Source organism: Suncus etruscus, chromosome 3 (genome assembly GCF_024139225.1).
Source record: "Suncus etruscus isolate mSunEtr1 chromosome 3, mSunEtr1.pri.cur, whole genome shotgun sequence".
Classification (NCBI taxonomy): domain Eukaryota; kingdom Metazoa; phylum Chordata; class Mammalia; order Eulipotyphla; family Soricidae; genus Suncus; species Suncus etruscus.
The window spans coordinates 125,483,565-125,555,653 of record NC_064850.1 but is presented as its reverse complement, the minus strand read 5'-3'; positions in this window follow the sequence as shown (position 1 = coordinate 125,555,653).

Sequence of the window (72,089 nt, the reverse complement as noted above, 5' to 3'; positions counted from 1 at the left end):
CACATTTGGATCCCCCAGCGTCCCAAGTGGTCCCCCAAGCCAGGAGCGATTTCTGAGTGCATAGCCAGGAGTAAACCCTGAGCATCACTGTGTGTGGCCGAAAAACCAAAAAAAATTTTTAAACATATTTTTATTTAAATATATTTAAAATATCCTAATTAGCAGTACATTTTACTCAAGATAGTTTTCCTGTTTTTTTATTTTTATTTAACTGCTTTGATGCAAATTTTTTAAATAAAAATAATTAATTTTATGTTTATAACTTAATTTTAATATTATTGTCAAGATTTTAAGCTTTCAGTTGTATTTAATTGCCATAGATTCATTAGTCCTGACATTAAGGAATCTTCTTAGGTCCCTTGAAAGGAGCGTGCACAGAGTTGGCTATGGGAGACAGAGGCCAAAGACTCAAGTTGGGTTCAAGCTCTGTTCTGTTTACTCAAACAAAAAGTAGAATACTTATACTCAATTTCTTGGCAAGATAATTTTCAGACGAAACTAATTTACCAAAAAGGTGCAAGGGCAAATTGTTCAAAGCATATTCTGATGCAGGGCAGTTTTACTCTGAAACCACTTTTGCTATCTGAGGTAGCAAGGTCAGGTCCCAGTGACTGGTATTGTTTTGGTCTTATTCCAGTTTATGCATTCTGAACTAGGGCCTGAAATATTAACCCTTGATATGACTGCATGTAGACTAACATCAAAGCTAGATTTGGGAGTATTAATTATTCTGTAAGACTAAATAAAACACATTTGAATCCACTGAAATGTTAAATTTGAGTAATCTTTAAAATGTCAGCTGAAGTTATTTATCAGTTAATATTTATGCTACATCCCCTTTTTTTCCTAAATGCCTCATGGACAGGCAATCAATTTTTTAAGGTCCTAATGCCTGTGAGTACAGGTTATTCTCCAAGCCTTTTTTTCTTACAGGTGCTGCTTTTCATATGCCCTCTTTGTGAGTACTGGCAGTGAATAGTTCCTTCAATAGTAAACAGATTTTTTAAAAGAAATTCTCTCAGGTAATTAGGGCCTTTTAAACCTTGGTGCCTTCCTCAGTCTTAGGGTCTGTTTACATGAGGTGGAGGGGATGGTGTAACATTTAATGTGGATATATTGACATGTTCTTAATAAATCAAATCCATATCTATAGTAAAAGAATCTTAATAAAATCTAGAACAAATAGAATCATTAGTTACATGTAGCCTACTGCTAAATCGTATTACAATCAGTTTTTTTTCTTTAAACTGAGAAACTGGCACTGATCTAGAGAGTTCTAAGAATCATAAGAGCAGTATCTTTAATTAAATTTAATAAATTATTTTTGCCAATGTTAGTTGTAGAATTTTGATTCATATCACTAAAGAGGTATAAAAAGTTTTCACAAGTTTATATACAGTTTTCTGTAATTCTTTTGAAAGAAAGAAATGGGTTATAGCTGTCCAGAATCACAGACCTGATTGCCAATATTTGATGAGTAAAATGTATTTGATAATGTTTATTAATAAAGGTACCTATATGGATGCAGCACATTAACATTTATTCTCACAGAAATGTAAAATAAGAAAAGAGGTTTTTTTCTCCTGATATCTATTCTCTAATCTATTTAATTTTTTCAATTTAAGACTAGAGCCTACATTTCCACATAGTATATTGTGGATATCCTGGCCTGTTTGATTTAAGCTCCATGCCTTGGATACAGCCAATTTTTTATTTTCATAGGGCTATTAAGCAATACCAGATTAGATAACTATAACTGAGTTATCATCTACTTATTTGCATCTACCTCCAAAACAAAACATGAATAATGACTCTATTTCCACTCCCATATACATTGCAGAGTTTAGTATAGTTCTTAGGATAATAAAAATCACCAAAATGTCCAAATGGATCGAGAAGTGGTGGTAACGATTCACAATGGAGTAATATGTGTAAATAAATGATAGAAATAGATAGTCTGCTGCAATGTAGCTGGATACAGAGTGGTGTGTTAAGTCAGAGAAAGAACAAAAAGCAGATGATCTCTTTCATTTATAGAACATAGGGAATCAAAGGAAATAGACAGCTTGAACACTGATGAACACTGACAAGCTTTCAGTATATGAATATTAGAATTACCAAGTAATTGTGGCAGAGGTGAGGAGAAGAGCTGAATGGAAGAACCACAGCTTGGTGAGGGCTGTGGCACTGGGATAGGAGCACTGGATATAGTAATTTTGTTTAACAATACTATAAATATTAACACTATTTAGCACTATAATATATTTCTAAAAGTGTCAATATAATCCATAATATTAATTTGAATTTGATAAAGCATGGATTCCTTATCTATGTAAAAACATGATGAAAAATACAATACATATTTTAGCAACCCTTATACAGGGAGAACAATATTTACCATCTACTACTTTCCCTTCAAATCTGATGTGGAATTGCCTATTCAGAAATGTCACTCCAAATTTCTTTCACATACCTGATGTCATAAAAATATCTTAAAACTCTGCATATTTCCATGTAGCCCAAGTCAAAACATAATTTATTGAATATCTATTAAATATCGTTTTCTGTTATAATTAAAATTTGATATATTGCTACATCAAATATAATGTCTTGAATGATAAATGTCTTAGAAAGTTACTCCATAGTATCTCCCAAGCCCCACCAGAAGAGATCCATGTATGTAGACTGAGGAATAAGCCCTAAGCATCATGGACCGTGGTCTCTCAAAAAAAATACATATATATATATATATATATGTATTTATACAAACACAGACACACATAATAAAACTCTAGTATTTTTTTTATTTTTGGACCACACCCTGTGATGCTCAGGGGTTACTCCTGGCTGTGCTCTCAGAAAGCGCTCCTGGCTCGGGGGACCATATGGGATACCAGGTATCAAACCCAGGTCCATCCTGAGTCAGCTGCATGCAAGGTAAATGCCCAGTCTCTGTGCTATTGCTCTGGCTCTGAAAAATATCTTCTAAGTAATAAGATTAAAAAGATATTTTATAGGCAACTAGTACTCTTATTTGCGATTCTGAAATTGTCAAAGCGCTATTGACTCCTATTTTTCAAATTTAATTGTTCACATTTTTTATATATATATAAAAAAGTCATATGTGGGGCCGGAGCGCTGTCCCAAAGGGTAAGGCATCTGCCTTGCCCACGTTAGCCAAGGACAGATAGCGGTTCGATCCCCGGGTGTCCCATAGAGTACCCCAAGCCAGGAGCTATTTCTGAGCACATAACCAGGAGTAACCCCTGAGCATCACCGGGTGTGGCCCAAAAACAAAACAAAAAAAAAGTCATATGTACATTTTATACAGAAAAAGGTTAAGCAAAACTCCCCAATAAAACAAAAATTGCATGTTCTTGTTTGTACCAGTTAACTAATTAACATCCTATATATTTAGCATCTAATCAATTAATGATAACACACATTTACACAGCATTCTACCTGTATCTGGTTGTATTTTTCCTCCAGGCCTGGGTGAGGGGTGAACACAGTTTGGCTTAGAGACACCTGCAAGCATCACATAAAATATTGAATGTGACATTAGCGCAAAGTCTTGAATTAGAATTGTCAGTGAGATGGACAGAGAGAGAGCACACACAGACAACTGCAGTGTCTTATGCTTAAAGGGCTTTCGGAAATGCCACCTTTGCTGTGCTGCTAAATATATTGCCTGTAAAGTGATTCAGCTTCGAACACCTGCTCTTTGCTCACCAGCACTGTCAGACTAAGTGCTCTGGCAGGTGATGCTGCTTGAAGGCATTGGCCATCCTGGGCTCATCAAGTTTAGGATTACTTGGATTGATAAGAGTAGTAATGTCATCGGGTCTTGACTATCCATGACATTTTTTTCTTTAAATCATCCTAAAATCATCTTTTTAAAAATCATTATATTTTTTTCTTAAAATCTTAAAATGGAATGGAGCCGGTGAGGTGGCGCTAGAGGTGAGGTGGCGCTAGAGTTAAGGTGTCTGCCTTGCAAGCGCTAGCCAAGGAAGGACGGTGGTTCCATTCCCCAGGGTCCCATATGGTCCCCCAAGCCAGGGGCAATTTCTGAGCTCTTAGCCAGGAGTAACCCCTGAGCATCAAACGGGTGTGACCCCAAAAACCAAAAAAAAAAATCTTAAAATGAAATTAGTCCAACACCCTGTTTGACTAGCCTTTATTTCACTTCTGATTTGAACAGTTACTGTCTCAGACTTAGAAAATGTTTGACACCTCAGTTAGGATAAGATCAAACATACCACCAATTGTATATTTTACTAAGCATAATAATTCAAATTTGCCAAAGCCCATATATGATTTTGCTCCGCAACTACATGGAAATATTCATTGGTATTTAATAGGCGACTCCCATAAAATGTTACTGTTAGCCTATCAACAGATGTTGAATTTATACAAAACAGAAATAAAACCTGGTTTCATACTTAGAAAACCCATTTAATTTTAAGAGGAAGCATTTCCAGATGGCTTTGCACATAATCATATAAAATCGGGAAAAATGTTTTCTGTGGCACTGTAAACTAACAGATTGGTTACAATGATGCACATATGGGTTAATACATTTAAAAACTGGGTTTGGGGGCCAGAGTGATGGTGCAGCAGTAAGGCGTTTGCCTTGCACATGGCTAACCTAAGATGGACCTTAATTAGTTTGATCCCTCGACACCCTATATGGTCCTCAAAGCCAGGAGCGATTTCTGAGTGCATAGTTAGGAGTAACCCCTGAAGGTCACAGGGTGTGCCCCCCCAAAACAAGAACAAAAACAAAACAGTAAAAACTGGGTTTGATAGGGGTATAAAATTCCTACACTATGCTATATGAGAATTATTAGGCCTATATTTATAATTTTTAAATTAAAGGTCAATATATATTCCTGTTTGCCAACTTCAGATTTACTAGGAATTTTTCCAGGGAGAAATGTGCCAAGTCGTCCTAAGAAGAACATGTGTTGGAATACCGTGTATCTCGTTTATCACCATATAGAATATTGCTTAAACATTTTTTATTGATCACAACATTTTGTTTCATTGCAAATAATTGTGCAAAAATAGATCATGAAATGAATTCAACACATTTCAGTGGATGACCCCTTAATGTCTATCATTGTGAATTGATAGTATTTTCCCTTAAAATCCATTTTTAAAAATAATAGAGTTGACATAATTGTATTTTTCATTGCACTGCTACCATAGAATGTATGTAGCATGTTATTTTTTTTCAGCAAAGGTACCTACTAAATTCTGAGTTACTGTTACATTAATTCTAACATGGAATCTTAAATCTGTACTGTATAAAGTGTTACTATGTTTCTCTCTATATTGGACGTATATAGAACATCATCATTTTTACATTGATGTTTTAATAATTTGAATTTCACAGTTATTTCTGGTCAAAGTATATTGCTCAACTCTGATATATCATCAGGATCTAGATTTGTATGGTTCATCCTGATATGAAGTGTTTCTGTAACTTCAATGTCCTTGACTTGTCTTTCTACCACATATGATTCTCAAACGTTTTAAGAAACTATTGTTTACATTTGGGACAAAATGGATGGAACTTGAGCTGATTAAGCTAAGTGAAATTAGCAAGGCAGTAAAAGGCAATTATTGAATGTTTTCAATTGTATTAATTAATAAAGAAATTGGTAAAAAATTAAACCTTCATTAGATTAGCATCTATGACACCTTAATTAAAATTTATAGTGATTAATAGCCAGGATATATAAAGCATTAATTTAAATCGGCAAGAAACAGACATCCAGCCCTCACAAAAAGTCGAGCAAAGTGATAAAGTTGAACTTCCTCAAAGATATTATAGAAATGCCCAGAAATTATATGACAAATTTGGAAAATTGCACTATATTAATAATCATCAGGCAAATGAAAATCAAAACCCAATGAGATATACTTCACATCACAGAGACTAAAACTCATGGAAAAGGACAACAACCAGTGTTAGAAATGATGTGGGTGGGTAGGGACTCTTATTTACTGGTGGCAGGAGTGTCCACTGAGCCAATCTCTCTGGATGACAGTAGGAATTGAACACTGATAGGTATTAGTAACTGCACTTCTGGGATTCGATTCCAAGGGCCTGAATCATGATCCAGAAAAGATATCTGCATTCCTTTGTTCATTGCAGCTCTATATACAATAGCCAAAACATGGAAACAACCCAAATGCTGATCAACAGATGACTGTATAAAGAAACTATGGTACATATACAAAATGAAATAGTATATGGCATTAAGAAAAGATAAAGTATGCTATTTTGCTGCAATGTGAATGTATCAGGAAAGCATCATATTGAGTGAAATTCATAATGATCTCTCTTTTATGTGCCATTCTTTTGTGGACTATCAAATGTTCAATGGCAAGCGAAACAATAGCAGGAGAACTGATTCAATAAGAAGCTTGCAACTAGGGTGGGGGTCAGGAGCTAATTAGGGAGGGGAACACTAGGGCAATGGGGAGGGGAAGCACTGCCTGCTACAGAGGCAGGCTGGGAGTGTGAGAAACTGAGGACACTAGTGGAGGGTACTGGTGAAGGATTTGATTTTGGAATACTGTACACCTGAAACTCAATCATAACTATCTATGTAACTTTGCAATTCAACTAAAATCAAGCTATCTTAAATATATCTTGAATATAGAATAATAACTTCACTTTGAGAATGATTCTCTGTAACAATGCCTGAATCACCATCAGAGATAATGAAGATTAGTTATTGTGAGAAATTTGGCAGGATGGAATTTTGGTGAAAATATAGTTTAGCTCTGGACAAACTACTGCCATTTGGTCCTCTCTGAATTATTCTATCTTTCTTACCTCAACAAATCAGAATATCCTATTTGACAGACAAATCACATTTTATTTATGTTATATTCATGTTTATTTATGTTTCTAAGTAGTAATTTATTAAGATACACAGTGAGAAAATAATTAATAAATATGTTTATATAAAAATACACAAAATTTTTAAATTCACGGGCTTTTTGTTTGTTTTGGGGACCATAGCCAATAATTCTCAGGGGTCACTTCTGGGGCTTTTATACTCATGCATTACTCCTGGTGGATTTGGGGGGACAATATGGGATAACAGGATACAGAGTGATTTTCTTCATTCAAATAGAATATCACGACATAAAAGAAAAATCATCATAGCTTCTAGTTCATAGTTATATATTATAAATCAATTTTTTCACTTATTTATTCATCCACTGAAATATTTTTGTAAATCAGGTGAAATCAAGTTAAAGTTTAAATTCACTCAAGTCATTTAATGTGGAATAACTCAGACCCCAGGATATAATTTTACCAAAAGATAAGGTGTTTACAAAATCTTTCTAATACTGGAATACATTGTTGGCTTAATATATTAGAACATATTTTGTAAATTCAATTTCTACACAATAGAAAAATAAAATGCCAAAAATTGTTCTTGTTGTTTCTTTTTTTAGAAATTGTTTTTGATCATTTTTATTTTTCTGTAAATAAAATGTAACACATCATATCCAGAAGTGGACAAATAAAAAATGAAATAAAAACTTAGGAGAGAAAAGTTTAGTAGAAAATCCAAAGAACTCTCATCAAAGGAAACATCTAAGAGCTATAAACCCAAGCCATAGGCAATAAGGTGAAGTTCATCTCAGAAGAATAAACCTAGCCAATACAAAACTCCCCTGAACTACTCAAGGGAGTAGTTCAGTAGTTAAGAGCTCTGGGCTTAGGTCAAACGCATCATTTTAATTTTAATTTAATTCAAAATCACAGCAACACACTTACAAAGAAAAATATACCTATAGAAACTTTCTTGTTGCCACTCTCTCTATTGTCAACTCTCTGAGTTATAAACAGGCTTTCATCTGCCAAATATTAAAGTCTAATTCTCTTTTATTTTCCTTTAGTCAAGAAAAATAAGTAGTGGAGTTTTATCCTCAGGTCACCAGGAAAGAGTTCTGTAATACAAACTGGTGTTACATCTACCACCCACTCACTACCCAGACCCAAGAAGACAGATGATGCTGAAGAGGAAGAGAATTATAGTTGTTCTTTCTGAGGAAAGCCACATCTCACCTCATGTGTGTTCAAAGTAATGGTCTGAAATAAGTAAAATACAACTTCTGTCTAGTAAACATGCCATAATTATATATAGGCCTAGTTTTGCTCATCAATTTAAATTAGAATGGGAAGGTGAAGATAGAATGATAGGACAGCAAGAAGGGTTCTTGGCTTCCACACAGCCAAACTGGGTTCAATCCTCACTACTGCATATGCCCCTTCACAACCTAACAGGAGTGACAATTCCTGAGTGCAGAGCTAAAAGTAAGTCCTGAGTACCCAAAAATCAAAACTAAACCCCTCACAAGGAAAAGACATGGTTTCAATGTTTTGTTGTTGTTGCTGTCAAATCATCTCTCTTTTCTTATATTTTAAAAAAATCTTTTATAAAAACACCAAGCTTTATCAAGTTATTCATAATCCAACTGGTTTACAACATTATACGTTCCAACCCCAACTCCACCAACAGAGTGACATTCCCTTCACCAGCATCCCTAGTTTCCAACTCCACAGTTCTAGTCTGTTCCCCTGCAGGCAGAAACAATTTTACTTTATTTCATTCGTTATAGTACAAAGGTCAATGAAATTATCAAAAGTTAAATCAAGAAGGGTCAATTAGTTTTATCTCCCAATGGTGTTTAAGTAAGTCATTATCTAAAGATTTACTGGCTGTAGTTGTTGCTAGTAGAACTTTCTGTGTCACTGTTCAGGCTTACTGAGCTTGTTATCTCATATGCAATTTTCACATCATATTTTATATTCAGCTAGGTTGATACAGCTACGACATTTTGAGTTGTGTATAGACTAGGAAGAAATTTGATAGCTTGGCAATTAGTAAGGTTAAATTGTGGAGCTTTGGGGTAGGGGCTATTGAGAGTGGTATGGGTAGCTGTACCTTCAAACAGAAAGGGGAACTTCCATTTCAAGAAGGTCCAGAATTTTCAGTCTGAGCCAGTCTAAATTTTGTTTTGGAGTTTATTAGAGGAGCTGGGCCCATTTTCCTGTCAGAAGATGGGGTAGCGGTGCAGTTGCTGGGTTTCCTGTAGCTGGAGGTGAGTTATGTAATCCTCTTCAATTCCTTAAAAAGGAAGTGAGAACTTTTGAACAATGGGGAGATGAGATTTTACGCTGAGTGCCTGAACACACTATCATACAAACTTAAAAAAATAAGGCCAAAGTAATTGCACAGTGGGTAGAGCATTTGCTTTACATGCAGACAACTCAGGTTCAATCTCCCACATCCCAGAAGGTCTCTGGGTACCTCCAAGATTGACACCTGAGCATAGAGCCAGTGTGGTCCCAAAACAAAAAAAAGACAAAAAAAACTTATAAGAATTAAGAAATAATTTTGATATACTTTTGAGGTATTCGGTCTCAAAATTTAAAAAAAATGATCTAATTTTTTTTGATTTCCTGAATCTAGAATGATGTAATGCCATGGGTAATAGTCCTATAAATGCATCTATTGTTTATTTATATATAACATAATTAAAATATAAAATATAAATTCTCATTGTAAATGCATATATATATGAAAGTAGAGATATATATCTATATGTAAAATATCATTTTAGACAGAGTTCTTATGAAAATACATAAAGTTCTGAAAGGTTTCTTTAGGTGGTTCTCAGAGGACATTCAAATTTGGTTGTCAACATGTTCTGTCATGAGCTGAATGTGACTCCCCAAATATTCCTATGTTGAAATACAATTTCAGTGAAATGGAAATGTTGGTATGGTTTCTGGCCGTGTAATTAGGAATGAGAGATTTAAAGTTTGTATGGATAGAGCCAATGAAGCTGTGATCACCTGTGATCACCATGGTTGACCCTCAAAGTTAAACATAAGCCAAGAAAAGATGCTTAGCAAGAAACTAACTTATGGAAACTGACTTAGACTACATTCAGCACTATGAAAAGCAAATCTTCCAGTCTCTACCAATTTTTAGCAGCAATCCAAATGAAGACATGTAGAAATAGCTTAAATTTTATTGTGTGATTATAAAGATATACATTTAGAGTTAACTATGCTGAATGTAAACTTAAAATATTTATGATATATAGTATCTACATTTATAATGTGCATATGAGCATATGTGGTGTGAATCTGAGGTTAATTTAGTACTTTTTTACAAAACTTTTTTATTAATATCTTTATTTAAACATCTTGATTACAAATATGATTGTGATTAGGCTTCAGTCATTAAAGAATACCGCGATTCACCAGTGAAACATTCCCACCACCAATGTCCCAAATCTCCCTCCATTCCACCCCAGCCCCACCTGTACTCTAGACAGGCTTTCCAGTTCCCTCATTTATTCTCATAGTTATGGTAGTTCTCAGTGTAGTTATTTCTATAACTGCACTCACCACTCTTTGTGGTGAGCTTCTTGAAGTGAGCTGGAAGTTACATCCCTCCTCTCATTGTCCCTGAGTATTATTGCAAAAGTGACTGTTATTTTTCTTAAAACCTATAGATGAGTGAGACTATTCTGCATCTATCTCTCTCTTGTTCCATAGTTAAATATTACCAAAATATAGACATTACTTATAATTTTTCATATAGAACCCCTTTATTAGGTTGTGATTTTATATTTATATGCAATCATATTATTACCTGGCACACTCAAATTTAATCTTCATTTTTATACATGTACTTAGAAACATACCAGTACCTAATTTACTTATTACAGTCAATAAACCATTTGATCAACAAATTGTTGAACAGTTATATTAATGAAAGACAGACCTTTTACTAAATTAAAGATTGCACATTTGTTAAGTGACTGGTAGCTATTGATCTTTACAGAGTACAAAGAAGAACTATTATAGACTCAATTTAGATATACTTTAATCAATTAAACTCATAAAATGCCATTCTTTCTGCTATTAAATGAATGGTAATTTTGACAACTAATTAATTGCATGTTTTCTATTTTCACTTTTGTATTGCTCTTTAATGAATTTTTTACAAGTGAATAATATGAAAATGTTCTTTTCTCAATAGTTTAATGCATTTATTCAAATAAAGGAACATTTTTCTAAAACATTCTTATTAAAGTATTTTATAGGTAAAATAAGATATGAATGCAAAGAAGAACTCACAAAGCTGATTAAAAGTAACTTTATTTTCTATTTGCCAATGTTATTTGTAACATGTTACTAAAGAGATCATTTAATTGTTTAGTTAATCATTTGAGTGTTCCAAGGTTTGTTTTTTTTAATAGAAATAATACTTTTGTGCTTTCCAAGTAATAAAATCATTCTATCAGACACCTTTTGTGATTGATTCTCTCAGTTCAGGAGATATATATTATTCTTTGTCTAAATATACATTCAATTTTTTATTCACTTTTGTAATGCTACAAGTATAAATTTTTATTATTAACTGGTAGTAGCTATCACTTTATAGCATCTCATTAAAATATTTTACATATACAAATATGATTTTTTTTTTTTTTTTGGTTTTTGGGCCACACCCGGTGACGCTCAGGGGTTACTCCTGGCTATGCGCTCAGAAGTCGCTCCTGGCTTGGGGGACCATATGGGACGCCGGGGGATCGAACCGCGGTCCGTCTCCTAGGCTAGCGCAGGTAAGGCAGGCACCTTACCTCCAGCGCCACCGCCCGGCCCCAAATATGATTTTTAACATTTTGTTTTTATGTTATGAAAAATAAACCACATAATAATTTAAATATTAAATTAATTTACAGAGATTTTTGAATTTTGAAAATTACTTCTTGCATTTATAGAAATAGGCAATATAGAAGTAGGCCTTTTGTTTTAAATAAATGAATTGACACCAAGTCAAAAATATTTCTAAGAACAACATACCAGGTGCATATGGGCTTGCAAGTGATATATATCAAAATTGAATAACACTGGAAAATATAGGAACATAGAAGAAACCCCATTATAAACTTTCTAATTCAAATTTCAAGGCGACTTATGCTTCCTTTATGGAAGCAGAACTTTAAAATAATATATATTGGGGCTGGAGCTATAGCACAGTGGTAGGGCATTTTCTTAGCACATGGCTGACATAGGAGGGCACTGGGTTTGATCCCTGGTTTCCCATATGGTCCCCAAGATAGGAGCAATTTCTGAATGCAGTACCAGAAGTAATCCCTGAGAGTCACAGGCTGTGGCCCCAAAATCATATATATATACATATATATATATATATAGAGAGAGAGAGAGAGAGAGATTATTTCATGATGTGATCACTTTCTTATAGATTATACAAAGTTCTATCCTCAGTGCATGAATATTAAGATAAAAATAGTGCAAACAACCTATTAAATCTTTTAATCACAGAAAAGTTACAAAGGAAAATTTCAACTTAGAGGAGTGGATTAAATTTACAGTCTAAATGAAACCATACATAGAGAATTTGTGCTGCATACTATTGTTCAAGGAAAAAGTATACTTGTGTAATTTTTCTCCTATTTTGTTCCATAAATATACTTCAATTTGAAATATCAAAACCCTTTTTATTTCAATGTTGAATAGTAAGTGCTTTGCAGAAGGGATTCTTTCATTCAAAAAGTATGGTATTATTTGATATTTCTAAAATTTCCCTTATGCTTTTAGGTAGATACCAAACATCGTAAAACACTTGAGTTTTAAAATAACTGGTATTATGAGAATTGAGTGTCTAAATGCTTTATCATTATTTTTTTGCTGTGAACAGAATCAGTTTTATAAACTCAGCCAGTTTCTTTCAGGCAATTATCATGAATGCTGGAGAATTGTATTCATTTTCCATTTGTGCTTCAAATAGTCAACTCAAGAAATACCTTATGACAACTTAATCAGTATACCTCAATGCTCTTCCTTCTCTTATGTCTAGATTTCCCTACATTGGAATGATTTATGTGCTTTATATCAAAATTAAAGGAACAATGATGGAAAATTCATTTTGATGTTCTCTTTTATTGTAAGCACAAAATGAAATACTGGAATCTTTAATTTACAAAGAGGTAATGTTCCAAAGAGGCATTTAAAATCAGGTGGGAGAAAATAAGAATATATTTTCTTGCAAAATCATCAGCTACATATCCTAACTGGTTTGAAAGGAATAAAGAAAGACATAGAAAGGATTTAAAATATCAGGCACACTAAGATTCATAACTAGATATGTTTATTGCTCACCAAAGCAAAGTTTTTCCTACTGGCTTTCACTTCCTTTTCCATACAGCAGACTTATCATCAAAGCATAAAAAGTGGAACAGAAGCTGATAAATAGATCATTGGTGGGGATAGTTCTTAGGCCCAAGTCTAGACTTTAGAAATGAGTAATCCAAGTGATGGATGAACAAGCTGGGAATAGCCCCTGACCACCACTAGCTATGAGTCAGGAACCAAAAAAAAAAAAATCAAAAATAAACAAATGTTTTTATCAGAGTAATCCCAATAATAAAATTATCTTGGCTGCTCATTGTTATGAAATTCAAGGGAAAAACAAAGGAACCATTTCAGAGGTAATAGCATATAAAGACATATATAGCATATAAAGCATATAAAGTCTAATAAATAAGGAGATGTGGTTTAGAGGAAAGAAGAAGCAAATTATAGATACATTACTTTTAGGAACATTTTATAGAATTTGTGGAAGGATTGGATTTGAAATTATGAAAACAGTCAAGGATGATTCTGATGTTTATACTAAGTGATAGAGAGGAGAGTATTGGCTTTAATCAAGATTGGGGAGGATAATTCATTCAGGATAAGGAATAGAGTTAGTTAAATTTAAAAAGTTGGACTTGGTTATAGCTGGTAGTTGGTAGACTGACCACAGGAAATATGGCAGTCTAAAGTTGATAAGGGTGGAAGACTTGTGGAAGAAGCAAGAGGTAAGGAAATGATTGGCTTTAATGAATATTGGCAATGAGAGAAGAGTTCATTCAGCATAAGGAATAAAAAATGTTGTCTTTAACCATATTATATTTGGAGTGATTATGTAGATATCCAAGCAGAACTGAAATTTAGGCAATTAAATAATTAACCAAGAGAAAAGTGTTTCTTTTTTATGGTATTCAGAGTCATAGTAAAAGTTGAAGTCCTGAGAACAGTGAAACTTAAAAAGATGAAGGAAAAGATCTTTAGTATGTTCTAAAATGTCAAATTCTGGAAGATAAACCTACGTTTTGCAAAAGAGACTAAACAAAATTTACACACACACACACACACACACACACACACAAAGAATGATAAAAAGCACCAAAAACTCTGAGTGTTAAATTTCAATTATAAAGGAAAAATTATATAGGACACACAAATTATTTGATATCACAGGTTTATTCAGCTTTTTATAAAGTCATTAATAATTGGGCTTTCTAACTTTTGTAAGGAATGTAAAAAAACAAAAGTGTTTGGGATGACACACAGAAATTCCCATGAGATATAACTGGGCTGTTGACTTAGAGTCAAAATGTTCTATCTAAAAGAAAAGACAATTGCTGAATGTAAGTGGGAGTTTAAGGATTGACCCTTTAGATTCTAATTGACAATGAAAAAATATGATCAAGGCATGATCTAGAAGATGAAAAATAATAGAAACAGCAGCACCTATAAAGAATTTTCATAACACCTGCTAGGAAACTGTGATGATGATGAAACACAGAGCATACCAGATGACACATTCCCTAATGAGGTTCTTCCCAGGGCAAAGATGAGACTCAGACAGAAATCATTAAACAGTGATGGAGACAGCTGCAGTGGTGGGAAATTGTGGCAGTGGGTTTTTATTTTGGATCCACATTTAAAAAATATAAAACAAGATCATTCACCCAAGAGATAAAATAGGAAAGGAACACATGAAGAAAAGTGCTCTAGTGTTTAGGAGCATAGGAATGCAATTACAAGAAACAACTAGAAATTCCCTCATGGCAGCACTAAGTGTTAAAAATCATGAATCCTTTTTTGGTTCTTTGTTTGGGATCATGCCCAACCGTGCTCAGAGATGACTCCTGACACATGGATGCCTCCTGGTGGGGGTCTAGGGACTATATGGGATTTCAGGGATCCAATCTGGGTTGGTAGCATAAAAGGCAAGCACACTAGTCCATGTACATTTAGGCACAGGACACATGAATGTTCAGGAGTGTTTGCACCATTTTCATCCACATTACTGAGATTTCCCTGGCTTCAGAATCTCTGTTCTTAGTTTGTCACTAAGCAAGAGGAAGTTGACATTTTTGTTTTCATCCATACATAGCTTTCTTTTGTGCAATTGAAAATACTTTGTTCTGATAACAACTGTTTCTTATCCCACAGAGTCTACACTCCATCACGGCTCTTTGCTGTACCCTCTGGTCAGAGAAAGAAACAATCATTTAACTTACCAAACATAGAAAGATGAACACATGCCGGAAAAACCTCCTTGCAAAACATATTGTATGCTCAATGGAATAAACAATTACTTTAAGATCATGACTTTTTAGTAAGACAATTGCTGACTGACAAAATTGACAGAAAATGGGCACACTCATGTAGTGGGTTTAAAGAGAAATATTTTAAAATATTATAGTTACTCTGACATTATCATGTGTACATTCAGAAGAATATTTAATGGTAGCTTTACATAATTGTAGCAACCCTATTACAAATTTTTGATGATATATTTAATCTTCAGTTTCTTTTTTACTGGTGATGTATACTATATCAACTTTGTCTTGTTATGATAGTTGCAATTTTATTAAACACAGGTAGTTAATATTTTAAAATCATGAGTAACTCATTATCTTATTATGTAGATGATTTTGAGATTTAGAGAGAAGAAACCTCTGAGCTGTTTATTTCTAATTATCTATATTCAGAAAAAGGCTGGTTATTAGACAAGGAGAAAAATTATGAACTAAATACATTAATAAATAAATTAACAGACATTGTTCTGTCTCTTCAAATATAAAACAAGATAATATAGAGATAATAAGGGAACAATGTAATACAAGTAAAGAAGCATTGCAATTAGTTTTGTATCTAGTTTAATTATAGTGAAAATTTTGGAAATGCTTGAAAAACACGAATTCATGGAGAAATGTTAAGAAACAAATTCTAGAGGTGCTCATTTTTGCAGACTACATCCGTTATTCAGGATTTTGTAGACTATTAGCATGTTTGAACATGACTCAGAGAATATCAGAGATATCTACTTCAACTTGTGGGTAAGTAAATAGTTGAAGAAGTCAACACATGCTTAAACAGAAAATAGTCTGATAAGACTCAGAAAAGACTCAAATCATGACCCATTTCTGATCTTTGAGGCTAGTCAATAGATCCTTAATTATCAGCTTAAATACTTCTGAAATTAAATGGAGTTAATTGCTATTTTAATAAGTATTTTCAGGCTAGCAGGTTATTGCCCCTATCTAGAATAACTGGTTTAAGAAAGTAGCATATTAAGAATAATAATATGGAGATTTTCTAAAAAAATTTAAGTAATTTTAGAAGTATGATGGAATTAACTGGCAACTTTTTTTTTCTGAGGTGCTGAATGAAGTCGAAAGTAAATATAGGAATCATTAAATGATTGCATTGTTTTTTCAGTAGAATTCAGCTTCTAACATCACTGCTTATAATATTTTCAGTATAACTCAATCCCTTTTTTGCCCCAGCATCTCTTTTAGGAAATCCTCCAGTCTTAGAAAGAAAATGTATTTTTTTTTCCATTTTAATCTATTGTTAGTAAAACGTAAGTAATCTACTTTGCAATTGTTCAGGAAATAAATATATATCCAGATATAGATTATAATGTCTTTGAAGAGAACCCTTTTCTTATCATAAAATAAGACACAATAAATACCTTCTATTGTGTGAACATGGCAGTCTCCAGATGTGTATGAAAGGGTAGTAGATAAAGGGATGAATGGTGGCCCAAACTAGACACTTATGGAAATAGTGGATATTGTGTGGTGGTGCACATGGGTGTCAGAGTGCAAAGCAAAGGCCCTGAAACAGACATAAGGTTATAAACTGATATTATTTGAAGACAAGTGGATGGTTTAAAAAAATGATGCTTTGGGGAAGGATGCATTGGACCTCTCTTCATTCATGTGTATTATACTCAATTTTTTTTCCTATTCCCTCTCCTCATATTACCTAACATATCTTAGGAGGACAAAATAAAAAACAGTAAAAATCTTTTTATTAGGTTGGATATCCCTAAAAGACAGGTGAATGCTCTGTCCATTCCAAGTTCTTGATTATTTTCCATGTGCAGATGCTCCTTGTTTTATTCACAGCCTTATAACTTCTTTTAGATTATCTACACATCAAGACCACCACAGAAAGCATTTGGTGTTATGAAAATTCGCATTCAATAAAATATCTTTTATTGGATTTTTAAGAACCAATTGTTGTTCTCTTCCATCAGATTTAAAATATTTGAAACCTATGATTCAAAGTTCTCAGTGATTCTGAGTGATAAAAGATCAAGTTATTTTATCTATCTCTAGATATTTTTGATGGAGTGGAGTTTAATGAATCTCTTTGACTCTGTACCAACTAGATCTTTATAAATTTGATTTATTCTAAGTGTATTTCTGATGTAGCTTTGCTATGAAACCAATATTAAGAAGTATCAGTATTCATGATTCATGAAACCATAGTAGTATATAGTGATGAGAAATTAGAAATTTATTTTGGATGTTTATTAATGACAAATAGAAATTATTTAAAAGTCACATTTAATTAACCCAAATGCTCTTAATGGTGATAAGGAATTAACAGTGAAGTGTGAGTCAAATGATATTTAGCAAAAATAAAAATAGATACACTGCCTATTACTGGAGCAAACACATGTTATAATTACCACACAAACAACATAGACAATGAGATTATGTACTAAGAAGACTGATCTAAGTATTTAAGTTTCTCCTTAACTGTTATGGCAATTTTGCTGTAAGAAAAAATATGTAGTCACAGAAAATACACACTAGTTTATCTCAGCATTGCTAATAACTACAAACAATTTCAATCAAGATAAATATATTTCAAAGTGATATTTTAATGTATAAAATTCTATACTTTAAAATTGCAACCTTTAGTTAAATTGGTATTGGGTAATATTATGGATCATCCAATTATGAAATTATACGATATTATGAATTCATAGCAATTATATTCAACAACCATATCTAATAATAGTAACATATTTAAGTATATATTAAAAAAATAATAAAAATTATACAATTTATGAGATAGTTATGTAAATTGCTAAGGTATAAACCTCAATAAAGTATTTTATACAAATAAACTACATATAACAAGTAATAATTAGCATTGCTGGGAGAAACCCAACCACCAATATAAACAAAAGATCTAGTAATATCTGCTTATTTTGAGAATCACAGAAGCACAGGAATAAACATGAAAAACCTTTTAAGTGTCAAGATCAGAAAGAACACAATCTCACATTTTATTACACAGGATCAATTGATCCCAAAGTAGTAAAAGCAAACACAACACAAAATAACACATAAACAACCACAAGTCACTGAAATTTTTTCTCATAATGTTCTCCAAATGCTGCAGAAAACTTTCAGATACGGTGGTGCCTTAGAAGCAAATTTTTTCAACATTTTTTAAATACCATTATTATGAATCTCATTTTAGAAAGAATTTCTAGGTGAGCAGTCCTGCGCACAGGCAGGAGAGCTGGTCTCTGCTGATTGACCTGAAGCATGGCAGTTTCTCTGGGCCATCCTGCTGTCTGAGCTTAATCCTCTCTGCCCAATTTTCCCAGAGGGCTCTGTTTCTAAGGAGAGCAGTACCGCCCACGAAGGGTGGAGCTAGAGGAGTATAGCTGCTTACGACTGTGTGCATCATCTAGCCAATGAACACTATTATAACACATAGAAAAGTCTAAACTACAAGTGTGACAATGGGGAAAATGCAGTCCAACACTAGGCATAGAGAATAAAGATGGCAGCACTGATGACCCAAAAACTGAAAACTACCTATTTAGTCTCTCAGATAAGTTTAGAGAAGAAATATGGAAGATGTTCATAGAACTCAAAGAAAGAATAGAGCGAGTTAAATGGAACACAAATAAGAATCAAGAGGGTATGAAGATAGAAATGAGAAAACACCTAACTAAAATAACAGGTATGAAAACTCAATAGACGAAATGAAAACCTCAATGGAAAGCCTCTCCAACAGAGTAAGAGCAGCTGAAGATAGAATCAGTGAGATGGAAGATGAGATTCATAACCATTCCATATAACAGAAGAGATTGGAAAAGACCTTAAAGGAACTTAAAAGAGTTAACAGTGATCAAGAGAAAACATATTTTTAATTAATAGTGACTAGTTTCTCTTTTTTGTTTGTTTGTTTGGTTTTTTGAGTCACACCTGGCAGCACTCAGGGGTTACTCCTGGCTCTATGCTCAGAAAATCGCCCCTGGCAGGCACGGGGACTGTATGGGATGCCAGGATTCGAACCACCATCCTTCTGCATGAAAGGCAAATGCCTTACCTCCATGCTATCTCTCCTGTCCCAAGTTTCTCTTAAATTAATACATCTGAATAAAAGCTCTAACTTTATGACCTCTGAATCCTTCCAAAGTTGCCTTTCAACTTACTCTTAAAAATAAACTTCAAGGACTAGAGCAATAGTACAGTGAGTAGGGCTTGCACATGGCCTAGCAGGCAGGATTCAGTCCCTGACACCAATATGCTTCACTGAGTCTACCACTAGTAGCCCTTGAGTGCTGTTGGGTATTGTTAAAAATAAATAAATAAATAAATAAATAAATAAATACAAAATAAAATTTGATCTTAACTTCTTTGTGGCTATTTAACTCATGTAATATTGTGATAGCTTTATATGTATATATGTCTATTTTACATATGCAAATTCACATATTACATATGTTTATTATATATAGGCTCACATATTTTAAGCCATAATCTGTCAATGGTGATTATTTAGAAATAGAAACAGAAATTTCTGTAGAAATAGCACTTTACATAGTTAAATGATATACTTAAAGACTTGAAGTCAAATCTATCAAGGCAAGTATAAATTAAATAATTGTTTCACTCTAGGCATAGAGATAGATGCATGCATTAAATTAAAAAAAAATCTCAAATTTACTTGCTAACTTTTTATACATTAGTATGTCAATGATGGGAAATATTTGAATCCCTAATTTAAACAGCATGTGCCATTTTGTAAAAGACTGGGATAAAATTAGGAATATAAATTTCAAGCCAAGTCATACTTGATAGCCTATAATTATTCTGTATATGAACTTTTGAGTCCTCTTGCTGTGACAGCATTAACCAAGCACTTCAACACATAAAAGCACATGAAAACAAGGGAGCAGCTGGATCACATGTCCTGGGAAAGCAGGCGAATTTCTGCCAGAAACTTCCATCTCTCCTCACAGTAGAACCTAGACCCATCAGGTTGCAGATAGAGTGTCTCTACTTGAATCCTGTATGTAACCTGAATATAGCGAGATACAAGACTCCTAGACTGACCCTGAAGCACTCAGGAAATGGGGTCTGTGGATATCTTTCCTGATGCAAGCCTGAAGAATGTCATGCAGCCCAAATAGCCCTTACCTGTATACTCAAAGTCTGCCTCAGAAAAAAACTCAGCACCAGTCAGAGCACTACTGTTCTGCCTTGTAAAAGTGATCCCATGCCAGTTTCTTTGCCTGTCTGATAGGGGGAATGTTTCTCTCCTATCAGAGATTATAAGTTTACCTTAGTTGATCATACAGGATCATGAGTTTACATTTATTGGAAACTGGTTGCTATCCCCAATATAAAATATGCAAAACAAATCCCTTTTCCCGCAGTGCCTGGCTAGAGGCTTCCCCTCCACAGCTAGAAGAGAAATGAGAGATCCCGGAGCTACAGAAGGAAACGTGCACTGCAGCTCAGATTAAGGCATCTAATGGAGCATAACATACAGTGGAAGAAATAAAAACATTTCATAGGACTTGTGGGCATTATTGACAGGCCTCCACTGGCTCTTAGCTCTGTGTCTGTTGAGTGGCAGAACTTGTTGGTAAAGAAACCTTTATTTAAACATAATAAAATGCACATTAAATTAAGAAAGTTCCCCTGTTAATACATTTCTATGTTGGAATTCATTGCTGTGATATATTTGCAAAAATAATAAATGTTGGGTTTGTTACCTTAAATTAAAGAAATAAGAGAGAGAAATTTTGGGACTTGATAAGGTTTGATTTCTTTTGAAAATCAGTAAATATTTGCAGAAAATGAGCTTTTGGATGACACTCTGCTTCAACTAAGTAAACAAAATCAGGACAATACTGCTAAATAATTGTCACTTTGGCAAAGAAGCTATTTCTATCAATAATGTATTATGAGTCCATTTTTTTAAAATTAGAAAATTAAATGGTGTATTTCTTCAAAATAAAAGTGCATTCTCTAACATTGCAAGGCAGTGTGCTCTGTCCTGAAATGATTGACTAGGTCTCTTTTAAATGAGTAAACAATGTGCACAGAAATAAAGGTGTTTTGGCTTCAAGTTTTAATTTCAAGAAGGTCCTTTGCCCTCCTCTTTAGAACTCACTCAAGTCCCTTGTCTGCTTTTGCAGTTTGTCATCTCTAATGTGTCTTAAAATCACACAATGAAATCATCCACCACCTCTGAGTTCTTTTCTCCCTGTCTTGGATTTCTGGTTCCACTCCTACAGAATAGAGCCTAGGAAGTGGTTAAAAAAAGACCCCTGCTAAGCCTATCAGCAAACTTTTACAAGAAACAATCCCAAATATAATAGAGGAGTGATGCACCAAGGGAATCAATGGTGTAAGCAGAAGCCTGAGAGGCCATGCGGAAGTCTAACGTCACCACAATTTCAGGGAACAATCTGGTTAGGGATGATGAGATGGACAGTGTCTTATATTTGTGACACTCATGAAATACTGAAACTGTTTAACAAAGCTATACTTCTACCATCTAGGGTAAGCCTGGAAATACTGTCTTATCTAGGTTAATTAGCTTAACTTAGGTTGCTGAAAATAACAATTTTTCTTTTTCTCTTTTTCTTTCTTTTCTTTTTTTCAATGATGTAAATCCATTATTTGAGGAAAGAGAGAGGAAAGGGAAAAAGATAGAGAAAGGGAGAGATGACTGGTTGATTCAAAAATGGAGTAATCAAAGGTCCAAATTCTAAAAGTAATATTAGTTAACATAAGTCACATTTCTACTAGAAAGTGACTCAAGTGTCACTCATCCAACTCGACTTAAAAATGGTGTTCGTTTGAAGCACATTTTCTAAACACCTATCTGTACTCTGGGTTACAGTTCTGATTCAGGAAGTTTGTCCCAAGAAAGACAAGTGAAGAATACTTGTGCATTCATATGCGTCTTCCTATACATCTCCTACACAATAGCACTATAAGTGATATATACATGGAATTGATTATAGAATTTGTATAAAATCACACTAAAATCTAGCAAATCAAATGAGATAAGAGTGAATATGTATTTCTAATCCTTTGTGCTGTGGCTTATTTCAACATTATACGTGTCAGTCATTTTCACTTGGAGTCTGCCAATTAGTGGCAGAATTAAAAATGTCCTTCCAATGTCATCCATGTCCACTTCCTCATCTATTCTCACCTTGAATATTTTAACACAGTTACTCAGACCTCATGAAATACTTCCTTTCACACAGAGTGGAATGTGAATCTGTAAACCATTCATGGTAAATAGTAGCACTTTAATTGTTAATGATTAGCAATTTTAATTCTGAGACAGAACCTGGAGTTCCCCCTTGAGATGTCTAGAATGCAAAACAGTTTAAGAGTCCATTAATTGCCACTTCTGTGGCCTAGGTTTTTTTTATATCTATCTATCTATCTATCTATCTATCTATCTATCTATCTATCTATCTATCTATCTAACTATCATCTATCTATCTATCTATCTATCTATCTATCTATCTATCTATCTATCTATCTATCTATCTATCTATCTATCTATCTATCTATCTTTGCCTCAATTACCTCCCAGATTTGAATAATCTGAGTCACCCTCCCTTTTTCTTTTTTGTTACTAAACATCTCCTTTGAGAAATTACTCAGCAAATTCATAAAGAAATGACACAAAGTTTTCATAATATTGATAAAAATTTATATCTTTCAAGATTGGGAACTTAAGGGGTGCTTGTTTCTGAATGTTACCTTCATGCACATTTATAGTTATTTACAAGCATTAAGGAATACATTGCTGGCCAACTTTTTATAGTTCACATTCTTAAATTTTGTAAAGATTTGCAAATTGCCATCACCCTTTTTATCTCATTTTGGCTTACCTTTTTCACATTCATAAGTTAAATAAAATATATATCTCTTTTCAAACAGTGCTAGACAAAGCCCAATGTCCTCCTTTTAAGATTATGAATGTTGGTGGAGACTGCGACCTTTTTGCACAATTCCTCTTGAAGGTTAATTGGGCAGTAATTTGCAGCTTAAAATCTTTCCTTAGAGCTAAATGCAGTCTGCAGATTCACCAGCTTTTGGCCAGCCTCTCTAAAAGTATTTTTAAAAGCACAAATATAGGCAAGCAGTGGGGTAGGGAAGGAGAGAAACTGGGGATATTGGTGTTGAGAAATGTGTACTGGTGAAAGGTTTGGATATGGTGTGACTGAAACTCAATCATGAATCACTTTGTATCTATGAGAAAGTACATTATAAACAACCTTATAACCATAGAGCTTAAATAAATAATTTAATTAGAAAGCACATTCCCAAAATGCCTTTTATAAATGTATACTAATTATAGTAAGCATGATCATACCCATCTAAAAATAAAGAAAGAAAGAAAGAAAGAAAGAAAGAAAGAAAGAAAGAAAGAAAGAAAGAAAGAAAGAAAGAAAGAAAGAAAGAAAGAAAGAAAGAAAGAAAGAAAGAAAGAAAGAAAGAAAGAAAGAAAGAAAGAAAGAAAGAAAGAAAGAAAGAAAGAAAGAAAGAAAGAAAGCTAAAGATTGTGTTCCTTGCAGTGGTCGGTTCATACTCTACTTCTCTATAAGGAATCAATGGTCTCATTTTCTTTTTTTTAATATAATTTTTATTTTAATCATAGTGGCTTACATATTGTTGACAATAATATTTTTGGTACATATTAACATAAAATCAGGAGAATTCCCATCACCAAATTGTCCTTCCTCCATCTCCATTCCCTTCCTCCCTCCCATATCCTCTTCCCTCACCCCCGGGGCTGCTAGAATAAGTGGTCCCCATTGTGCCTAGCTTCCTACTTAGGGTCTTACACCTGTTTGGTCTTGGTACCTCCCTTATTCCCCCCCCCCAATTGGGAGGCTGGACTAGATAGTTCAAGTTATGTGGTTTTGTTTGAAGAAGAGAAAAGTAATAACCTGGGGGGTGTGGGGAATCAAATACTCCGGAAATGGGCAGAGTCCTTCTAGAGGCTTTCATCCTTGGTTTGAGAGACGAAGGGGAAAAAAAGATGAAACACAACAGTACATAAAGAACTGTCAAATAAAATATCCAGTGAGCATTCCAAAAAAAAAAAAAGAAAGAAAGAAAAAAAAGGGTAAGCACCACATAAAAGCCATAATATTGAGATAAAAAATGTGGCAGAGCACAAAAAGAAAGAAAAGAAGAAAATAAATAAATAAATATAAATGGAGACATCCACTTCAATAGCCAAACCACAACAAAGAAATCAACAAAAATATATTAATAATAATAGTAATAATTGTTTTGTGCTTTTTGCCTTTTTTCCCCCTCCTGCACATGCATAGTAAATATTGGGGTCATTCAAAAAAGAATTTCCTTTGCCTAAGAGATACAGGGATTCTCCACCCTTGAAGTATATTGTCATGGGATTAACTATAGACTCCTTTCAGGTTCATTTACTCTCCCCTTGGTGCTTTTTTGGTGTATGAAAGACTTCTGCTCCATCCTGGGTGATAAAATCAGATTTCTGTATCTAGAGATCTTGGTATCTCCATGAGTCAAGGAGTTGAACTATGATGAAGTCTTTCTTTGTGGTTCTAGAAGTTCTGTTCCCTCAGTGTCGTTATAATCCGTCTTCTGTGTTTGGCGGTCCTGGTCTTTGTGCTGATCCTAGGAAGGGAATAGCCTCATTTTCTATCTCTGGCAAAGACCACACCTGACCCATCTAGAGATATATTTGCTTTTATAGCAACATATTTTTTTTATCTTTGAAGCCAAATGAAGTCTGTGAGATGTTTGATAGCAGGATGTCCCAGCCTTCCCTTTAAGTCTGGTAGCTGTTCTTCAATGGATATATGTTTACACCAGGTTTCGAACTGTCAGGAAGGTTAGGTGGGAGGAATCTGCCACCAGTAAAAGGTCAGTGCTACACACACTAGCAGACTCTGAGTTTCACAGATGTAGACCTTAGCACTAATCTAATACCTTTGGAGACCTACCGCATAGCCTGTTGTGAAAATCTCAGGCCCCTTCCAACCCAAATCCTTCTTTCATTGTTGAAATCTATATTGCAAAGTCCTTTCTTTTATGTGTTTTTGGGGGGCATACACTCTATAGTGTTCAGGGCATACTCAGAACTTACTCTATCCTCAGTAATCACTCCTGGTAGGACTCGGGAACCATGTTGGATAATGAGAATAAAATGTGTCTAGGCTGTAAGTAAAGCATTACTTTATCCTTGAATTCTTTTTCTGATGCCTAAAATATATTTTCAAAATGATAAGAAACTGAACATATTTCAGTCTTTGGAGTCTAGTGAGAAAACAAGCTATGGTTAAATCACAGATTACAATGATGGCATACATCAATTGCACAGAATGCATAATAACAATTTCCACAGCATGCATGAAGCAAAGGATGGTGTTTTGAAAGAAGATATAGGTATCTGAAATTCTTTCTGAATAATTCTAATTTTATTCTGAAGTCAAAAGATAGAAATCTGGGGCCAGAGAGATAGTTCAGTGGGTGGTACACTTGCCTGGAGTACAGTCATCCTCAAACCCTGATCTCTCCAGGAGTGATTTCTGAGCACAAAGTTAGGGATTTTACTGAGCACTGCTGGGTATACCCCAAACCCCAAAAAGCTAAAAAGAAAGTGAGACACCTACTTATCAAGGTCATGCATTAGTATTAGTCATTGAACATTATTGAATAAAATCTGGTTTCAAACCTTAATATTAGGAAGACAAACTGGTAACCATATCTTTCTTCTGTTGCTCAGAGCTGTGCTGTGCATGTATCAATTTACACTGTGGTGCAAGCAAGATAAGTCATGAGACACTGAATTTTAAAAAGTGAGTGAACTGTTGCATATTAGACTTTTTCCTTTAAATGGGAAGAAACACAATGCAGTTTCCAAGAAGCAAATGCAATAAGAATATTTAATGCTTGCTTGAGAAATATTTGTAAATGTTATATACATAAAAATATCTATACTCATATGAACATCAAAAGAAAAGTTATAAAACCTATAGAAAAGCAATAGCCTGTAGAAAAATTGGCAGAGGAAAACGGTCAGAGAATAGTGGCTGTGATATTCAAAAGACAGTAATTCCAATGATGAGGCATAGTGAGATCAGTCTTGAGGAGTCAGTATTGAAGTCAAAGATTTTTTTTCTTGAATGCTTAGTCCATGGATTTAAATTTAAGTCAGTACTTTTAAAACATTTTCAAGGGGCCAGAGCGGTGGCACAGCAGCAGTAGTAGTAGTTAACATGGCCCTGCATGTGCTAACCTAGGACAGATGGCAGTTCGATCCCTTGGTATCTCATGTGGTCCCCTAACCCAGGAGCGATTTCTGAGCACATAGCCAGGAATGAACCCTGAAAGTCACCCCTGAAAGTGCCCTTCGTCAAATAAATCAAAAATTAATTAATTAATAAAAATAGAAACATTTTCAAATCAATATTTTAAATCAAAAATTAAATCGATATTTTATTATAAATGAATATCAAACACACATTTTAGAAGACCAGGCATAAATTAGTGATGATAGTATGCTTAAAACAAAGAATTAAAATGTTTCAAATATATATATATGAAGTCAAATGAGGTTTGACAAACAACCCCTTTTCTTGATAACAAATCAGAAAACAAATCTATAGTCCTAGTTTCTAACTCTCCTTCAGATTTTGGATGATTTGCATAAATCGTTTTTAGATTTCTCCCAGACTTTGAGAACTAAAGAAAGTCAAGAATAGACCCATAGGTCTTTACAAATGGGATTTTCACATTTCTTCTTGTCCATCTCTCCCTAGGCTTGCCATATTCTGAATCTCCAAGGTTTTTTTTTGTTTTTGTCTCACTTTTCATCAAAGCTCACTACAAATATGATGCCAACTAAGCAGCCCACTCACCCCTCAGTCACATGCCTCAAGAATAACAATGGGTGAAGAGGAAGACTAGTATGAGCCTGAAAAAGTGAGCATCTAGGGCTGGAGAGATAGCACAGCGGTAGGGCGTTTGCCTTGCACTCAGCAGACGTGGGACAGACCGTGGTTCGAATCCCAGTGTCCCATACTGTCCCGGAGCCTGCCAGGAGCAATTTCTGAGTGAAGAGCCAGGAGTAACCCCCCTGAGCGCTGCAGGATGTGACTCCTCCCTCTCCCCCCAAAATGTGAGTATCTTACAGCTCATAGTGGGTCCCAGCCCAGACGCTTCCTTGGAGCTCATTGCTCGTTTCCTGTGTGCCTAAAACTCTAGGCTCCACATGCTCTGAATGGGGAATGAACAGAGAACAGAGATGAATACTGCTCTTTGGGGAACAGCTTCTCTAGAGGATAAATTAGGCATCACACCCCCAGTCTGCCTCTTGAATTTCCCCCAACTCTGCTGTGGGAATTAGCTGGTAAAAGCCATGCATACTTGTCATCACGATTTCCTGCACAGTCCAGCACCTCTCCTTTTATTTATGCTCCTAAAACATTGCTCTCATTTAACCTGTGCAGATGTGAGCTGGCCTTGGTTAAATTTCTCAGGGGCTCAAAATTGACAGAGAGAATATTGGAAACATCATTTTTTCAAAGAATATACCATTGTTAGAAAATTCCAGTAAGCAAAGTGTATGATGCCAAATTTTATTCCTGAGATAAAATAGTCTTCTGAATTAATTTTAGCATTCAACATCCAAAAGTAACCATATGCTCACATCAGTGGCTAAAGAAAATGCCATATCTTTTCTCAAATAAGAAATCCCTGAGAATTATCTAATGAAAAAATGGTATCCTCAGCATTGCATCTATCTAAGAAATATGAGAACACTAAAATATTAGAAATGCTAGTATTAGAAATACCAGAATACTTTGAAAAGAGAGTAACAAAGAATACTTTGGAAAAGAGAAAATACTTTACATGTCAGACAGTTATTTAATAGAAATGGCTTTTAAGTACTGGCAAATATCCCCGATGCATTTGTGAACTGATACACTTAGGTCTGGAAACATGTTAGAAAAAAGAAAGCACAAAGCAAGGAAAAGAGGGAGAAACATTTGAAGTCACAGAACTTGATTTCTATGTATAGTAAAAAATGTTTTCATGTAAATGATGACAACAATCAAATTGACTCTAAGGAAAATTCATCAAAGAACTTTAAGTCATCAATTGGAGACTAGCAATAAAAATATAGATTTAAATAGAGCTAACACTAATGCGAAAAATACTTTAATGAAAATACAGTTTTAAAGTCTTAGAAAACACATTCTCTATTTTTGTTGGAGTATCAGTTGATAAATCACTCATGGAAAATCATTATACATGTGTGTAATTGTAGAAATGCTTATGAATTTTTTGTTTATGTTTTTGTTTTGGGGCCACACCCAGTAATGCTCAGGGTTTACTCCGGGTGTACACTCAGAAATTGCTCCTGGCTTGGGGGACCATATGGGACACCAGGATTAGAACCACCATCCATCCTGGATTGGCTGCATGCAAGGCAAATGCCCTACTGCTGTGCTATCGCTCCAGCCCTGCAAATGAATTATTTTTGATCTTATAAAAAGTTTATACATTTTAAGCAAAATAACTTGCTTTTGAGGATTTATCACACTAAGTTGTAATTGCTCAAGTAATACATATAAGAATCTTACTTATAATAGCAAAGTGGTAAATATGAACAATTAAATGGGGGATTTGGTGGTGGGAATAATGACCTGGTGAAGGGAGTTGTTCTTTTTATGACTGAAACCAACTGCAATAATGTTTGTAATCATGGTGCTTAAATACAAATAATTTAAAAAAAGAAGTGAAGTACATTTTATACATCCAAGCAGTGAAAAATCTTTTAGTTCTAAAATGCGCCAAAGAATATTTGTATGCTCTGAGAGAAAAACAATGTCTACATGTATTGTCAATGAAACTAAAGAGTAATGCATTGAACATCTGATTATTAATCTGGTAAAATGAGAAAGCATGGAAGCAATAAGTATGTCTATTGTAGGGCCCGGAGAGATAGCACAGCGGTGTTTGCCTTGCAAGCAGCCAATCCAGGACCAAAGGTGGTTGGTTCGAATCTCGGTATCCCATATGGTCCCCCATGCCTGCCAGGAGCTATTTCTGAGCAGACAGCCAGGAGTAACCCCTGAGCACCGCCGGGTGTGGCCCCCCAAAAAAAAGAGACTGTCTATTGTAGCTTTATGTTTATAAGCACAATTATAAAAATATTGTCATCTCAGAAATATTCAGAATGGTATGGTGACAATGGGTAGAGATTTTATAAGACACATGATCACCCTTTAGTTTTTAATTCTCTATAGTTTGGGTCCACCAGACAAAGCATGGGGATTACTTCAGTCTTGGTTCTCAGAGCACCATGTTGTAGTAAGGATTGAATTCCAGCCCCTGCAAGGAACCACACACTCCAGTGCTTTGAGCCTTCCCACTCAAGTTCAAATTGCATATATGGTGTGTGGTATTGATGATCAGTCCTGGCCGTCACTCACAGAAAACAAGTGTGCTACCACTGAAATGCTTCTCCAATTCTGTTTTGTATTTAACGTTGATGTACATGATTGTATTATTTGTTGTAGAAGTAAACAAAATCAAAAGCTAAACAATAAAATTCAAAATACATTCTATGGGGATATTTTAAACAGTGTGATGAATAAAATCAAAGAGCTCATGGCATCAATAACTAAAGTAATAATTGACTTAGGATAAATCTTGAAAGAAATGCTGTAAAGATTTGGGATGGTTCCATTCATTTATTCTTTACCCACACATATATTGAGCACTTGATAGATGTCAAAACATTTAAAGGACATTGGTCATTGAATGTGAGGCATGATGGGGAGAGAAAATTTAAGAGTGACTAAAATAGAAATAATTTGAAAACCGACGTGTTGTTTGCAGAGGAGAAATGTCAGTGAAGGAAAGAGGAGAGAGTTTGAGTTAAGTACTTATTGAATACTTTCATGTCATCTAGGTTACATTTAGATGCTGTGGACACTAAGCAAAGCTGGACATCTTAATGCACTTATTCTTTAAATTTTATTTTAATCTTTTTTCACTTATATTCATAATGGTGGGAAATCCAAGATAAAAATAAAGAGAATTTCAAATTTAAGTGACCAATCATCTTTTTCAGAAGGAGAAATAATCAGTCCTCCAGAAGAAACATCTCCAAAGTCCTTCAATTGTATCCAAGTCTAGATCACCCAGCATAAATATTTCCCCAGGACCCCAGAGGATAGTGTTGCCCCATTTAGAAAATTTTTTTCAAAGGAACATTCAAGTTTTACATAGATAAAGTGAACTATAAGTCTAGTCATCATTAAATTCTCAAAGTACTAATTTTTGTTGTTGTTGTTGTTCTTTTAGTTTTTGGGTTGCACCTGGGTACTCGTAGATATGAGTTCAGAAATTGCTCCGATTTAAAGTTGACACTAAGCATAATCTAGAAAAAATATTTGACAGGAATTATCATCATAGCAGATATCAAAAAATTTTAAAACAGCATTTTCTATGCCATTTTGTAGTTAGTACAGTGATGACCCTCAAGTAATTTAATTGTAATAGTGCAGCCCAATTCTTGGCACAATGATTTGAATTTTGGGACAGAAATAGGTCACCGGCAGTCTCTGTAATTGATCTTGGAAAAAGGTATATCTCTGGTAAAACTGGTTTTGCCTGGAAAGGTACAAGTATCCCCTTGTCTGGTTTTGTTTTGATGATGCTAGTTCCAATTCTCATTTTCTATTCACTTTCTCCTCACTCTGGAATGGTCCTGGCAGCTCGTTTAGTAAGGCTTAGTGTGCTGCTTCCACATCACAACACAGGGAGCAGAATGGAATGAGGTGTGATGTGGTCCAAATTCCGGGATCAGAGAACCATTAAAGGTTTGATGCGATTGATCACAGCTCACTCCTGCATTTTGTCTGGTCTTTTCTACATTGAATCCCCTCTCTCCCCCGGTCTTTCACACACACAATTCTTGACAATAGGGAATATAGACAAAATTCTTAACTTCTTCAGATCCAAGTTGTAGATATCTTTGATATTACCTCAGCATAAAATATCTGTGCTCACATTAGCATGGCAATGGTATTTATGTTTCATATTTTCAATACAATACCAAAATAAAACAAAATAAACACATACAAACACAGGAGTAGTCATTTGCTTTGATATAATTATTGGCTATAGATTTTATTCTATTTAACCTTTGAAATAAGGTACATAACAGCACATATATACACACAAAAATGAGAATAATCAATGCAGTTCAAAAGGGATATAGTGAAATAATTCAAGATGTTGAATGACAGTATCAGTATTATGGGATGACTTACATAATATAATGAGTGAATAAAGTGATTTTAATTTCTAGAAAGATCTCTCTCCAGATTAATTTTCATTTCAAAATTGGTGCCTAATCCAAATTGTTGGCTACATTTATCCATGAGAAAAATAATTTTTGTTTACACCTTCTGTGATGCTAGGGCACAGCTGAATTTAAAAGAATCTGAGTTGGATTAGTAACTTTTACTTTGCTTTTCCTTCAAGAGGCAATTTAGTTAATTTCTAAGGAGAATTTCAGACAGAGTTTATTGAAACAAAAGAACTTTAAAAATTCATGCTTTCTACAAATTGCAATTTTAAGTGAAAGAGACCATACACTGCAAATTTCTAGAGGCAGAATAGCATGTGAGAAACAGTATTTCTGCATTTGATTTGTTACTTTAGTGTCCTTTGTTCTATGAACTGATGGTGGAATTTTCCTTCTATGTTTAATGAGCTAAACTAAAACAGATTGTAATTTAGTTTTTACTTGATGCCAAACAGAATTGCTTTTTTAGAAACAAATTGGGTTCTTTTTCCAATACTTGAATATTGACTGCTGCAATTGAATGTATAATTCTTTATTCCTGAGTTACCAAAAGTAAAATTAGATGGCTCTAAGAAACTGTAAGTCATTTTAGCATATAAGTTATATATTTTCTAATAGTATAAAGGCATCTTTTTAGATATCTATATTCAAGTGAACCTAAATCCTTAAGCAAAGGTTTAAAAATAACATTACTGGGACCAGATAGATAAAAAAGGAACTAAAACATTTGTCTTGCAGGAGGTCAACCATGTTGGTACCCTAATACCTCATATGGTTCCCTGAACCATGTCAGGTATGATCCTGAAGCAAGAGTAATACCAAGAACATTGGTGGGTTTTCCCCAAAAAACCAAAATTATCATTATTATCTTATGCATTATCGAAGGAGATATTTCTCAAATAGGGACTGGGAGGATAAGACAGCAATTAGGGTGCTCTCCCCGAATGCAGCCAAATTAGCTTAGATACCAGAACATCATAAGGTCCTCTGAGCCTGAAGAGGAGTGAGTATAGAGCCAGAGGTAAGCCCTTAGCACCCCAGGTGTGACTCAAAACCAAAACAAAAGCAAAGTTACACTCATTCCATAGTTTACAAATCAACTTTCAAATGTTATCGATGTGATTTTTTAAGTATATGTTTTATTCTTTATAACAAATATTTAGTGTTCCTTTTACTACTTTACTTAGTTTAAAATCTTAAATATAATGCTATCTTTTTAATTACAGTAAAATGCATATTTCATAATGAGAAGAACAAATGAGGCCTTTAAATTTTTTTAATGCACAAATGACCAGACTGCACTACCTGAACAATATGAAGAAAAGAGATGAGTATTTGTGTTCAAGAGTAAATTAGCTTTAAATATAAACCCCACTGATAAGGGCCCAGAGAGAATTGTTTTCCTGTCATTTCAAATGGTCTGTGTTCTTTGATCTGAGGTACAGATAAATGGTTAGCAATATTTAGCAATTTGCACACTGATTGCATTACTGGATAATTATTTTATATTAAAATTACACACACAATATTGTGCGCTTAAAGGTAGATCAAAGTGCAAAAGCACTTATATAATACTTGCTTTTCACATGCATAGATAACTTTGACCAGATCTCAGCCATGTGAAAGAGAGGTTGTGATTTTTTGTTAAGGCTTCCATACAGAAGAAGAGTGTTGCTTGGATGGTACCACCTTAGTCATTTTGAATATCAAAAAGCTCCATGTTCACAAATTCCTGTGTGATCTCTCAACTGAAGCTATCACAGATATTTTAAAGCTTATGAATTGTTTTAGCAGAACTATACAGGTGATGAGCTATAGTTATTGCATGAAAACATGATACTGAGGATTAGGATATGTTATATTATTTAAGAGTACACTATTAAAGTCTACTTTAAAAATCTTTCTATTTTTGTGAACTTTTAAAAATAGATGATTAATTTTCTTGAAGATAATTTTTGAAAATTTGAAACAGCATATATAGGCAATAATTTATTATAAAGTGTAAAACTTTTGAAATAATTTTAACCAGAATAGTTGTTAGTCTTTTTTCAATTTTTTGGAAGTAATATCATTAAATCACTAAAGACTTAATGACATTAACATTCATTAATGATGCTTATCAAAAATTGTGCATCATTAATGTATATTAGCACTCTAGGGGCTCTTTCATAAACTGAAAATTAAGTTTCTCCTTTAAGTTTAAAAAGAAAATGTTGAAATATAGTCATAAGATGTGTTAATAAGTATTTGCAATTATGCTAAATATAGAACATGTTATCTACAATAAATAACCTTTTATAAGAGCAAAAGTTTTATCATCAGCTTTTATACGGGAACGTATTATTAAGATGATATATTGTCACTTTTTTTTAAGGAGCACAATACAGAATGTAAAGGCAGCTATAGAATTCTTTATTGTTAAATGATATAAAACGATTAAATGAAAGATACTTTTTTAAAGTAACTCAACTTCAAAATAGATCAATCTACAAGTTTGTGGGGGAAAATAGAAATAGACATTTTTCTTGATGTTTGAGATGAAGGCACCACATCACGAGGAAAGAAAACACTCCACTTTCTGAGAGATTTCAGACATCAAGACACGTTGAATTAAGTCTGAAAAATGTTCCAAAGATATCCCTTCCACTTTGCATTCACAGTTTTGTATGAGTGGCACTGACTATTCTGTGTGAAAGAAACTGGCTGCAAAAAGACATGGGAATGGGGATGGAGAGGTGGTTCAAGTGGTCAGGCATTTGCCTTGCCTGTGTTAGCCCAGCCTAGGTTGGACCGTAGTTCTATCCTCTGGAGTCCCATATGGTCCCCCAAGCCAGGAGCGATTTCTTCGTGTATAGCCAAGAGTAACCCCTGATCATCACAGGGTGTGTCCCCGCCCTCCAAAAAAGAAAAAGACATGGGAATGAGGCATCTGCTATCTCTCAGTTTCAGCATCACCCAAAAAAAAGAGACCCAGCATCTGCTCTCACCTGGGACAAGCAGCTATAATGGCATGGTGGCAGTAATTACCTCAAGCCCAAATCAGCCCCCTAAGCTGCCTCTCGACTTCTGCATTCTGAAACTACATGAAACACTGCCACGCTGCCCCTTTAACAATCCTTGTTTATGGGAATTTGATTACGAAGAGTTATGTAATTCATGCAAATGCCCTTTATCAAAGAATAGGAAGTATAACAGGATCCGAACATAAATCATTTTCTTAGTCATATGATTGTATGTTGTATTCAATCGTTAGGTTTCAATAGGTTTTATTCTAGGGAAGTTTTCAGTTTGCTGTCTAAGGAGCAGAAAGTACTGAGATTTAACTTATATTTAGCCATCTCTGACATGTCAAAACTTCCCCTAATCATTTTTCCTATCAAAGAGGGACACACAATGCTCATACCTAAACACAGCATCTTCCAGTGAAATGTATTGTTTTCATTGGTTTACTTTTGTTGTTGTGTATTCTGTAGCTGAGAGGTATATCTGTGGGCCTGTATCCTTCATGTATCAAGTAAAATGGGCAGAAGTTCCATTGCTCAAAAAGTCCTCAATATACATACAGCTCATCATCACCTCAATTTTCCCTGAGACACTCGAAATCATCAACTTTTTTCTACTGGCTCCAAAGTTTTGCATTCTCCAGACACATATAATAAGGATCATACACGATCCATTCTTGCATTGAAAGACAACATGGCTATTTCCAAATCTTGACAATTCCATATTAGTTGACTTTTATGCTAAAAGATTGATGAAAATCAATTTATAAAGCTTTAAACAATCCACATTTTATTTTATTTTTATTTTTTTGCTTTGTTTTAGGAGCTACATCTAGCACACTCAGGGATCACACCTAACACTACTTTGGGGGCCAGATGGGAATCCAGGGATGAAACATGGGCAAACTGCCTGCAAAACAAGTTTTTTTTAATTCTCTGTACTATCATTCTGTCTCAATCAACTAGATATTTTTTAAAAGATATAACTAAGAATATATGCTATTAGAGAAATGACATGTGTTAGAACTAAAAAGATTTCCATTTTGAAGTATCATGGTTTATATACTGTTATTATTAAAATAAAAATGATTTTGCCACACAAAAGTATAGAAATCATTCTCAGAATAGAAAAAAGATCATTCTATCATAATCTAAAGTCTATAGTATCCATAGTAAAGATACATTTTATGGAATGTCTTCACTACATTCATCTTTCCTTTCTTCAATATCTCTAATCTATTTACTATAAGATATACTATATATATATATATATATTATTTACTATAGAATAGCTTTCTTCAATCTCTACTTTTATCATTCAAATCCAAAATCTTGGTTTTGTTGAAAACTATTCCTCTAATCAAAACACCAAGGTCAATAAATACCCTGGATAAAACAAGTTTAGTTTAGTAAAGATAAACGTACCCAGGAAAGAATAGAGTAGAATATTACCTGGACTTTACTTTCTACTTTAAAATTTTATACTAAGAGGGTATATAAGTATTTCCATGTCTGCTCTCAATGTACTTGTTGAATTTTGATGTCTCCATTAACTGTTCTTAATGTACCATATGTCAACTAAAATAATATCTCACTTGTCTGGAGCCAGGGATGCTGGGTTGGGCAGAAGAAATTGTGTTCAATATATGACCAAAGTTGTCCCTGGTTCTGGGTTTTTGACGCTAACTTGGAGAAGCTACAGTTTCCCTTGTGTGTCATTCTTTGGTACTGCAGCAACCTCAAAGATGTTCACGAGATTGTCTGTTTGCACTGTCCTTAGTTAATGCTTAGGAAACAGGGGCCAATTGGGTTTTGAGTCCTACTGTTCATGCCATTCTGGGGTTCATATCTATCACACTAGACATGATCCAGTATTAAAAGTTCTTTTTAACTGCTGCTACTTCAACATCAAGTACAACTAGTACCCAAAGTTATATAATATTCAAGAAACTGTCATAATAAAGGCCTCCACTCTCTGGAATTCATTTTTGTTAGGTTTCCATCAGTGCTAACATTTCTCACATCTAGAAAGAAAGCTCCAATTTTACTTTACTTGCTTTTCTATCATGAACAAAAGTCTTGAAAATTTCTATATACAAACTGGAAGTAGAACATCTTTGACTTGTATGTGTGAATTTTTTTGTATCTCTAAAATATTTTTGGAATTCACTGGACAAAGTTCCACTGTAAGAGAGCTATGTGTATTCATAATATTTTTCAATGTGCATACCTAAATAGAAATGCTCTTCAAACATTAGCATCTCTTGGGATTTGTTATTCCAAACAGATTAGCAAAGCAATGGGAGGGATATGGTTCTATTAAAATAAAACTGTCTTCACTAGTAAATACTTGCATAATGTCGGTCTTTTTAAACAATTACATTTTTCCCCTGGCCCTGCAAGCTACCCTGGTATCCAAAAGTTCTAAAAGTCAGATTAGTGATTCTTGGCCAGTTTGTTAAAAATGTTATCATTTGCTTATATTTATCTATCTTTATTAAAATCTTTATTTTAGCACCATGGTTAAATATATTCCTAGTTGCGTTTCAGTCATAAAAAGTACACCCCTTTCATCACTGCAATCTTCCCACCACCAATCCCTCCCTATCTTTTTTCTTCCCCGACTCCTTGCCTATATTTGAGACAAGCATTCTTTTTCTCTCACTCACTACCATTATCATGATAGTTGTTGGTGTAGTTATTTCTCTAACTGCACTCACAACTCTTTGTAGTAAGCTTCATATTATGGGTTGTTCTTCCAGCCCTCATCTCTATTGTCTCTGGGTATTATTACCATAATGACTTATATCCACACATGTGTGAGATTATTTTGCATCTCTCTCTCTGACTTATTTCACTCAGCACAATAGTTTCCATTTTCATTCATGTATAGGAAAATTGTATGACTTCATTTTTCCTTTCAGCTGCATAATATTTTATTGTGTATATATGTACCACAGTTTTTTAAGAAGTCACCTGTCGTTGGGCATCTGGGTTGTTTCCCGATTCTGACTATTGTAAATTGCACTGCAATGAATATAGGTATGTAGAGGGCATTTTTTTTGTATTGTGTTTTTGTGCTCCTAGGGTATATCCCTAGGAGTGATATTGCTGGATCCTATAGGAGCTCAATTTACATTCATTTGGAACAATAAATGACAACAAATAGCTAAAGCAACTCAGAAAAAAAGATGAGAGGCATTACTTTCCACAACTTTAAATTTATTACAAAGTAATACTCATTATAACAGCATGGTGTTGGAATAAAGACAGATCCTCAGATCAATGAAATAAAAGTTGATTATTCAGAGAATTATCCTCAGACTTACAATCAATTAATTTTTAATAAAGTGGCAAGGAATGCAAAATGGAGCAATAAAATCCTCTTCAACAAGTGGTGTTCAGACAACTGGTCAGCCACATGCCAAAAAGAAAACTCAGACCTCCATCTAACACCATGAACAAAGAGAAAATCCAAATGTATTAAAGACTTTGATATCAGACCTAGAACCATAACATATATAAAAGAAATCATAGGTAAAACACTCTATGACATTGAGACTAAAGACATCTTTTTTTAATATAATTTTTATTTTGATAGTAGTGGTTTATGTATTGTTGACAATAATACTATGGGTACATATTTACATAAAATCAGAGGGGTTCCCATCACCGATTTGTCTTCCCTACCCCTCCGTGTTCGCCCTACCTCCCATATCCTTCTCCCTCACCCCCGGGGCTATGAGAATATGTGGTCCCCTCTGTACCTAGCTTACTACTTAGAAGTCTTGGTCTTTGTGCCTACCTTATTTCCCCCTCTAACTGGGAGGAAGGATTACATAGTTCAAGTTATGTTGTTTTATTTGAAGAAGAGAAAAGTAGTAAACTGGGGTAAAATTCTAATATGCTGAAAATGGGCAGAATCCTTCTAGAGGCTCTCATCGTCTGTTGGAGAGATAAAGGAGAAAAATAAGGCGAAACACCCCAACAGTACAAAAAGAATTGTCAAATATCCAGTGAGCACTCCAGTGATAACGATAGGCACCACAAAAAAAAGCCATGGTCTTGAGTTAAAAAGCGATGGTCTTGAGTTAAAAAACATGGCGGAGCACCTAAAGAAAGAAAAGAAAAAAAAAAAACAATATAAATATAAATGGGGACAACAACTTCAATAACCACCCCAAAGAAACAAAGAAACAAAGAAATCGACAAAAAGTAGATAGGTAAATAATAATAATAATAATAATAATAATAATAATAATAATAATAATAATAATAATAAAGAAAGAAAAAATTAATATATAAAAGATAATAAATGTTTTGTGCTTTTTGCCCTTTTTTTCCCTCCTGCACTGGCACAGTAAATATTGGGGTCATTTGAAAAGGAATTCACTTGGCCTAAGCGTTATGGGTTTCTCCACTCTTGGGGTATATTGTCACGGGATTAACTATAGACTCCGTTCAGGTTCATTTACTCTACCAGTGGTGCTTTCATGGTGTTTGGAAAACTTCTGCTCCGTCCTGGATGATGAGATAAGATCTCTGTATCTAGAGATCTCAGTATCTGCACAGGTTCAGGAGTGGGACTAATGATGAAGTATTTGTGGTTCTAGAAGTTCTGTTCCCTTAGTGTCATTTTAATTCATCTTCTGTGGTTGGTGGTCTTGGTCTTTGCACTGATCCTGGGATGAAACTTGGAATAGCGTCTTTCATTGTGTTTCCAGAAGCCCCATTCCATTGCGATTGTCTCTGCCGACCTTTGGCACTGGGGATCATGGTTGTTGTGCGGGTCGTATTTCAAACCCTAGACTAGGGCTTTTTTAGTGGTCTCAGTCCAGTCATGGTTCTAGCAGCCAGTCATCTGTAAATCGCGGTCTTGGCATTTGGACTGACCAAAGGGTGACAAGTCTTCTGATTTTGTCTTATTGTTAGTTGGTGAGGTAGGATAACGTGTTCTTAGGTCAAGTTGTTCCCATGTTCTTTGTTGTCAGGATATCATATTAGAGCTGGGACTTGTTGGTGGCCCAGCGATATTAAGGATGTCCAGGATGGGGTTTGTTTCCTGTAGCTGTTGTGAAGAACTGTGTCGATTCTATGTCTGGGATCCAGGGTTCAAGGCTGGACGGATGGTGTCTAATCACCAGAGGTAAAGACATCTTTTTAAGGAGGAAATACCATTATCCAAACAAGTGGAATCAGAGCAAATAAAATGGGACTATCTTAAACTGAGAAGATTCTGCACCTCAAAAGAAATAGTGAATAGGACGCAAAGCTCATCACATAATGGGAGAAAGTATTCAGCCAATACCATAAAATAAGAGGCTAATATCTTATATATAGAAGGTACTGACAGAATTTAGCAAGAATAAAATCTACCCCCTTTAAAACAGTGGGAGAAGAAATGAACTGATATTTCCTCAAAGAAGAAATACAGATGGCCAAAAGACATAAAAAAAATGCTCCATGTCACTGTTCATCAGGGAGATTCAAATCAAAACAACAGTGTGTACCATCTCACGCCACAGAGACTGGTACACATCACAAAGAACACGAACAATCAGTGATGGTGGGGATGTGAGGTGAAAGAAACTCTCATTCCTTGCTGGTATGAATGCTGTCTAGTCCAGCCTTTCTGGAAACAATATAAAGATTCCTCAAAAAAACAATGTAATTTCTTTCGAGAGAGCAACAATCTTTCCAAAGTAAGTCACAAGGAACTTTTATATTCTTATTTTTTTATCAAGCCAAAGAGGCAGAGATTGCATTCCTCAGCACTTTCATATGCTATGTGTCTATTAGCTAATTGGAATGATATTACAGTGGTTACGGTCCTTCCCTTGCACACTTCAATTGGATCCCCAGGATCACATACAGATCTCTGAACACTGCCAGAAATAACCCCCTGAGTACAGTTTTCTTTGTATAGGTGCTTAACGTCTTTAGTTAGGTTGACTCCAAGATATTTGAGTTTGTGTGACACTATTATGAATGGGATTGTTTTTTAATGTTCACTTCTCCTCTATCCCTATTGATGATGGATTGATTTTTGTGCCTTTTACTTTTCTATATGAATCTATTGTTTCTAGAAGCTTTTTGGTAGCATCTTTAGAGTTTTCTAGATGTATTATCATGTCATCTGCAAAGAGTTAGAGTGTGAGTTCTTCCTTTCCTATCTGGATACACTTTCTTGCTATGGCAAGAACTTCCAGAACTATGTTGAATAGGATTGGTGAGAGAGGGCAGCCTTCTCTTGTACCAGATTTTAGAGGAAAGGATTTTAGTCTATCTCCATTGAGAATAATATTTGCTATTGGCTTGTGGTAGATGGCCTTGACTATATTGAGTAAAGTCCTTCCATTCCCATCTTGATGAGATATTTTTTTAATCAAGAATGGGTGTTAGACTTTATTGATGTTTTATCTGCATCTACTGATATGATCATATGGTTATTTTTTGTTTACGTGGTATATTATGTTTATTTACTTATGTATGTTAAAACATCCTTGCATTCCTAGAATGAATTCTACTTGGTTGTGGTATATGAACTTCTTGATGAGACATTGAATCCTATTTGTCAGAATATGTTGAGGATGCTTGCATCTGTGTTCATCAGGGTATTGGTCTACAGTTTTCTTTTCTTGCTACATCTCTGTCTGGTTTTGGTATCAGGGTGATGTTAATTTCACAAAAACTATTTGGGAGTATTCCTAATATTTCAATTTCATGAAAGAGCCTGAAAAGTGTTGGTAGTAGTTCCTCTAGAAAGGTTTGAAAGAATTCATTAGTGAATCCGTGTGGGCCTGAGTTATTGTTTTTGAGATGACTTTTGATTATTCTTTTATTTTTCCCAGTAGTTATGGGTCTATTTAAATATGCAAGATCATTCTGGTTTAACCATGGAAGATTGTAAGAGTCCAAGAATTTATTCATTTCTTTCATGTTCCCATGTTTCTCTAAGTCTCTGATTACCTTTTGAAACTGCATATCTGTAGTGATTTCACCCTTTTCATTTCTAATATGGTTTACTAAGTTTCTCTCTGTTTCCTTTTTTTACTTTCTTAATATCTTTATTTAAACACCTTGATTATAAATATGATTGTAGTTGGGTTTCAGTCATGTAAAGAACACTTTCTCTGTCTCATTGTGAGTGTTGCTAGTGGTTAAACCTATCAATCTTGGTTATTTTTTTTTTCAAAGAACCAACTTTTGCTTTTATTGATGTTTCAAATTGTTATTTTGATATCCATTTCATTGATTTTTGCTCTAACCTTTATTATTTCCTTCTGTATACCTATTTTGGGCTCTTTTTCGATCATTTTCTGGTTTTAAAAGTTGTATCATTAAACTATCTATGTAGGCCCCTTCTTCCTTTCTGATGTGTTTTCAAAGGTATAAATTTTCCTCTTATTACTGCTTTTTCTGCGTCCCATAAATTCTGATAGTTTGTGTTTGTATTGTCATTTGTTTCCAAATATGTTTTGATTTCCTCTCTAACCCTTTGGTTGTTCAGCAGTATGTTGTTGAATTTTCAGGTGTTAAAGTTCTTTTTCTGTGACCCTTTGTAGTTCACTTTTAATTTTAGTGCCTTGTGATCTGAGAAGGTACTCTGTACAATTTATATCCTCTTGATTTTATGGAGATACATTTTATGGGCTAGCATGTGGTCTATCCTCGAGAGTGACCATATGCATTTGAGGAGTATGAGTAATCGCAGCACTATTTAAATAGCCAGACTCTGGAAACAACCAAGATACCCTTCAACAGACGAATGGCTAAAGGAACTGTGGTACATATACACAATGGAATATCATGCAGATGTCAGGAGAGATGAAGTCATGAAATTTTCCTGTACATGGATGGACATGGAAACTATTATGCTGTGTGAAATAAGTCAGAGTGAGAAAGAGAGAGACACCAAATAGTCTTGCTTATCTATGGGTTTTAAAGAAAATAAAAGACAGTATTGTAATAATGCCCATAGATGAAGGTCGGAAGGACCTGCTCAAGATATGAAGCTCACATCAAGGAGGGGTGAGTGAAATTAGAGAAATAATACACTAGCAACTATCAAGACAATGTTAATGAATGAGATAAGTAGAATGCCTGTTTTGTATACAGGCAGGGGGTGTGGGAAGGGAAATAGGGGGGGCATTGATGGTAGGAATGTTGCACTGGTGAAGGGTTTTTTTTGTGTGTGAAAGAAACCCAACTACAGTCATGTTTGTAATCATGGTGTTTAAATAAATATATTATTAAAAAATAAAAGTGGTATCACAGATGGCCAAATTAGCAACAACAACAACAAAATACCCTGAGTACAGAGCCAGAACAATGTCCAGAGCACTTTCGAATATGACCCAAAACCTACATACACACAATTATACACACAAATAAGTAGACTTATCAAACATAAATAAAATACCAATTTGATTTCATATCAATCTTATTCATGATGCAATTGAATTACCAAATATTAATAATGAGAATACTCTATTTGGATTATGCATATTATAGAGTAAAATATAGAGATTTAATTTGGAGATCTAAGATTGACATATTACTCTAAATCCTATAATAACTCTCAAATTAAACTTGTGTAAGTAATTAACCTCTGCGAGACCAAGTTTGCTCATCTGTAAAGCAGAAATGATAATTATTATCACCTACCCTGTGGCCATGGTGTGAGGATTAATGAGGTTATTTCTAGAAGCAAGTTCCTTGAAAGGTATTTTATTTCATAACATCTTATGTTCAAGACATTTTGTTTTACTTTCCTCACATACATCCAAACCTCACATGTTTAAAAACTTCTTTACTTTTTTAAAAATATGGGTCGGCTAATGATCACTATGAGGTGTCATTGATGCATTCAGATGCAATTGCTTTTCTGTTGTATTTTCTCTGACTCTTCTTTTATTTGTTGTTTTTTTATTTTAGCTTTTTTTAAATATAATTTTTATTTTAATTATAATGGTTTACATATAGTTCACAGTAATATTCCAGGTACATATTTACATTGAATCAGGGGAGTTCCCACCACCGAACTGTCCTCCCACAACCGCTCTCATCCTGCCTCCCATATCCTCCACTCTCCCCCCCCCCCCAGGGGCTGCTAGAATGTGTGGTCCCTTCTGTGTCTAGTTTATTACTTAGTGTTCTTATAACTGTTTGATCTTGGTGCCTCCATTACTGCCCCCTCTAATTGGGAGGCGGGACTAGAAAGTTCAAGTTATGTGGTTTTGTTTGAGGAAGAGTAAGGTAAGGTAATATAATGGGGTAAAAATCGACTATGCCAACTTTTAGCAGAGTCATTCTAGAGGCTCTCATCCTTGGTTTGAGGGACAAAGGGGAAAAGAAGGTGAAACACCACAAGAGTTCAAAAAGAGGAATCAAATAAGATATCCAGTGAGTACTGCAGCAATAAAAATATGCACTACATAGTTGCCATGGTCTTGAGATAGGAAATATGACAAGGCGCGAAGAGGAAGAAGAAAAAAGAAGAAAGAAAAAGTAAATATGTAATTAAAAAATGGACAACTACTTCAATATCTACCCCAAAACAAAGAAATCGACAAAAACTAGATAAAAAATAATAAAAAATAAAAAAAATTAAATTTAAATTAAAAAAAAAAGGATTATTTAGTGTTTTTTGTCTCTTTCCACCCCCCACCCCCTCATAGGCACAGTAAATTTTGGGGTCATCCGAAACGGGAATCCCCTTGACCTAAGAGATACAGGGTTTCTCTACCCTTGGAATATATTGTCATGGGATTATCTATAGACTTCTTTCACGTTCATTTACTCTCCCCTTGGTGTTTTTGTGCCGTATAGAAGACTTCTGCTCCGATCTGGATGTTAAAAACAGACCTCTAAATCTAGAGGTCTCAGTCTGTGCACAGGTCAAGGAGTGGAACTTATGATGAAGACTTTCTTTGTGATTTTAGAAGTTCTGTTTCCTCCATGTCATTTTAATCTGTCTTCTGTGGTTAGTGGCCTTGGCCCTTGAGCTAAAACTCAGATGTTTTTGTTTTGGGGCCTTACCTGGTGACTCTTGGGGGTTAGTCCTGGCTATGCATTCAGAAATAGCTGAGTCCCCCTAGCATTGGGGGATGATATGGGATGCTGGGGATTGAATCCAGGTCCATCCTGGGTCAGCCACGTGCAAGGCAAATGCCCTACAGATCGGATATCACTCTGGCCCCTCTTTGACTCTTCTTAATGCATCACTTTCTGGGGAAAGTGCTGCCATTTCCTAAGTACATAAAATTTCATTTTCCTATCTTTGAGATAATGTTGGTTGCCATGGCTAAATATACTTATGGAAGCAGTCTGATTTCTTTGACTTTTTGGGAAGCTAACATGAGCAACTGAAGGCTCTTGTCATTTGTATGGATTTCCCAAATTGGGGACGGAAGAGACAGTCATACTGTTTTCTGCTGTGTATGTGCTAAACCAACTGATTCTCTTGGGTGGTTGATAGGAGGGATTACTTTGGGCTGAACTGACACAAACACTTCAGGTAGTCAGTCACAAGTGGGTTCAGTGGGGGAAGGGAGAACCTTCCAGTCTGAGCATCCAGGAAATTTACACAGATAATAGAGACCAAGGGACCCTTCTTCTGCACATACTTTAATATGGCTGTCTTTAAATTCATCATGAAGTAGAAAATCTAACTTATTTAGTTAAGATTTGAAATTTTCATGTCTAAACTAAATAAATTTAATGCAAATTTGTACACAGATGAAGTAAATATAAGGAACATTAAATAATTCATTGATAAATTCTGCACTGCAGCAAAACATATTGATATTAGTGATCACATAAGTTTCAGCAACATTTCTTCCAAAGAAAGCACCTGCTTCAAAGGGAAAATAGTTTTTACTAATACACATCTCAAGTCAAACCCCAGCAATTGCAAAATGTTCGTTTTTATATCGCTTTAAGCTTGAGTTTTTAATTTCTAAATGATCATTTTCCCAAAATACTGTTCATGATTTTCAACTGCAAATTTTTCTTGTGTGTGTATGTAGGAATGTTAACATGAAAATTAACTTTAAAAGTTCTGACTCCTATAGTGAGAGAATTTTACAGTCAATTAAATTTAATTTATATAAAGCTGATTTTGTAACAACAGATGCTTCAAATAGAATGAATGTTTGATTCTATTTTAAAATAAGAGTTTGATTCTTTTACTTACTGTGTGGGGAAATATTAAGCTTTGAGAATTTTATTTGATGAAGCTAAAAGTGCAGGTATTTTGGAAAATATTCAAAACTAAAACATTTTGAATATAAAAATATAGCTTTAAAACGCCTTATAAGAATAATTAAAATAGAATATATACGCATATATTATGTGCTATTTATATAATTTTCTCAGTATCATTTAAAATTTAATGATAATATAGTTAATGCATATACACCTACATTTTTATTTCACTTATTTTAATGAATTAAATTAGTATAAATATAATATACAAAATAGGAAAACCTGAAATGAGAATAGGGAGCTCATTTTAAATTAGTACAATTCTTTATTATAGGATAAAATTACATATTGAAAAATAAGTATAATTGAAACACCTATCTGTATTAAAGTTTATATTAAAATAATACAATTAATTTTGTAGAAAATATATAAGATGCATTAAAGATGTCTTTGAATATTACTAGTCAAGGTCTCAGCAGGAGAGTTCTTTATCATTTAAGAAAATAAAATTTTCTATCACAGTACTTTGTTAATTTAATACCATATTATTTTTGTTGTTATATGTATTATTATTACACACTGAAAAAGTCAGAGGAGTTTGTCATCATTTGCCAATATGCAAAAGCAAAATAAATAAAGTTCTAGTACCAAAAAAATAACTGAAAGAAATGTAAGGACAGTGAGGAAAAGTTGCAGAGATTTTGATGAAGGTAATATTACAATTCTCTACATCAATACTATAAAATTTAAGAAGATTGTAACTCCTAAACTATAAGTAAAATGAAAAATAAATTAATATATTGATTTCAATTCTGTGACTTTTCCATTTTATACCTATATTGCATGAAAATTTAGGCATGTGAAATTAATTATAGAAAATATGAAAAGGCAATAAGTATAAAATATAGAAATGTAATACATTCAATTTAATAAACATATTTTGTATTTAAGACAAGCCTAAAATATGACTTACAATAGGAAAACAAAAACACAATAAAGGAATCATTGATAATCCTATAAACAAAAATGATTAATTGAGCTGACAGATTTCCAGAGAAGGTAAAATGATGTTGGAGAAATGTTAAGATAATTATGTAAACAGTTATGTTTACAAAGCATATATGCTAATAACCTGTTTAATTGAATTAAATTATTTTGGCTTCTATGACTCTATCTTTAAACAATCAAAGAATATAAAATAGTCTCAAATGTCAATTTGCAGTGTCTGTACTTTGTTGTTTGAAGTATTTGCTTTTTTAAAATATGTATGTGATGATATAATCCCCAAATATAGCATTCTTAATGTTCTTAGCATAATAATATAATTACATAATTTGACATCTTATACAATAAATTTTAAAGTGTGCCTTTACTAAGCTACCTACTTTTTTTTTATGATGGCATCACATGCATGCACAGGTGAAAATCCCAGGGTCTGCTGGGATTTCTCAAGGCAGGGTGGGGGGCATTGTAAGGGAATATGACCATACCTATTCTGAGAAAAACCCAGAGTTTATAGCCCATTGACCACTCCCAGTTATATATTGTATTCTTGATTGTCAAATACTCATAACAGCACTAGGACTTTGAAATGTTAAGTATACCTTACAAATATAACCATGTGATAGAATATAGCCATGATCCACACAATTGGATAGCCGCTTGCAAAAAATTGAACGTAGACCCCCAGCTATCATCATGCACGAAGGTAAAATCCAAATGGATTAAAGACCTCGATATCAGCCCCAAAACCATAAGATATATAGAACAGCACATAGGCAAGACACTCCAGGACATTACAGGCATCTTCAAGGAGGAAACTGCACTCTCCAAGCAAGTGAAAGCAGAGATTAACAGATGGGAATATATTAAGCTGAGAAGTTTCTGCACCTCAAAGGAAATAGTGCCCAGGATACAAGAGCCACCCACTGAGTGGGAGAAACTATTCACCCAATACCCATCAGATAAGGGGCTAATCTCCAAAATATACAAGGCACTGACAGAACTTTACAAGAAAAAAACATCTAATCCCATCAAAAAATGGGGAGAAGAAATGAACAGACACTTTGACAAAGAAGAAATACAAATGGCCAAGAGACACATGAAAAAATGCTCCACATCACTAATCATCAGGGAGATGCAAATCAAAACAACGATGAGATACCACCTCACACCACAGAGAATGGCACACATCACAAAGAATGAGAACAAACAGTGTTGGCGGGGATGTGGAGAGAAAGGAACTCTTATCCACTGCTGGTGGGAATGCCGTCTAGTTCAACCTTTATGGAAAGCGATATGGAGATTCCTTCAAAAACTGGAAATCGAGCTCCCATATGATCCAGCTATACCACTCCTAGGAATATACCCTAGGAACACAAAAATACAGTACAAAAACCCCTTCCTTACACCTATATTCATTGCAGCACTATTTACCATAGCAAGACTCTGGAAACAACCAAGATGCCCTTCAACAGATGAATGGCTAAAGAAACTGTGGTACATATACACAATGGAATATTATGCAGCTGTCAGGAGAGATGAAGTCATGAAATTTTCCTATACATGGATGTATACGGAATCTATTATGCTGAGTGAAATAAGTCAGAGAGAGAGAGAAAAACGCAGAATGGTCTCACTCATCTATGGGTTTTAAGAGAAATGAAAGACATTCTTGCAATAATAATTTCCAGACACAAAAGTGAAAAGAGCTGGATGTTCCAGCTCACCATAGGAAGCTCACCACAAAGAGTGATGAGTTTAGTTAGAGAAATAACTACATTTTGAATTTTCCTTATAATGAGAATGTATGAGGGAAATGGAGAGCCTGTTTAGAGTACAGGCGGGGGTTGGGTGGGTAGGAGGGAGACTTGGACATTGGTGATGGGAATGTTGCACTGGTGATGGGTGGTGTTCTTTACATGACTGAAACCCAAAAACAATCATGTATGTAATCAAGGTGTTTAAATAAAAAAATAAAAATTAAAAAAAAAAAAGAATATAGCCATGATCCTAATAACATCATGGAAGCTTAGCTGTTTGAACCTCGACAGAACTGCTTTTAGTTGTGTAAATTTATAAGAACAAAAATGCCTCTTGTGCTTTTAATTTTTTACTACATGCTACATTATTTTCATTTTTTTAAAAAAGCTTGCTCTACAATAAAGGAAGGGCAAGAGGGAGAGAGGGAGGAAAGAAGGGAGAAAAGCCACCCTTGATTCTCACTGTTTTAGAATTTCACCACTAAGCTACATACTTGATTCAAATATTATAAATAGGCTACTGACATATTTACTTCTATATTGACAATGTTTTTATAAAGAATTAAATAAATGACCAATTTCTTTATTGGCTGTATGCTTTTAGAAAAATGTTCAATTCACAAAATGTTTGAGTAAAAATTACAAAACATCCAAGAGCCTCATATTTTTCTGAGATTTCATTGTTACTAACACCTTGCAGTTTAGTGTGATAATTGATGGTGTATGATTGACACATATTCAGTATAAAAGAGTACTTGTAAAAAAAAAGTATATATAAGTACAAAAGTATGACATATACTCTTAGTTAAATCCAAAATGTTTTAAGTGGTGACATCCTCTGAGTGTGGACAGAGACTAATGTCTTAACATCTTTACAGGTCTCAGCATGGCCAATGCATTTACTCTTCTAAAGATCCTTTAACACATCAATTTGGACTCTCCTCTGAACACTCGGGAAGAGAACTCACTTCACTTTTTTCAATCGTTGACCTTTCTAAGGAGGTTATAGTAGGTGTTTCACATTAGATTTCTTTCCTTACCAGCACATATTAAAATGTCTCCTGTCTTTACCCTGCTAGAGTTGTATTTCCCCAAAGCAAGACTAAAAATCCAGCTATGAGTCCAATGGAGACCAACAAAGTGGTATACGGACTCAGACTCCTTTGTCTCCACAATGGCTGACATAGGATTATCTACCTCTCTGGGGCCCTTTCATAAGGCAACTGATACCATTTATGAGGACCCCACTCTCATGGCCTAATGAGGTCCCAAAGGCTCTACCTTGTCTACATTACATTTAGGCCAATGGTTTCTTACATCAAGATGAGGTGAGGAGACACTGAAACTCACCCCAGAACACTGTGGTTCTTACACATTTTAAAATCCTTAAACACTTAAGCAATTATTGTTTTAAAATTTTCACTCTTAATAGAGAGAAGAAGATGAGTAATAAAAAATGAGGACTACATAATGACTTTCATGGTGAACTCACTTGCTTCACTGATATGATATGCAAAGGTGACCTTTTAGCTAGTTGTCTGTTCTAAACCAGCTGTGCATTACTGTAATAGTCATTTTACATCTAAAGATTAAGATTAAACAGTCATTTTCTGAACTTTAGTTTGGGGAAATTAAGCTGGAGTGTAACATATTCATTTTCCTCCCAAGTTTGGTATCATACAAGAGAAACTTAGGTTGTCAATTTTAAGACTATATAACTGAAAAAATGGCAAAGAATAATTATCGATGAATCAGGCAAAAATCTTTCTGATTTTGTACAGAGAAAAGGCAATTGTAAGAAAATTTTAGTCATAAAATAAGACTAATAATTATGTCATATTGAGTGATACCTGTCAGGTAAAAGAAATTTGAGCAAAATGGAACAAGGGGAAAATTAATGTGATGAGCTAGGGAAAGCAAAAGTGGTGTCAGAGTCTCTTTGTTCTGTCTTTGTCCTTCAATTGTTCTCAGAAAACTTTAGCTTTTTTTTTCTTCTTCAGGGCTGGAGCCATACTATAACAGTAGGGTGTTTGCCTTGAATGCAGCTGACCCAGTACGAATCTCGGTTCAATTCAGGAATTCCATATAGTCGGTCCACCAAGCCAGGAGCTGTTTCTGAGTACATAGCCAGGAGTAACATTTAAGCATATTCTAGTGTGGCTCAAAAAAAAAAAACCCAAAAAAGAAAACTTGATTTTTATTCAAGAAATGGATATATTTCTGTTATATGAAAATTCAACTGTGATATGAACAAATTTTGCCCTCCAAATATCTTCAGTGTGGAGAGCAGATTTGAATGAAGAACAGATGTCAGGTGTGGTAGATCAATTGGACTTTCAGTGTATTGACTGGGTGCACAGATTTGTCTAAGACCAGACTCTAGTCTGATTTAGGATTATGGTAATAAATGAAGAAGAGGAGTCCAAAGATATTTGGAAAACATGATAGTGGGGATGATTATGGAGAAAAAAATCTTGGGAAGGAAGGCAATGGTGTATGTATGACCCCTACTTTCTACTGTGTGATTTTACTCAGCCACAAATAGAAGGTTGAGAAGTCAAATGAAAACGTTTAGGAAGATTCTTCACATATGTAGTTAAATATACTAGATATACCAATATAAAATGGAGAGATTTGGACTACAGAAGGGTTTCCTGTATGCAAGGCTGGCAATTGCAATCCAAAGACCACTAACAGAACCTACATAGAGTGAATGAAGGGAAGAGTACTTGGGGAATATTAACAGCTGATGGCTTATGACACAACTGGAAAGTGATAAAAATGCTGGATTAACACCAGTACAGGGGAAAATTGGTGAGTATAACATCATACCAAACAGAAAAAAGTCAGTCAAGAAATGTAGCAGTGACCAGGAGTCATGAGGAGCAATATATTGAGAATGTAGTGGAATATCTCACCAAATTTCAATTTGCTCATAATGGATAACTTTAAAATTTTGTTTTGAGAACAAAATGTCTCAACTTAGAAGCTGCAATGGGCAAATTCTCAAAGAAGAGCAGCTATGGGAAGAGAGAGTCTGGAGAGAACATAGGAAACAGAAACAACAATTTGAATTTTTATGTACATTGTACTATACTAAGTCTCTCTTCTAACTTTCAATTAAAAAAAATACTGTAGGGGCCAGAGCAGTGGTGCTAGAAGTAAGGCGTCTGCGTTGAAAGCACTAGCCTAGGACAGACCATGGTTTGATCCCCCGCTGACCCATATTGTCTCCCCAAGCCAGGAACGATTTCTGAGCACACCAGGAGTAATCCCTGAGTGTCAACGGGTGTGGCCCAAAAACAAACAAAAAGAATTAAAAAAAAATACTGTAATGTTCTCCATTCAGTGATTTTTATACTATTAAACACTAATATGACCAAAAAAACTAGTATGAACATGTTCATTTTAAACCCAATCTACCATATATACTATAAAATTTTCAGAATTCTATAACAAACATTCATAATATATATATAAAAGCAAGCATGTTAATTATATTATCTATATGTAATGACTATTTTACTCATATATATGATTAGTTACTAAATGTTATTTTATATGAGATTATATATAAGCTAGACAAAATTATGGACTTAATTATAAAGTTACTTATTTTATTTTAGTGAAGTTTTTATTAGAATTTTAGAGAAATTTATTTTGCATACATTTAAATTCTTGGAAGTAAATTCTTAATTACATTTAATTAGTATTATTTTTGATACAGTATATACTCAAATGAAAGCTATCTTTATAGTTGAGCTAATTAGTATTTATTTATTTATTTATTTTTGGTTTTTGGGCCAAACCTGGTAACACTCAGGGGTTACTCCTGGCTATGCGCTCAGAAATAGCTCCTGGCTTGGGGGACTATATGGGTTTCTGGGGATTGAACCCAGGTTTGTTCGGGGTTTAGCCGAGTGCAAGGCAAATGCCCTACCACTGCTCTATTACTCTGGTCCCATCATGAATTAATTTATAAAAAGGTAAATTATATAGGTTTTTCAATATCCTATATTGAGAATTATTTAACCATATTTAAAGCAAATACTTAGTATGCTTTTTCTTATATTTTTGATTTTAGATATATTTTATTAATATCTTTATTTAAAAACCTTGATCACAAATATGATTATAGTTGAGTTTCAGTCATGTAAAGAACACCCCCTTTACCAGTGCAACATTCCCATCACCATGTCCCAAATCTCCCTCCACCCCACCCCAACCCAACCTGTACTCTAGACAGGCTTTCTACTTCCCTCATTCATTCACATTGTTTGGATAGTTCTCAATGTAGTTACTTCTCTAACTAAACTCATCACTCTTTGTGGTGAGCTTCATGTCATGAGCTGAATTTTCCAGCCCTCCTCTCTTTTGTCTCTGAGAATTATTGCAAAAATATCTTTTATTTTTCTTAAAACCCATAGATGAGTGAGACTATTCTGTGTCTATCACTTTCCCTCTGACTAATTTCACTCAGCATAATAGATTCCATGTACATCCATGTATAGGAAAATTTCATGACTTCACCTCTCCTGAAGGCTGCATAATATTCCGTTGTGTATATGTACCACTGTTTCTTTAGCCATTCATCTGTTAAAGGGCATCTTGGTTGTTTCCAGAGTCTGGCTATTGTAAATAGTGCTTCAATGAATATAAGTGTGAGGAAGGGATCTTTGTATTTTATTTTTGTGATATAGCTGGATCATATGGGAGCTCAATTTCCAGTTTTTTGAGGAATCTTCATATTGCTTTTTATAGAGGTTGGACTAGACTGCATTTCCACCAGCAGTGAATAAGAGTTCCTTTCTCTCCACATCCCCACCAGCACTGCTTGTTTTCCTTCTCTGTTATGTGTTCCAATTTCTGTGGCGTGAGATGGTGACACTTCATATTTGTTTTGATTTGCATCTCTCTGATGATTAGTGATGTGGAGCATTTTTTCATGTGCCTTTTGGCCATTTGTATTTCTTCTTTATCAAAGTGTCTGTTCATTTTTTCTCCCCATATTTTGATAAGATTAAGATTTTTTTTTCTTGTAAAGTTCTGTCAGTGCCTTGTATAATTTGGAAATTAGCCCCTTATCTGATGGGTATTGGGTGAATAGTTTCTCCCACTCAGTGGGTGGCTCTTCTATCCTGGGCACTATTTTCTTTGAGGTACAGAAGCTTCTGAGCTTAATATATTCCCATCTATTTATCTCTGCTTCCACTTATTTGGAGAGTGCTGTTTCTTTAAGATGCCTTTAGTCTCAGTGTCATGGAGTGTTTTACTTATGTGTTGTTCTATATATCTTATGGTTTCAGGTATGATATCAAGGTCTTTAATCCATTTGTATTTGATCTTCGTACATGGTGTTAGCTTGTGGTCTGAGTTCACTTTTTTGCAAGTGGTTAACCAGTTGTGCCAACACCACTTGTTGAAGAGGCTTTCCTTGCTCCATTTAGGATTTCTTGCTCCTTTATCAAAAACTAGGTGATGGTATGTCTGGGGACATTCTCTGAGTACTCAAGCCTATTCCACTGATCTGATGGTCTGTCTTTATTCTAATACCATGCTGTTTTGTTAACTATTGCTTTGTAGTACAGTTTAAAATTGGGGAAAGTAATGCCTCCCATATTCCTTTTCCCAAGGATTGCTTTAGCTATTCAAGGGTCACCATATCTGCACAGTCTACACAGAGGAGCAATCTACAGAGGGCAACAGTCTACATAAGGGCCAGGGTACATACAGCCATATTTGCTTCTGCCAAAGTAGAAAATTGTATCGGGCAACACTCTCTCTTAACCCTTCCTAAACCCTCTTCCTGACAAAAGTCGATTCTGACCTATTTCTAAAATTAATAGAGCTGGACCATATATATCTCTCTACAGCAGCATCCACCATTGTTTTTGGATGACTAAGAATAGTACTACTGAAATCCTTTATGCTTGGGGAAACTACCAACTATTAGAACTAGAATGAGCAGGCATGGCTGGGGTGATATCTAGCATGTGTGAGGTCCAGGACTCAATCTGCATCACAATCTTCTCATCCCCAACATTTACTGAACCTACAGTGTCACATAGCAGCCTTGGGCTCCTTATACTGACCATTTCAGGGTCAATAATAACACAATAATTGTGGGAAACATCAACATGGCCCTGTCAACAGTTGATAAGTCAACAAGACTGAAACCCAACAAAAATGTACTAGCCCTGAAAAAGAGAAATGGAAGAAAGAGGACTAGTAGATGTATATAGGACACTCCATCCTCAGAAACCTGGATATACATTCTTCTCCAATGTACATGGGTCATTCTCCAGGATAGACCACATGCTGGCACATAAAACATATCTCATAAAATCAAAAGGATAAAAAATTTTCAGGCTACCTTTGCTGACCACAAGGCTCTGAAATTAGATGTGAACTACAAAGGGACACAGAAGAAAAACTTTGTCACCTGGAAATTAAAAAGCATAATACTGAAAAAGCAGTGGGTCTGAGATGAAATGAAAGAGGAAAGCAAAACTTTCTTGCAAACAGATGGCAATGGAGACACAAACTATCAGACCCAAAAGCGGTACTGAAAAAAAATTTATCACTTTGCAAGTACACATCAAGAAGGAAAAAGGAGCATACCTCAATAGCTTAATGACGCAGCTTATAAAATTAGAAAATGATCACCAAAAGGAACCAAAAATAGGGAGACAGAAGGAAATCACAAAGTTTAGAGCAGAAATTAATGCAGTAAGATCTGGGGCAGAAAGTGGTGAACTTTAGTGCCAGGAGAGCAAAGTCCTGTTTGGTGTAAATAAATATTACATTATTGTATGCAGCCAGGTCAAACCTAATTGAATGCTCTCCTAAGTGGACATGCAGTCACAGGGGAAAGGCCCTTTCAGTAAGCAGACCAGGACAACCAAGGGCAGAGTGTCAGTTCAGGGAAGAGTGAACACAGCTGTGGTTTCTGGGAACCTACTGGGCAGCCAGACTTGCTCCCTGGCACACAGGTGTTCCTCAGTTCCTAATGCCAACTGGAGCCTCAGCTCTCTTGACAGAAATTACTGGTGAGATATTCACAGACTCACTAAGATAGGGGCACTCAAACTTTTTAATCAGAGGCCCAGTTTATTGTCCCTCAGACTGTTGGAGGGCCAGACTATAGTTCAAAAAATTATGAACAAATTCCTATGCATACTGCACACAACTTATTTTGAAGTACAGAAACAAAATGGGATCAATTCAATATTTAAAATGAAGAACAAGTAAAGTTAAATCAAGAAACCTATCAGTATTCCAATGGAAACTATTGGCCTGCTTTTGGTGGCCATTGTTTAAGGACATCTTTGAGAGGAGGAGTCAAGACAGAGGTGAGTCTAGAGTGTGGTGCATATTTTACACATGTGCACTGTGTACTGGGACAAATCAGCTAGGCAGCTAAGTAGGATAGACAGCAGTGAAAAAGCACCCGGTAGGCCTGATATATATTCTTGGCATACCATGTGTGTCCTTCTGGCCATGACTTGAAAACCCTTGCACAAAGAAGTGATATTTCACCTGGACATTCTTTTTTTTTTTGAATTAATAATTTTTATTTTATTTTTTTTTTGGAATTTTACATTTTTCTGTTTATTTTCATTTAATTCTCATTTTTAATTTTAAAAGAGACTGAAATGAAATGTTCTCTTCGATATAGGATTTATAAAATAACAGTCATAAAGATTAACTTAAAATTTAAAGAATGAATCTTTGGAGTATTTAAGTTTTCTTAGAGAACAGAAGTGAAAAAGTGTTGTTAATAACATTTTGAAGGAGCCTTTCCAAAATACAAGCTGACATTTTCCTTCAGTACAGAGTGATGATCTTTTTTTTTTTTTTTTTTTTTACTCTTTTTTTTTTTAACATAATTTTTATTTTGATCATAGTGGCTTACATATTGTTGACAATAATATCTTAGTTACATATTTACATAAGATCAAAGGGGATTCCCATCACCGGTTTGTCTTCCCTACTCCTCCCTTTTTGTCCTACCTCCCATATCCTCTTCCCTCACCCCTAGGGCTGCTAGGATATGTGGTCCCCTCTGTACCTATCCTATTACTTCGTAGTCTTACACCTGTTTGGTCCTGATGCCTCCTTTATTTCCCCCTCTAGTTAGGAGGCAGGAGAAGGTAGTTCAAGTTATGTGGTTTTGTTTGAAGAGGAGAAAAGTGATAAACTGGGGTAAAAGTCTAATATGCCGGAAATAAGCAAAATTCTTCTAGAGGCTCTCGTCATCGATTTGAGAGGCGAAGGAGAAAAAGAAGGTGAAACACTCGACCCCTACGAAATGCAGTGTCAAATATCTATTAAGAGTTCCAACGCGAACGCTAAGCACCACCAGAACAGAACGAAACCAACAAATACACAACCAAAAAAAAACAAAAAAAACAAAAAACAAACAAAAAAAAAAAAAAACGCCGCGATCTTGAGATAGGCACCATGGCATAGCACATGAAGAGGGAAAAGAAGGGGCCAGAGAGATAATATAGAGGCAAAGCGTCTGCCTTTCATGCATGAGGTCATCGGCCCGAATCTTGGTGCCCCACATGGTCCCTCATGCCCGCCAGAAGCAATCTCTGAGCCCAGAGCCAGGAAGAATCCCCGAGCGCTGCCTGGTGCCTCCCAAAAATCTGAAAGAAAGGAAAAAAAAAAAAAAGATAAATGGGGCAATAACTTCAATAACCACGCTAAAACAAAGAAATCGACCAAAAATAAATAGGTAAATAAAATGATAATAGTAGTACATGAAGATAAATAATTTTTTATTTAAACACTGTGATTACAAACATAATTATAGTTGGGTTTCATCATAACAAGAATACCCCACTTCACCGTGCAACCTTCCCATCACTAATGCCCCCATCTCTTCCCTCTTCAGCACTCTCCTGTATTTGAGACAGACTTTCTACATCCCTCTCATTGACATTGTTATGAAATGCCAACCACCTAATTATCCTCTCAGATAAGAAGTTTAGAGTAGAAATATGGAGGATGTTCATAGAACTCAAAGAAAGCATAGATTGATCTGAACAGACCACAAATACCGAAATCTGAAAACTCCAAACTGAAATAACGAGACTGAAAAATGCAGTAGAAGAAATGAAAAACTCTATGGAAAGCCTCTCCAATAGAGTAACAGCAGCTGATGACAGAATTAGTGAGCTGGAAGATGAGATGCATAATAATTCTATACAGCACAAGAGATTGGAAAAGAACCTCAAAGCAAATGATCAGACAGTGGAAAAAATACTCAAAGATTTTGAACAGATGAAAATAGAAATGTTCGATAAATTCAACAGAAACAACATACGAATCATTGGAATCCCAGAAACCCAGGAAAAAATCCCCAGGAAGAATCAACAGTCAAGAAAATCATTACAGAGAAACTCCCAGAGCTAAAGACTGCATGCAAACAAATCCTGCATGCCAGAAGTGTACCAGCTAAGAGACCCAAACAAAAGCACCCCATGACACATCCTAGTTACAATGACGAATCCCACAGATAGGGATAGAATACTGAAAGCAGCAGGATCCAAAAGGGAAATTACATTCAAAGGAGCATCCTTAGGATTTACAGCAGATCTGTCACAAGAAAACCTCAAGGCCAGAAGGCAATGGTGGGATACAATGACAAAACTCAATTAAATGAATGCTTCACCTAGAATACTAAACCCAGCCACTTGGATATTCTTGACTCCTGTGAAACTCCCTTGAGCATAGAGGGAACATCCATAAAGTGAATACTTGCTCTTTGTTAAGTGCACTGCAAGAAAAACTCAATTGTCTCTTTTTGTAAAGTGATCTATTGCTATTTTATTTCTGTAGATTTGAGATAAAATGATCAGAGTATTTAATTCAACATATATCAATTATTTGATTTCTATAGATAGAAAATTAAGCTTTACTTATATTTTCACTATTTATTTAACCTGAATGTTTCTCTATATTACTAGACTGTTTTTGTTTCTACTGGTTTTATATAGATCCCACACCCAATAGTGACCAGGGTTTACTCCTGGCTCCCTGCTCAGGGATAACACTTAGTAGTACTCTATAATTATGTAGTACTGGGTAATGACCTCAGGTTTTCTTCATGCAAGGCAAGTTTCTTCATTGTTGTCTTGTTTATCTTGTTCTGTATCCAGGCAAATACATTTTAATATTTTTTGAATATTTTCTAATTAAATAATGATCTCAGGTACATTTCAATGCCTTTGCTTGTTAATACAGATTTATGGTATCAATATCAAACAGCTCATTTTTCTAATATAAAACATTAAAATGTATAAATATAAAATTAAACTTAAAAAAGTTTCTATTTGAAATTCGTTTTATTCTAGTAGATAAAACCATTAAATATATTTGATAAAGTTAACATGAAGGGAAATGAGAACAATATATTACTTCATTCTAAATTATAAGATTAAATTACTAAATTCTTAAAAATATAATTTTCAAACATGGTTTATACTAAATGCAATAAATATTTGCATATGCATTTCCATCAACTAATGCTCTAGCTCACTTTCTACAACCAGCAATTCTACTGTTAATTATTTCTAAGTGCAAACAAATGGTAGGTTTAAATGATTTTGATGAATATATTTTTAAATGATCAAGATTTGGGAGAGGACTCTATGAGAAAAAGGCAATTTTCTGACCATCCTTGGTAACATGTTCATTCAGATGATATAATAAATATGTTAACAATGAAGTGTCGGATAAGAGCAGTCTGGAAGAGAAAGAGAATTGGGTGGACTCAGGATCTCAATCTGGAGAACAAACTTTCATCAACAGTCATTGACACTGGTAACAACAAAAAAGTACAATGCATTGTTTAGAGTTACAGGGGGTAGGAAAACTTGAAAGTAAATTCATAAGTAAACATGCCATAAAATCCTGATTATATTGTAGTTTTTGCAGTGCAAAAAAACAGATCTCAGAGATTACACGTTGGATTTGAATTTTTCAAGGGCTGAAAATAAGCTTCAAGTTAGAAAAATGCAAAATGTTTATGAATAATCAAATGTGCTGATATTTTGAAGAGAATATTGTTTTATATGATATATTTTGGAGCAGACTTTCAAAAATATGTGTATCTGCTTTAGTAAATTGTAAGAAAAATGAACATTCAGTTATTTAGAGAAGAAATTATATCAATGTTTAAATGATGATAAGAGTATAATCAAATATTTCTGCACCCAATTCAAAGAAAAATAACCTAGCAAAATGACACCTTTTTTTTTTATACTCTAAGAGTGGATCACCACAGTAAATTCTAGAGAGAAAGAGAACTGATTTAGTAACTTCACTATATTTTTCAGGAACTTTCAAATATAACCTATGATTTATAATCCTTTTTTCCACACACCTCTCAGGTTTAGAATTTCAGACAGACACAAATGGAAAAAGACGAAGAGGCTGTTGAAAATCTGCCACCTGGTGGAGCATCCTGAAAAATACAAGAGCACTTGGGGTTTTTTGTTTGTTTTTTATTTTTTGTTTTTTATAGGTGAACCTTTGGTTTCCAAATGATGTGAATCCTGCACTTGAAGACAGAAGACGGACAGAAGGGAGAGGGGTCCTATTTGTTTGTTTGTTTGTTTATTCGGTAGACTCATAGGCCATTACAATTGTCTTGGATAGGTTACAAAGATGTGAGAGATTAGTAAAGAAGATGAATAATATAACACAATGTCTTACTCCATTAGCCCTCCTAACGGAGGGTTTGGGAGATGGATAGAAAACAAAAAGGGGAAAGGTCAAGGACATTCAGGAATGTTGGGGCTTGTCAAATGACATAGTGGGCAAATCTGTGACTGCTGTTGGAGGATGTTGACAGTGGTGCAATCAGTGCTGGAATTTTTTTTTTCTAAACTCAGCTATCAACTTCTTAAATCACAGGCTCTAGTAAAGTTAAGTAAATAAATACATATACTTAGATATTATACTATGATACAGGGCACGTTCACAGAAAACATACTTATGCTCTATAATACCATACAAAACCATAAAGGCTTATATTTTACTCTTATTACTATTATTACTTTGCTGTGTGTATGTGGACCACAGCTAGTAATTCACATTACTAGGGCTCACATGGTGGCAGTGATACAATTCAGAGGCTGATATAGGCAAAGCATGTGTTCCTCTTACTATTATTACTACCATTATCCTTCATAGACTATCATTGGATTAAGTGAGAGGCAAATGTAATTAGTAAATAATCATATTTAGAGTCACTACAAATGTTCTATATTCACAAGCATAGAAATAAAGAGTCAAGTTCCTTTTGTCCATAGTTTTGCTTTAGCCTTAGTGACACTAATAAATGAATATCCAAATATTTCCTGACTTAGTTGTGCTATTTTACCATGAGTTAGAAATTTTCAGGTAAATATTTCAGTAATTTAATTTACAAGTACGTTTCTTGTGGATTTGAAAATTTGAAGGAAGTCATAGGATGAATTTCCTAATAAAAGTATGCTTATCTATCCGATACTCTAATATGGGGAGCTAACAACACTAATAATCTATGGGACATTATTTCCAATTTGCAGAAAATAGCTAAAAATAATGATAAATGCTGATTGTAATATTATAAATTTTATTGTAATATCAATTATATAAGTGCATGTGGATATAGATATAATCAATACTATATATAGAAATACTTCCCAAAATAAAGTTCACCCTGCTTTAAAATGTCATTATTTTTGTGGTTTCCATCTTATGGTAATCCAGACTCACTATTTTCCGATAGCATTATATTCCTTCAAAGTTCGAGTCTTCCTAAATTGACAAAATCAACAGACAACTCTGAAAATGAAGAAAATGAGAAATAACCTTTAAAACAAATGTAGAGTTGAGTGAGATATAATTATTCTGTATCTCATAATACCTAGAAAGTAGACTTTTTTTTCTCAAAAATTCCTCTAATTTTGGATTTGTGTGCCCTGGTCAATAGAATTCTAACAACCTGTATTAACCCATCAAGGATAAACTATTTTAAGATACGAACAATCAACTTTCTTTTTTTTTATTATTTTTTTTTTGGTTTTTTGGGCCACACCCTGTGACGCTCAGGGGTTACTCCTGGCTATGCGCTCAGAAGTTGCTCCTGGCTTCTTGGGGGACCATATGGGATGCCGGGGGATCGAACCGCGGTTCGTCCTAGGCTAGCGCAGGCAAGGCAGGCACCTTACCTCCATCGCCACCGCCCGGCCCCGAACAATCAACTTTCTAAGGGAACAAAAAATAGTAATCCGTACTAATATGCGATGGAAATAGCAGGCTAAGATTCTGCTGCTTACGCTGATGTTCTTAGGAGAAGCAGGGATTAATATTTAATGTAAAAGTCAAAATAATATATCCAAGGTTTAGGCTTTCAAAAAGTCATTTGATGCACTTCTCAAACATAAATTGATATATCTGTGAAAAAATTACAAATAGACACGACATCAGAAATAAATCTGGGACCTTTGTGGGGGCTGGGGTGTGTGTGCATGGAGATCTCTTTACCTGGTAAACTGCTGAGAAAAATAACAAACTGGTGAAATAGAAGACTGAAGTCAGAGACCATGTGGTTCACAGCAAAGAAAATCACGTTTTGAACAAAGAAGCTACCTTTGACCAATAAAATAAAATAAATGTAAAAACAAGAAAGAGTAACTTTTCACTTTCAGCCAGTCCCCCTGTCTCGGTGATGCTATGGACCATTCTAACAGGAACATAAAGCGAGAGAAATTAGAGAAATTACGGGCTCTCTGGGTCTAGACAATGAGAATTACAGGTTGCCACAGCTCTGCGAGGGAGCCTTCTAACTGTCCACCAACACGCACCATGATCCATTCTTGCTGACATATTAATTTGTTGTTGCAGAGTTAAGAATTTCCTGTCCTTTCTTTTTTTGTTTGTTTGTTTTTTCAGGGGAGGTCCACATCAGACTGTGCTCAGAGCTTGCTCCTGGCTCTGTGTCCTCCAGGAACAGTACCAGCAGTACTAGAGAACTCTGGGAAGCATTCTAAGTATCTCATCTTGTCAGCCTTGTACAAAGCAATCTCTCTCTCTCTCTCTCTCTCTCTCTCTCTCTCTCTCTCTCTCTCTCTCTCTCTCTCTCTCTCTCTCTCTCATTTCTCATTGATCTTCACTTGAGCTTTTCTCCTAAAGCAAGCTGTCTGTCTGTCTGTCTGTCTGTCTCTCTCTCTCTCTCTCTCTCTCTCTCTCTCTCTCACACACACACACACACACACACACACACACACACACACACACACACACACACACATTTCTCATCGATCTTCACTTATTGAGAAGCATTTCTCCTAAAGCAAGCTGCCTGATTTACCTAGGTAAGACACTTTGAGTTTCTGATTTGAAAATCGAAATCAGGTTTTCCCACATGCTTTGGCATTTCTACCAGAGTTCTTTCACTTGAATTTTGTCATGCAACAGTGTAACTAAATACAAACCTGAATTAACTTCTCTGTACATCACACTCTATGAAATCTGAATCATGTTTTACAAAATCTTTGTGAAATTATTTTACACAGCAATGTAGCATTTGCCTAAATCACTGCCTATGAATAGCATATATAATTGGTAATTACAAAAGTAGATTCCTGGTGTTCATTTGAGCAAAGTAAAGGAAAATGATCGAGGATTTATTTATTTATTTTTTTTTTGGTTTTTGGGTCACACCTGGCGGTGCTCAGGGGTTACTCCTGGCTCTCCTGGCTGTCTGCTCAGAAATAGCTCCTGGCAGGCATGGGGGACCATATGGGACACCAGGATTCGAACCAACCACCTTAGGTCCTGGATCGGCTGCTTGCAAGGCAAACACCGCTGTGCTATCTCTCCGGGCCCGAGGATTATTTTTTTAACCACACTTTGTGGTGCTCAAGGCTGACTCCTAGTTCTGTGCTCAGGGATCATTCCTGGTGGTGCTTAAGAGATTTTAAGGTAGCATTGCTGGGTGTGATCCCCCCCCCCAAAAAAAAAGAGATTTTAAGGTATACTGTAAATCACAGCCAGTCTTGGCCAGGCAAACACCTTTCTCGCTATAATGCTCTGTCCCCTGAAAAGAATTTTATGTCTTTTCTTTGCTATTATTTATACTCTATAAAGCTTTAAATTGTCCCAAGAATGCAGTTACATATGTTGTCTCTACTTTTAAGGATTCAGAATAATTTGACTCAGACATAACTTTCTAGTAAGGGATCAGTTTTCACAAATTTTCTTTGCTCATAGATGTTTTATTATCAAAGATGTTACTGGAAAGAGAAATTCTCCTTTCATTGAAGCTTATCTCTTTTTCTTTTTTTCTTTTTCTTTTGTTTTTGATTTTTGGGCCACACCCGGTGATGCTCAGGGGTTACTCCTGGCTGTCTGCTCAGAAATAGCTCCTGTCAGGCACGGGGGACCATATGGGACACCGAGATTCGAACCAACCACCTTTGGTCCTGGATCGGCTGCTTGCAAGGCAAACGCCGCTATGCTATCTCTCCGGGTCCAGTTTATCTCTTTTTCAATTGAATGAAGGTTACATTCAACCTCTTCTGGTCCCTGGGCCAGAATTCTCTACTATAGAAAACAACTAACCTTCATTAAGGTTAGTTGATTAATTCTCATTATTCACTAGCTTGTGATGTTTTATTTGAGAGGATCACTTCATTGCTATATAATAATAAGTTAAATCATAATACCTGATAGTGTTTTGAGAAAGAATCAGTAGAAAGTTTTCTTGTGCAATGCTCTGTGGAAGGATGGCTTGGTCCTTTAAGACATCTAGATATAAACTATTGGCCAAACTGCTTTTTAGTTTGTTTTACACTTTTGATACTAATGCCTACTAACTTTATAGTACCTGGTGAGCAGTCCGCTGAAAAACCCTTTGCTTCTTCATGGAATTTTTTAGTTATTTTATACTTGAGAGTTTCAAGATGTTCTCTTTTACTTTACCTCTCTAAAATTTAACTTTATTGAGTTTTGTTGTGAATATTTTTGTTTTTCCAATGCTTCTACATCCTATTTAGTTTTAATTTTTGCGAAACATTCAGCAGTACTCAGGGGTTACTCCTCAGAGGTTAAGAAGACCATATGGGGTGCTGGGGACTGAATCCAGATTTGCCTGATTCAAGGCAACCACACAATCTAATTTTTGACCCCAATTTGACTATGTAGAATAATTTTTAAATTCTTTATTTTTAAGTCAAATTAAGCCCAAAGTATTTGAAGTCTTGACCTCCCCCCTTTTCTTGGGAGGGGGCACACCTTGTGGTGTTCAGGGGTTAGTCCTGGCTATGAGCTTAGAAACTGCTCCTGGCTTGGGCGACTATATGGGATACCAGGGGATCGAACCACGGTCCATCTGAGGTTAGTGCATGCAAGAAAAACAAATGCCCTACTGCTTGCTCTACTGCTCTGGTCCCTGTATTATAAGTTATTTCTGCATTAATAATTATGGTTGACCATTTTTAGAATAATGACTTTACTATTGGTCTTTCAATATTATGTAAGCTTATTTTTTAACTATTTCTCCTGGGGAAATAATTAACATTATTTAAATTATGTAAATTAGTTGTTCTATATACACTCAACAATATTATTGACATTTTGTTAATTATAGTTATTTCATAAAATCTAAAAATATTTTGCTACAAATAATGCTTAAGAGAGTTTTACTTTCCTAATATAAATGTACTATTTAAGGCTATAGTTAAGAAGTGGTCCACTTACCAGAAAACAAGCCAAGTGCCTGAATTTAGCCCTCAGAAACTCACTGCAGATTGATTTTCTCTGGGTGTGATCCAGAGAGAGTAATTCCTTAGCACCATTGGGATTAAAGCAAAACTGACAGACACCAATGACAACAAAACAACCCTTTTTAAGTAGAGGACATGTTTTTATTGAATAAAAAAGGGAAACCTAAATCATTTTTAAAACACTTTCTCAATTGTCATCTAGTAAAAATGTCAAACCTCATCACAATATAAGGGAATAAAATATGTCAATGATAGTCTTAATATTTTCTTCTTATATAAGTCACTAATGAAGACTATCCAGAATATATAAAAATATTCTCATATCTAAAAGAGAAATAATCACTTAATCACAGATATACAAATGCTAAGAAACAGATAATCAATGTATGCAGGGATATACCATAAACATTAATTAAATCTCCAAATGTCATGGTGATCAAGGTAACTCAACGTAAACAGGCTTGTATATACCAATCAAATAAAAACCAAGAGAAGGGTTTCTTCCAGACAATATCAGATATTATAAAATTGGGAACGCATATGCCGTAGTTCACAGAATGTAAAACAGTATCATTAGGATAGACTCAAAGGGCTAGAGAACACATGGTTTGCCATTTGATGTCCTAACTTTGAGCCCGTAGTCTGCATGTTTTGCTTCACAATACTGGCTCTGCCTCTTCTAGCTTTAGTACCTCCCTCCAAATCACTCCTTGGATTGTTAACCACAACTGGTCTCACAAGCTCCATCATTTCAGAAATGCTCTCAGAGGTCTCAAGCAGGCAACTACTATGTGACTTTTTGTTTCCCTCCTCTGGAAGGATTAAGTTATAGCAGTTCACCTCTCGTGTCTGTTAGAATCAGATCCTACCCCTGTTTATTAGATCATTGATATAGCTCTATGTTTTCAAAAATATTGAGAAAAAATATTTCTTTTTTCATACACATATTTTCAGGATCAAAGGTTGCACAGAATATTGTCTTTCTTAACCCTAACTCATCTTAGAGTAAGATACGGAAGACTTGCTCCCACCTGCCACTTCTCACTGAAGTTGAACCTCTTACTTGTGCTTCATTCATTGTCAGGATCATTGTTTTTGGATTGCATGATACTAGGATGATAAAGTTATCATAAATATTTTTGTGTATTTTTCTTTTATTTGTTCATATACACATTAAACATGAATTTGTCACAGGATAATGCACCAAGCTGAAAACTCTGATAATAAAAGATAAACATGAAAGAACATGGGCCCAGAGAGATAGCACAGCGGCGTTTGCCTTGCAAGCAGCCGATCCAGGACCACAGGTAGTTGGTTCGAATCCCGGTGTCCCATATGGTCCCCCATGCCTGCCAGGAGCTAATTCTGAGCAGACAGCCAGGAGTAACCTCTGAGCACCGCCGGGTGTGATCCAAAAACCAAAAAAAAAAGAAAAAAAAAGAAAAAGAAAAAGAAAGAACAACAGAAGTTCTAACACAGCAGGAAAATGAGAAGTGATTGAATAATCTGAGCTGAGGAGAGATACAAGGTGTAGAAGAAGGAGCACGAGGGGTATGCAAAAAGTATTTCTTTCTAATGAGATAACTTCCATATAATGAGAAAATTATACTCAGACTCTTATGGTTGTATATTTTAGCATTAATATTTGTTCTGTATTTGTAAATTCATGTTTTATTGGGAAGAATGCTACATATTGCTTTATTCATATAATTACAGTATGTATCTGTGAAAAAACTACACAGTAAATATTTATGCTGTACATTCTGATTCAAACATACTTTAAGACACTAAACTGAACATTTAGCTAGATTGATTTTAAAAGTATTAAATGGTTAAAGGATTGGTTTTTTATTTCTAGATTCTTTCAGAGGCAAGCAGTATATCCAATACCAAAACTATGCATTGATGAAGAGACTTTGTTAAATAATTTTCTTAAATATGAATATGTTTTGGTTTATTACTTCTCACTTCCATAAATGATCAGAGGTTAATTCAGACTGTGGACCCACTGAGGAAAGACTCAGTGGAATTTGTTGTGTTGACCATAGGACTCAGGACTCCAATGTGCAAACACTCAACCCTAGAGCTATCTCTTTAGACAAAATATCCTGTTTCCTCAAGGCAAAACTTTTGTGAAGTCACTTTTCTCTCTTGAATATCCAGTAATACAGCATTATGGATACGCACAGAGTTAATTCTCTGAAACTCATTGAAATCCTGCAGTGCTCTTCTGCAACATCTCCTTTTCCAGTCTAGTTAGCTAGCAACCCATAGACAATCAGTCCCTTCATTTTTCTCCAGAGGATTCTATGACATTGCCCTCTGGGTCTACCTTCAGTGGCAGAAAGGTGCATTTGCTGCCAGGGTGCCAGCAGCAGATGCCTTCAGCACCCCTCTAAGAAGGTCTCAGCTGAAAAGACTCACTAGCTTCAACATTATGCTGCATCTTGGGTAGCCTGTAGCAAACCAGGGATCAGTTCCTGGCATTTAAATTCAAAAGAGAAAAACTCCAAAGGAGCATTCTAGCTTCATCTCTTTCTCTGTCTCTCTCTTGCTCTGTCTGCCTTTCTCTGTCTCTCTGTCTCTGTCTGTTTCTCTCGCTCTATCACTCTTGCTCTCATCTGTCTTTGTCTCTGTCTCTCTGTGTTTCTGTCTCTCTTTGTCTCTGTCTGTCTCTGTGTCTCTGTCTCTCTGTATCTCTCTTTATCTCTGTGCCTCTCTCTGTCTCTCTGTGTCTCTCTGTCTCTTTCTCTCTCTCTCCAGAAGATGGGTTTCTCTTAACTGATATCATTAGTTTAACCTCCATTGTGTTGATTCCAAGTAGAGACATTCATTAGGAAGTATCTATGGGATAAACTTTTTCTCAATTGAATCTTATTCTTTGGGGAAGTTAAAATATGTAACAGCTGTACCAACAAAGAGACTAAATACAGTGTGATACAGTGTGTGTCAACCTTGGACTATGGCTCTAAAAAAACACACATATTTATGAAAATATTGGCAAGCCTGTATGAAGGTTCTGACCTTCATGGACCCTGGTTCTTTCACCAACACCACACATGGCCCCTGAACACCATCCAGAGTGAACCTTGGACACTGAGCTTTAGCAGATACAATCCCAAACTCCTCTCCTCTCCACTCCCAGCCCTTCAAAGAATCTTATGGAAACCTGGATAAAATATAAGGCATCAGAGGAAAGTGTGATCTATATTTATAGTGACAATAAAGTATTTGGGGTCTAGAATAATTAGCTTTCTTTACAAAACAGCAGGAGTTCACTTAGAGAAATCACCAGCATTTAAATTTACACATACTTGTTAAAAAAAATAACATAACATAAACTTACCAGCAACTACTAATCTGAATACAAAGGCTATAATAATGGCTGTGCATAGACTTTATTTTCAGACGTGCTATCGCTAAAATGTTTAATTCCCTGCAAGTAGAAGTTAAGCTACTTTTGGTAAAATGCTAACTTCTGAGAAAACGGGTACAAATAGTCCTTTACAATAGCAAATGCATTTTATTTTGCCTCTCAATCCGCAATATTGAAAATTTGAAAACACTATTTATCTGAATAACATATTGCTACAATACACACATAATATGCTACAAATGTCTACATTTTGAGTAAATCTTGCTTCATTCAAAAGCATTTCTGTGTTCCTGTATCAAATTGGCAAATAGATCACTGATATATCAGGATTTGTTTTATTCCCTCTCAACCCAAACATTTCAGTATAATTTTAAAATATTTGTATAATAAGCCAAGATTTAAATAGAACATTAGTTGAGAATGAACTTGGGATATTTATTCATATCCTGGCTTGCTCCCATTTAAAAAATGTTTATGTATTTCCAGGAATGACTCAAAGCAGCTCACAGCCACCAATGGCAAAGCAATCAAAATAAAATATTCAGTTTAACTTGGCTTCTGTTTTTTCAACTTAATATATCTCTCTTACAATTTTGCATTTCTGATAATGATCCAAACCAATGCCATTCATTAACATATCCTACAGTGGTGGATACACCATAATTCTTTTGCCTTACTCATGGAAATGCATACTTCTCTTCTATATCAATACAATAAAAGGACTTTGTAAACTTTGATATCGTCACATGAAAGAACCTTGACAATTCTAAAGTGGAATTTTAATTTATTGATGTGTGTGAAATAATTAAACTCAGCTATCCATGTGGTTGGCTAAGTCACAGTTAATTGGTAATTATGGTGGAAGTGATCCTGGGATGCTTACAATGATAAAGTGAAAGAAACTGTGTAACCCACGCAAATGGATCACACTTTGCATACATGCTGGAGAACATGTGTTTAAGGCGGAAGTCATGGTCAGAAGAATCTAGAATAATGGAGGCCAAGAGAAGGTCAGTTACTATCAATATTTCATCTAGAATCTTGAAAAATATTGTAGAAATCCCAGGGGTCCCTTATCTCATTCCTACTGGGTCCTCAATACCCAAGGGATTTGGGATTTGGAAAAGGTATCTGTATTCCTCTGGCTTCATTCATCTCATTATGCATTCATGGTATGGAAGGAGTCCTACGGAAAGACACTCACAAAGAACAACGATTGACACTAGATCAGAATGTGGATTTTCAATAGCTCTGCTGAGTTCCAGGGGTAGAAAAGGCCAAGGTTTTGTCAGATCTCTCCCAGTTCCTCTTTTCCAAGGTCCATTAAATACAACGTGACACTCTCTCTGGAAGACATTATCGTCATCTTTATTCTTATTGCTATGGTCAACCTCATGACTATTATTTTCAGGTTAAAAAAAGAGAATAGACGAGAAATGACAGTGTTTTGTGTATTTTGTTAGTAATTAAAAATAGTTTCTGATGAATCTGTTGAATGAAATCTAAATTTAAAGGATGAGCTGATGAACATAAGAGATGCTGGGATGGATTTTTTTTGGGGGGGGGGGTTTGGATCACACCCGGCAGCGCATAGGAGTTATTCCTGGCTCTACACTCAGAAATCGCTCCTGGCAGGCTCGGGGGACCATATGGGATGCCGGGATTCGAACCACCATCCTTCTGCATGCAAGGCAAACGTCCTATTCTAACCCTGAACAGTGTGGACCTGTTAAAATCTAGTGACAAGCATCCCAGACCAATGTTTCAGAAGCTGTGTTGGGAGAGCACACAGCTCAGTCAGTAGCTAGGAAGGCTTTTCTAACTTGGCTTCTTTCTCACATGATGGCAACAAGGGTCATGGGAGCATTTCATTCTAACACCCCCTTGGCTGTCTCTAGGTCTTCCATCCACAAAGACGCAGGCTTTATACATCAGACAGAGGAAATAGAGCAAATATTTACACCTCCCTCAGTCTCCATATATTTTACAGCCAAATATGGTAGCTGAAAAATTCTGACAGCATTGACTGTGACTAAAGGAACCAGAGAGCTTTTATTCCAATAGATGCAATAGCTCATCCAAAGAACTTCTGTTTTGAAAAACTAATATCAGAATGCTTTCAAGAAATGGAAGCTAGGAAAAGCAATCATTTTTTTTCTGTTTTAAGTGTAGATCACATGCTAATCAATCATGGGTTTCAGTTGCATAAAGCATCCATATTCATATTTTATTTTGTTCATATTTTATATGAACATATAAATGTGTTCCTATATTGCAGAACCCCCTGAGCACACCAACATACTCTGATTTGAAATTCAACTGATATTTCATGAAAATTGCCATGAAATGCATAATCTACTTCTACTAAATTCCATGTGGCCTATCAATCACCCCAATTACTAATAAAAACATCAACTCAAGCCCCTAATCCTGCGTAAATAGATCCAAGGTGAGCACATCTAGCTATATGCATGCTGGCTGGAAGTTCGCAGAATTGCTCAGTGTTCCATTATCAGTCCCTTGGCTGGGCTCTTCCCTGGGATAATTGCTTCCTTTCCTTCATTTATACTAATTAGCCTACATTTGGGTTGACACATTAGCTTGATGGTGTCACCCAGGTAAAATAGCTTTAATAAAGCCCAACTTTACCGCATTGATACTTATGATTATCAATCACAAAGGCACCCACAAAAATAAATTGAGTAAAAGACAATTAAACCAGGTAGAAATAAATGTGAATTTTAATATTTTTTAAAATTCTATGTTAAGGTCTTGACTTATTTGTAAAGATTTTTATATGTACTATATAATGAAGTAATCATCTATATTTCTTGGATGTGTCCATTTTGTGTTCTTTAGAAGTTCTCTAGAATATATATCTATATATATCTATCTATATATAGATATATATAGATAGATAGATATCTTATATACATTATATTTAACATTCACTTTTTTTTTTTTTTTGGTTTTTGGGCCACACCCGGCGGTGCTCAGGGGTTACTCCTGGCTGTCTGCTCAGAAATAGCTCCTGGCAGGCACGGGGGACCATATGGGACACCGAGATTCGAACCAACC